At 37.0% G+C, this 72,089-nt stretch overlaps 3 protein-coding genes and 1 long non-coding RNA gene across 5 annotated transcripts; 1 reads left to right on the top strand and 3 right to left on the bottom strand.

Moving 5' to 3' along the window:
• Positions 1 to 10,160: 10,160 nt before the first annotated feature.
• LOC145105126 (zinc finger BED domain-containing protein RICESLEEPER 2-like) lies at positions 10,161 to 10,589 on the top strand. Its single transcript, XM_079042258.1, has one exon. It carries the CDS (start codon positions 10,161 to 10,163, stop codon positions 10,587 to 10,589), a length of 429 nt encoding a protein of 142 aa, XP_078898384.1.
• Positions 10,590 to 34,947: 24,358 nt separating this feature from the next.
• LOC145107478 (diacylglycerol kinase 5-like) lies at positions 34,948 to 39,445 on the bottom strand. Its single transcript, XM_079044374.1, has 14 exons — positions 39,174 to 39,445; positions 38,189 to 38,406; positions 37,968 to 38,090; positions 37,749 to 37,877; positions 37,567 to 37,652; positions 37,366 to 37,492; positions 37,212 to 37,260; positions 37,044 to 37,126; positions 36,811 to 36,878; positions 36,584 to 36,658; positions 36,088 to 36,175; positions 35,864 to 35,980; positions 35,395 to 35,736; positions 34,948 to 35,216 (listed from the first exon to the last, which is right to left on the bottom strand). The coding sequence occupies exons 2-13, from the start codon at positions 38,390 to 38,392 to the stop codon at positions 35,395 to 35,397; spliced, it is 1,491 nt and encodes a 496-aa protein (XP_078900500.1). The 5' UTR covers positions 38,393 to 38,406; positions 39,174 to 39,445; the 3' UTR covers positions 34,948 to 35,216.
• A 1,419-nt stretch (positions 39,446 to 40,864) lies between these two features.
• On the bottom strand, positions 40,865 to 42,020 carry LOC145105127 (uncharacterized). The gene is made up of 4 exons (XM_079042259.1): positions 41,880 to 42,020; positions 41,537 to 41,785; positions 41,146 to 41,419; positions 40,865 to 41,076 (listed from the first exon to the last, which is right to left on the bottom strand). The coding sequence occupies exons 1-4, from the start codon at positions 42,018 to 42,020 to the stop codon at positions 40,865 to 40,867; spliced, it is 876 nt and encodes a 291-aa protein (XP_078898385.1).
• Positions 42,021 to 49,821: 7,801 nt separating this feature from the next.
• On the bottom strand, positions 49,822 to 52,781 carry LOC145107481 (uncharacterized). Of its 2 annotated transcripts, XR_013707879.1 has the most exons (4): positions 51,578 to 52,781; positions 51,340 to 51,471; positions 50,963 to 50,992; positions 49,822 to 50,483 (listed from the first exon to the last, which is right to left on the bottom strand). It is a non-coding gene; the product is annotated as an uncharacterized LOC145107481 (long non-coding RNA). The 2 variants fall into 2 exon arrangements; XR_013707878.1 differs by lacking the exon at positions 50,963 to 50,992.
• Between the last annotated feature and the right edge of the window lie 19,308 nt (positions 52,782 to 72,089).

Raw genomic sequence — 72,089 nt, forward strand, 5'->3', positions numbered from 1 at the left:
GGACATCGCTACTAGTTATTTTGTTGGGACCTTATTATTATTATTACTTCCGCACTTATTTTATATGGTTATTAAGCTGATGGATTATGTTATGACTATTTCAGTTGTTTTAATTTAATTTAAGATGGGTTTTAAAAGTTTAAAATTGTTGCAAAAAAAAAAAAAAAAAAAAAAAAAAAAAAAAAAAAAAAATTTGGGTGTCACACCTTTCATGCATTGGTCAGAGATCTTGGGTCTCTTCCCGGGACCTTCCAATGTATGCACCTGATCTGACCCCCTCTTACCAATGTACTCCAAATCCATCTCCCACTCACGGGCTCTAGAAATCATATCGTTCAGGGTCTCGCACCCCAAAATACTCACGAACTACTTGATATCATCCCACAACATATCATGATTCCTTACTTTCTTTATCTACTTTTCTGCTGCATACTGTGGTACCAAAAAGCCCTCTCACGGGACTTGGCAGTGACCTCTGCCACAGTCTCAGTACCCTGGCGGAGACCCAGAAACTCTCGTGCCAACTGTTGCACGTCAATTGCCGGAGCAACCTCCACTAGAAAATCGGTCGAAATATCATCCCATGACACATCATTAACCGCATCATCACCCAACTCACTACCAATCTCTTCCCACCAATCACGTGTCTGGTCCTTCAACAAGCAGGAAGCATATATGACCTTCGCCTCCTTGGGGCAGAAACTCGTCCTAAACGCGTTAGCCATGTCCGCTAACCACCTCCTACTGAGAATGGGGTCCCCAACCCCATGATAGCCTGGAGCTCCACATGCTCGGTCCAGAAACGTCATCGCGCGCGTCCCTATCATAGTCATCACCTCAGAGCGAAATGCGATCATCCTCTCATCAAGGACCTCTAAAATGCCCTCCTTGACCGTACCGAAGATCACAAGAGTCTGGTCAATGATATTGCGCGTAATCTCAACTGGAATAAACTCCCTCATCTGATCATCGAGCTGCCCGGTTCCAGAGTTCGAGCCTGATCCCTTGCTGGCACCAGAACTGCCATCTGGTCTACCATCTAGCGTCACCATGCTGGGAACATACCATAACAACCATTCGAATACTCATCCAATATCGAGGGATCACACACGCGCTACAAGTTTCCTGGTCTTATCGCAACCCTCCTTGAATCGAGTACGGATCCTCTGCTTTCAGTAGTATGGGCCCATACTACCTTCCACATCTATCCGTACTTTCCTCAAGGATTGACTTGACTCCAACAAATCCCTTTCATTACTACTGCCCGCTGTACTAATTTCATCCTAGGCTTACCCTAGGGTAATCTCCGACCCACTATCCGCCATCAACTGCATAAGAAGTCCCTGCTATCTCTCCCTAACTAGCTCGCGAATACCATTACATATTACTAAGACCAGATAATTCTTCGAATGAGAGGTCCTACCCTACAACGGTTGGACTCAGACGAGAGCTGCCGAATAGGGCTAGACCTAACCTTCTAAAATTATTTAGTCCTCATAATATGTAACTTAATGTATTCGGTTACTAGTTAATGAAAGATAACTAGAACTCCTAAAAGCACAAAGCAAGTAGCATTCGAGCATTGAGTAATCAAAACCAAGCATATCCTAATCAGGCCATCATATCACTGACTAATCAGTACTAGCATACAGTTCAATAAGCACATACAATAGGCATACAAGGCATCCTTCCTAGATCCTTAGCCCTAATCTAGCATACAGTTCACATATTCACAATTCATAACATAACATGTATGGTTATATTAAAACCCCTTAATTTTAATTTTAGAAAAATCATTTTTCCTTATAAAAACCTTTCAAACCCTTGATTTGAGTCCAAACATACCCGAGAGTGTGTCCGAATTCCTCAAACCAGGGCTCTGATACCAACTTGTAACATACCAAAATTCGAGACCAAAAATTTCATTTTTAATTTAATAATTCATAAAACAGACTCACTGAAAACATCATAAGTTATCTCATATCATAAAAACCCATAAATCATTTATCCCAAAAATATGTCATAAGGTAATAATGTCATAGTACAAATCCCAAGAATCTCATGTGCGGAAAATCATGTGTGTGATGCGCTGTAGTCATGTCGGCTCCTTTCCCTTCGGAGAAGAAGTACCTGAAACCAAAACTGTAAACCGTAAGCACGAAGCTTAGTCAATTCCCCCATCATACCACATACCATACAATACACATACTGCCTAGTATATCCGGGTGTTGGCCTACCCCTTCGGTCTCTTTCAACCGGTAACCGCCAAGCATATCAGGGTGCTGGCCTACCCCTTCGATCTCTTTCAACCAGTAACTGCCTAGCATATCAGGGTGATGGCCTACCCCTTCGGTCCTTTCAACCGATATCAGGGACTATTTCACCCCTACTACTACCATATATCATGCTAATACATAAACACATAAATCACATATATTGCCTAGCATATCAGGGTGCTGGCCTACCCTTTCGGTCCTTTCGACCGGTAACGAGGTCTGTCCTACCCCTCCTACCACTATCACATAATATCATAGCATACTAGCACATAAAGCATAACAGATAGTAGCACACCAGACAATTATCACAAAGACAATCATCTCTACTATATCTCCTACTAGTGGGCTGGCATTGGTGCCTTAGACCCACTTCTACTGGAAGGTAACTCACCTCGCACTGCTGAAGTCCCGCGGATAAAACTCTAGCTGATGGATGACAGATTCCTGAACTGTCAACATCAAAACAACACCCAGTTAATAATTGGGTTCCAATACATAACCAAGTCCATGCTTGGGGTAAAAAGACTACTTTACCCCCAACCTAGCTGGATCCCAGTCAAAGCCCAACATATGGCCCGATTTTCCAAATTAGGCTCAAACCCCTCACATGGGCCTTACCCGAAAGCCCATTCAAACATCCTAGTCCATATACTTGTTCTTAGATAAACTTATAATTCTCCATCTCCCCATCATAATTCATATTTAATGTCATTACCTAATATTACCCGATCTACTTCGAATAACCATGTTCATATAAGTAATTACAACTAATCATATTTAATTAAATATGGTCTATCTAATTGTCATATTAATTAATCATATGATAAATGATATATAATCAGCCCAAATAAAGTTTTTCTAGTGCACTCAAATTCCGAGTCCAATACTAGATAGCTTCATCATTTAGTCCAATTGGTTTACCAGCCCAAAACAACTCGTTAGCCCAATAGAGATCAAACCTAAGTATCCAAACAGGGGAGTTAAGGGATTCGGTACCTTCATCGCTTCCAGCTTCGATGCCAAGCAGCGCCTTCCTTCTTGATTGGTTCCACACTCCCACTCCAGCGATAGCCTCAACTACGACGAAGCTCCCATCTCCGGCACACAATAACCGTTTGTCGGAAGCACTCAACAGCCTCCCTCTTCGTCTTCAGAGAGAACGGGGCAATCAGATTCGTCTCCTATTTCTTGATTCTTTGAAGGCACCAACAATGATTTCTTCAAGAGTAAAACGATGGTCAAACACCCTGGTAGTCGTCATTGCCATTGATGGCTTTAAGCGCCGTCATCGGTGATATAGCTCGCCAGAACCAGGCTCGATCTAGAACATCACCAGAACTCGAAATCTTCCTGAACATCGCTATAACAACTCTAGTCCCTCGATTTAGAAAGATTAGAATGGATATTTCTTTCAATCACTCCCTTCAAGTTGATAGATCGCGACTCCTTCCCCCCCCCCCTTCAATCTCGTTTCTCTTCTCTTGATTTACCAACGAGATCACAGCTATCAGAGCTAATGATCAGAAAAGTTACCAGAAAGCTCCATTCTAATTCCTCTCACACACACACACACGACGCACACAATCACAATTGGGGCTCCATTTAAGGAGAATGTAACATGATCGAAGGGTAGCCAATTCTGATGCAGGTCGCGCCAGTAAGCCCTCAGCGAAGCTCCATTCACACTCGTCGGCTATCAGGGGGAAACATGGAACCAATTTCGAAAATTGGCAGAAGTGACACTCGAGGTTTGGCATTATGATGACTTTTCCCTAAGGCTTGATTCCTTCTTCAAAAGAAGTTTCCCATAATTACTATGTGGACCCTTGACATAAATATTTATACCATTTGTTGATCTTAATAAACCTCACTTATTTACTTTATTAATTTCTTGACCAATACAAAACATTAATCTTATAAATATCTCCCCTCCTTTAAAATAAAACCTAATGATTCCCTAATTATATATATATATATATATATATATATATATATATATATATATATATATATATATATATATAGGGTTAGGTTATTTTGTTTCTAGTAACTATTGTGTGTCAGAATGCACAGATCTGGACCATTAGATGGAATAGAATCAAATGTCATGATCTGAGGGTCTATGATAGTAGAATAGGATAACATGTACCGTATAATCACACAAATTTCAGCATAAGGGCATTTTAGTCAATTAACCTATATTAAAAAAGGAAATTTTCGGATTTTTAGGGATAATTAATTGTTTTATTTTTAAAAATCTGAATATTTTAAATTAATTCAAATTTAAAAATCCGATTTATTCTGTCAGAATGACAGACTGCCAACCATAAACTAGTAAATATATTTTCGATTTTATTCTTGCAGAATATATTTTCAATGCATATATTTTTGATAATTAAGTTGATTTAAGAACTCTAGATTATTATTCATATACATCCAAGTTGGGTCTACGATTTTATTTTTAATACACATGCGAAATAAAATACAAATTCATACATATATTTATACATATTCTAATAGAATATCATCAAATATGAATAAAATTCTTAAAAAATAGCATTCTTGAATATATAATTATTGAAGAAATACACTTGATCTTCTTCAGTGATCCATATAATCCACTTGATCTTCACATATATACTTGTTGTTGAACTCAATTCCAAATATTTCTCTTGTATGATCAATATTGAATTCCTTCTCCATGCAATTCTGAAAGAATAAGACACATTACTCGTTAGTATTACCAGTTAAACAAATATACTTGTTGTTAACAAACATTCTCAAAAGACATTCTAATAAAAGGAATATATATAAATAAATTCTAACAGAATACATTACAGAATACACTTTAAATTATAGTCAGAATTTAACCCTTTTCATCAAATAATATTCTAACAGAATGTCAGAATTCTAACAGAATACATTATAGAATACACTTAAAAAAAATCCCCAGCTTAAGGATTTTCATGCAAATTCTGACAGAATGTCAGAATTTAACCTTTTTCATCAAATAATATTCTTAACATTCGATTCTTAAATAATATTGTCCATACTTTATTTGCATGTGCTCTTCAATGGTTATCTGTAAGTTACAAATCAATATATAAACAAAAATCCATGATAACAACAACATGAATGGATACCTTAAGATATGGATCATATAGTAAGCATGTCATAAAGTTTGCTTCATATCTCTAGTCATGTTGATGTTGTACATTAAAACCTTATTAGATGAAATACATGAACAACCATCTAGAAAACTACAACTACAAATAACAAGAAAAACAAAAGTTAAAACAAAGAAATTGATTAAAGACAGTTATATAGATTGTAGTAGCAAAAAAATTCAGCTTAAAAGTCAATCTAGTAAGCTAAGGTTGTAGAATAAAAAAAATGCAATTCATGAATTATAATCAGTTAATTTGATGACAAATTAGACATTGACTACGGTAAAAATCATACCCTGAGCATAAACCATACAACAGAGAAGTAGAATTCAAGCCAAAAAATCTAGAAACACAAGAGAAACTAAACAAGAAAACACTCCATTGATGCAAGACAAAGCTAGGGGTAGAAACGTCAAAAAAGTGTAAATAGATCTGCAAACGATAAATATTACTCCTATAGAAGCAATCTGTGAACTTGTCAATTTCATCCAAATAATCGTGCACTCACTGTTCAGATAACATCCATTGCATTAATATCATACATACTTATAAAGCTAGCATTTTTCCTTGAACCTCATGCATTTGAAACCCCCATAAAAATTTGCAAACACCTCATGCATTTGAAACCTCCTATTTTAATGAATACCACTCAAAAGTCTCTTCATAATGATTAACAATTCAAAGGTTTTATAACTTCTATAATATATTTAATAAACATTTAATGGATACTCTACTATAAAAAGATTAATCTTTTTGAGTAGACACACAAATACAAATCACATACAAAATTCACAAAGAAAACAAGTTTAAAGTTTTTTGTGTTGGTTTGAGGGCTTTGAACAATTTTTTGAGCCATGTTATTATGTTGAAGTTTTTAATTTGTAAGTTTGTTATATACTAATTCTTTTTTGTATTTTCTTGATTTAAGTATTCTTTTAAGAAAATCATTGTATGTTGTGGTTGGAATTTTAATGTAAATTAGATTAGATTCATGTTATCAATCATATGTTATGGAAGGTGATATATATAATATTTAATTTACTATTGTATACATGTTTGTATGTTCATGTTGCTTCAAAACAATAATTAATTAAAAATCATGGATATGTCATATTATCCATATTATTCATGTAAGCCTTTTTTAAAATGCAAATTGTCAATCTTATCACTTTATAGTTTAGTATATGTTTAACATTTTAATTATAATAATAAATGCTTTTTAAAAGTTTCTTTCACTTATTAATACTAACAAGTGGTTTTAAAATTAATAAACAGTAATTATAAATAATAAAATCAAATTACATGGATATGTTATATTATCAATGCAAGTCTCTTTTGAAATGCAAATTGTCTATCTTATCTCTTTATTATTTAGTGTATGTTTCACATTTTAATAATAATATTAAGTGTTTCTTAAAAGTCTTCTTTAACTTATTATTAATAATAAGTGGTTTAAAAATAATGAATAACAATTTTAAATGATAATAACATCAACTTATAAATTACATTTAGCTATAAATAAATTGTATTTTAAATGAACATCATTATTGAAATTAGAAAATGATCGCATAAGTAAAAATATAATTAATCAATAATAATAATTGTTAAAAATAATACTAAATAGATAATTATATTTAATTCTATTAATGAGGAATGTGGGTTGATGTCAATGAATATTATTCTTCAAAATAATTGAGATTATATATATATATATATATATATATATATATATATATATATATATATATATATATATATAAATTAGTGTAAAAATATTATCTCAAAGTTAATGTCAATTACATAACCATTTTCAACATATATTTTTCAATTTTTAACAATATATTTTTAATCTTCGCTGCGCAACGCGCGGGAATTCGTCTAGTAATAATTATAATACAAGCGTGTTCTGTATAGTTTGTAAGACACCCAAAAGTATAATCAAAATAAAAGATGAGTCTTGTATGTGCTCCATCTTCTCAAAAGCTTCATCGGTACCTGTCTACTGATGACCTGAGAATACAAGTTATTTTGAAAGAGTTTATCAGCATAAAGCTGGTGAGTTCATAAGTATTTAGTGTCATTGCTTGTATGAAAATGTTTGTAACAACTTAATGTAGTAACTGATTTCAAATGTTTGTAAATAGTATACTCCCTAGAAAATCCTATATTTTCTAGTAAAAATGTAGTCTTCTACCACGACCCGATTGTTTGTATGTTTGTTCTTTCGTAATAGTAAGAGTTTTCCCCAGTGAAACTATCAGTATAAAAATATAGTTTTAGACTTCACTCATGAAAGGTGATTACAAAATAAGTGTATTGAGAGAAAATAATGTTTTTCCTCAGCAGTGACACTGCTGGTCATAAAGTGATAAAATACAGACTCCAGGTAGTACTAAATGTACAGTACACCTCGGGGAGTCTAAGGTAACGAAAATGTAGACTCCAGGTAGTATTAAATGAACAATACGCCTCGGAGAGTCTATTTTGCCTTTAATTCTTAATTGGTTAATTAAAGGCTTGAATGTGAACTTGTATGTAACCATGCTGATCGACGGCTGAATAACTGATGACCCTCCAGGTTAGGGATGGCAAAAAAACACGAACCCGACGGGGAAACCCGATCCCCGAAGTTTTCGGGCCGGGTCGGGTCGTTCTTATCGGGTTTCGGGTCGGGTATCGGGTCCTTAACGGGTATTTTTTTCGGGTTCGGGTCAGGGAGTGGGGAGTGCCTACCCCGACCGACCCGCCCCGAATATAACTCATATATATATATATATATATATATATATATATATATATATATATATAATTACACTTCTGCCCCTGGAAGACTAACCCTAAAATCACACATTCAGTCATTCACGTAGTCACGCTTCTCTTGATCTCTTCTAGTTCCAGCCGACTTCATTATTCCAAATCAACAAAATCAAATGTTCACTTTTTCAGCTATGGTCCGATGATCGGTCGATCGTTTTCAAATCCATCCTTCATTTTCATCGAGTGCGCCATCGCGATCAACAGGAAGCTATTCAGCTATTGCGACCATCGTCATTCGTCCAGCAAGCAACGTCCCGACTCTTGAAGTTCCATTTCATCGAAGACTCGAAGCTCGTTCTCGTCGGTTTCATAGTTTCACTCATCTAGTCGGTTTCACAGTTTCACTTGTCTCGTTGGAGAATCGGCAATCGTTGGAGAATCCAGGTAAAAATAATGCTTAATTGAACTTGATAATTTCGAACTGTGATGGATTTGAATATGATTTATGATTATCTCGAATCCAGTTGCTGTTTATGATGAATTGATTTTGGATTTCGAATATGATTTTTGTATTGATTTTGGATAATGTTGAATACAACAGATTTGTACCGATAATCTGATTTCTGATATTTAAATGCATATATTACTTGATTTCTTTTCAAATGAACATAATATTTGTTGAGTCTGATACTCTGATATGACATTGGTTTGAGTTGAATATATGGTTTCTGATTTCTAATCTGTTTCTGATCTGCTTAGACTGATCTGTTGAGTGAATTTGATCTGTTCTGATTTCTAATTTATATAGACAGATTTGTTGAGTGAATTTGATTTGAGTTGATTTCTGATTTCTAATCTATTTAGACAGTAAGACATATTTGTTGAGTATAATATGACATTGGTTTTTATTTTTCAGGAAATATGAATTCAAACAGTCAAAATCATGCTCCAACTGCAAGTAGTCAAGATGTGGGAGGTTCGGGTTCTAATCAACAAAATACTGATTCTGTGGATCAACAAGATGGGACAAATATTAATGATACAATTTTTGATGAAGATGGAGATGAAGTGGTTGGTTCGAAAAGGGCAACACGTTCACCGGCATGGCATCATTTTATAAAATTTAAATTGAATGGTGAAGTTAAAGCAAGATGTAAATATTGCTCTAAAGTGTTGGGTGCAGATAGCAAGAATGGCACAAAACATTTACTTGCACATTATAAGCGTTGTGTAAACAAACCCTTTACAGATATTCGCCAATCTATCTTGGTGCAAGAAAAAAAGAAACTAGATGGTACTACAACGCATGTTTCAAATTATACATTTAATGCTGATACTTCAAGGAAGGATTTGGCTGAAATGATTATTGTGCATGAGTATCCGCTTTCAATTGTAGAGCATCATGGATTTAGGAAGTTTGTGGGAGGTCTTCAACCTTTGTTTAAGGTTCCTTGTCGAAACACCATCAAGGGTGACATCAAAAGTATTTATGATTACAAAAGGGATAAAACTATGAGTTTGTTAGCAAAGAACAAAAGCAGAATTGCAGTTACTACCGATATGTGAACATCTAATCATAAAAAAAGGGTTTATGGCAATCACAATACATTTTGTAGATCAAAACTGGAACTTGCAAAACAGAATTATGAGGTTTATTATAATTATTTAACTACAATTTATACATACTTATTATTTATGTGTTAATATTAACATATATATATATATATATATATATATATATATATATATATATATATATATATATATATATATATTCTTAAACAGGTTTATTTACGTGCCTTGTCCGCATACATCTGATGTTCTTGCCGACATACTTTATGTTACTTTGTGTGATTGGAATCTTGATAGAAAAGTGTCAACTCTTACTGTAGATAATTGTACCACAAATGATGCAATTATTAGGATATTATTAGAGAAACTTCCTCTAAAATCACTAATGATGAATGGTGATTTGTTTCATATGCGTTGCTGTGCACATATTCTCAATCTTATTGTCCAAGATGGCTTATATCTAATTAAATTTGAGATTGAGAGAATCAGAGAGAGTGTTGCATTTTGGTCTGCATCACCAAAGAGGGAGCAAAATTTTGTGACAGCAGCAGAACAGTTGGGAATACCATACTCGAAGAAGTTGATACTTGACTGCAAGACGCGGTGGAACTCTACATTCTTGATGTTGAGTGTTGCTATAAGCTACAAAGAGGTTTTCGATCGGGTAAAGACAAGAGACCCGAAGTATACATGTTTTCCTACAGAACAGGATTGGGAGTTGGCTAGTGAGATTTGTGAAAGATTACAGCTTTTTTATGAGGTGACTGTTATGTTCTCTGGTTCAAAGTATCCTACATCTAATGTTTTTTTCCTTTGATATGTGAGATTGGGTATTCTTTGCGTGAGTGGATGAAATCTCCTATTGAGGAGATTAGGGATATGTCTGACCAAATGGTTTCTAAGTTCAATAAGTATTGGTTTGTAATTCATGGGATAATGGGAATGGCAGCGGTTTTAGATCCACGATACAAGTTAAAGTTTGTGGAGTTACTTTTGCCTATGCTTTATGGAGAAGAAAAGGCAAAGATTGAATTTCAAAATTTGGAGGCGTTTGTCCAAACTTTGTTTCAAGAGTACGAGTCAAGTAATGCATCTAAAAAAAGGAAGAGTGAAGGTATTATATTCTTCTTATTGTTTGTATAATAAATAGAACATTATCTTAAATTATTCACATTTTTATACTAAACATTAGGTGTTTATGGTGGTTCAGTTCCCGGTTCATCTTCATTTGGTTCTAGTATCTCTTCCGGTCATCGTGTTGGATTCAAAAAGCTCTTATCGGATATTGCTTCTATTACTAGAGATGATGATGAATCAGGAGGTATGAGTGAGTTGGATAACTACTTGAAGGAGAAATTGTTGCCTAAAGACACGGAACTTGATTTGTTGGCGTGGTGGAAAACAAATGGGATTAAGTACCCGACACTACAAAGGATAGCTAAAGATATATTAGCTATTCCTGTTTCCACTGTTGCCTCGGAATCAACTTTCAGCACTAGTGGAAGATTAGTAAGTCCTCATCGTAGTCGACTTCATCCAAAGACATTGGAGGCTTTAATGTGTGCTCAAAGTTGGTTGTTGAATGAAATTCGAGGTAGTATACTATTTTATATTAATTATATGAAATTGTGAATCTTTTTTGCATATTAATAATATTAATTTTATACAGCAACTTGTTCTGAAGAGACCGAGGCATATTGTCGTTCAGTTGAATTTGATTATGATGTGGAAGAGGTAAAACGACACTTCTAAAAATATTAATTTTATACAGTTTCCATGATTTGGTTTGATTTTGAGTTTGTTTAATATTTTGTAGGAAAACACTAAAGAAAGCGGGACAACAAGTTTGGATGATCTTGTTTGATTTTGAGTTTGTTTTAATGCTAAGTGGTAATGTATTATTGTGATGAATTAGTTTTTCATGTTGTGTACTTGGGTGTTTTGGTTGGTTGGTTGGTTGTTACAACATTAGACTACTAGTAATTTCTATTTGGTTAAATGATTCAAGAACTTATTTGGTATTTTAAGCCTATGCAACTTCTTAATTTATCATTCTGTATTTATAGTTTTTTCTTCTTTTTTTTTTCTGCCATATTTCGGGTTTTAGGGTCGGGTTTTCAGGTAATTATCGGGTTTCGGGTTTAGGGTCGGTTTCGGGGAAATTTTCAGCCCCGACGGGGCGCCCCGATAAGAAACCTGTCGGGTATCGGGTCGGGTTCGGGTACACATTTATAAATCGGGTTCGGGTTTGGGAAGCCATGCCCCGCCCCGAACCCGCCCCGTTGCCATTCCTACTCCAGGTCGTATGTAGTGAGGTAACATTCTGTCATCCCTTGGCCTTATCGGCTGGGACTGTAGCTAGCAGTCGGGATATAGGAGTGTCTGTCCCGTATAGATCTATACACATAATGCCCGCTCTCCCTCCAGGAGACTCTGGTTACAAAGTGATACCACGATGAAGTGTCGTATCGAGAAGTAGTATGTCACATTCAGTTTATAGTATTCAAAAGGTTGTATAGTATGTCATAGTGTAGTGATGTTTTATCTTTACTAGTATATAGTATGTTTCTGTATAGTGTATATTATGTTTCTGTATAGTGTATAATATGTTTTGTTTCTCACTGTAGTACTCATGTAGCAACTCGTAAATGTACTGACTCTTGTATGTATCTTTGTAATAGTAGTAGCGGGTAGTAATCCCTTAACTATACCTATTATAGTTAAATAGTAATGTGGTTTGTATGCCTTTGTTACACAAAGGCATTGAACTGAAGTGAAAGCTTTTATATCCAACATATATATATATATATATATATATATATATATATATATATATATATATATATATATATATATATGATATATAACTAAGAGTTCAACAACATTCGGACAAATAACAGGATACCCTAAGTCCACAACCAAACAAGGAACAGGAAATAAGGTGAGCTACCAGTCCTAAGTCCTTCAAGTCTTACTTATATAAATATATTAGTGTAGATATGAGTTTGAAAACAATGCAAGTTTAAAAGAGTTTGGAAACAATTTTAGTGTCTAAAAGTTTAATAAAAGGTTTTAAAACGCTTGAAAACCATAATCTTGATAGTAACTTGAAAGTAGTAGTAAATCTTTCTGTTTGTTCTAGTCATTAATCACATATGATTAAAGCAATAACTAGAATATTTCAACTTGTATCCCCCTCATAAAAGCATTTAAAATCATTTCAAAGGTTGATTAAGGGGTATGGACTCACCTGTAGTGAGTGGTTTGGATGGAAGTGCCGGACAGGATGCTAAGTGTCAAGTGAAGACTTGAACACACACACGGATCCTATTTAACATGTAATGACACATATATGTATATAATTAGTCATTTAACAACTAATTAATCAAGTAAGGACACCCTAAAACATGGATAACACTTTGATTCAAGTGCTAGGAGTATTAAGGGGTTGCATCTAAAGAGAGTATGGCCTCACATTGGAGTTTACTGCCCATATGGTAACACCACATGAGTTTACGGTTTATGGTCATTTCCCCCATGAGTTTACGACCGTAAACTCATGGTAATTAGTACCATTGTGTGTTTTAGGGTCTTACTGTTGGATAAGGTGTCTAAGTCCATAACTTATTTGGTATATACTTGACCCGACCCGGCATGGTCCATTTGGGTTGCACTTCACCCGAACTAGTTATGGATAATTTTATGAGAGTTGTATACTTACGATTTATTAATATATTATAAGTTATAATATATTAATATAAAGTCATGTTACTTAATTAGTTTTAATCTTGAATTAATTATGAATTAATTTAGTGATTAAAAGGAAGACTAATTAAATCATGGGCTATTATATTTATATGGTGTGGGCTAACACTCATTTGGAATGGGCTAAGCTTATATGGAAGTCCATGGATGATCCATGGAGCTTTTACCCATGGATCCTTGGAAGAGGAAAAGACATGGGTTATTAGGGTTTCACCCTAACCATGTACACTATATAAACAAGCTTATGTTGCATGAAAAAGACACTAATGTGTGTGTAAGTGTGGTGGCCAAAATCAAGAGTTAGTATACTCTCTCATATATTTTCCAAGTTTGTGGTGATTTGTGATTTCCATTTGAGGCATTCACATTATTGGTGCTTGGCTCTCAAACTCCAAGGAATCAACAATCAACAAAAGGTATGTAATTCATCTAGTTCTTTTATGGTTAAAAGTACCCCATGCCATGCTAGATAGGTTATAAACCTTGGAAAATAATATTTTGCATGTATCTTAGACAAACATAGATCTAAGGTTTAATAGGGTTGCATGTACACTTAGGAAGTGTTAGAATGCTCAAAACCCTACAGTGGTATCAGAGCCAGGTTTGTTTGTTTGATACTTGATGCAAAATAGTGATAAGAAATCGATTTTTTGCTGTCTGACTGATGAACTCGCGGAGTCCATGGGGGGACTCGCCGAGTTCATGTGTAAACTCATCCTACTCGGCGAGTAGGTTCGTGCACTCGGCGAGTAGGAGCCTCAGAATGCAAATTTTCGACTTTTGCTGCTGGAAATGGACTAGAAACATTACCCTAAACTGTTTTGGTGTTTTAAAACTTGTTTTAGTTGGTGTAATGGTTGTTCTAATCCATTTACAATAGCTTATATCAAAATTTCATGCTTTGTATGTGTTCATATAATTCTTGAAACTTTGATGATCATGTTCATGTTCTTATGAATTTAGAAGATGATAGGAATTATTTGCTGAATTGTTTAGGATTAATTCTTGATCATTTATGTGTTTTAATGGAGTCCATAATTTGTCCTCAAGTTATGGATATCCAAAGGTCACTTCTTTTAAACACACACTTAAAACACATAAGTTACATGGAAATGAAGAGTCTTCATTTTTATGAACCTTTAATTCATAAGTTATGAAATGAAAAGTTTTGAATAGTTTCAAAACTTGTCCTCAAGTTTTGGAATTTGTAAAGTTACACACACTTTAATATACTTTAATTCCAAACCCTTAGAGTTTTAAAAGTTAAAATTCAACCCTTATACTATTTATAACATTAATGGTTAATTATTATATATATGTATAAGATTAAAGTCGTCTTACCGCTAGCATGCCTCATTCACGAAGCCAGTCTATAAGGTGGGTATAAGGTTGTTGCCTATAAAATGGCAACTTAATGGGTGTCCACTCTCACCCACCGCTTGCTTGACTGGTGGAGGGTCGTTAGCCGAACGGGTAAGACAAGGACTTATATATTCTCATTAAAAGTATGATGAATATTATAAAGTAACTAAACCTTTTATAAATTCCCAATCTTAGTTACTTTAGGAAAATGTGAATATGGTGCTAACCCATGAAATTCACACTTTGTACCTTACCAAGTCGTTGGTGGAGCGTGTGTGGTTAACTGGCACACTAACTTGGACTAGTAAGGATCACGAAGGGTGACTTAATGTTTATCATAGATCGGTGGAGCGTGTTTGGTTAACCGACACATTGATTAGGTGATAATATTAAGGGTACCAAGTGAATTTGCATGGTTATTCACACATTGTTTTGTGATCCTCGGCATCCCAGTCACAAAACTTGAAGGGCACAATCGAGATTGAAACATGCCATTGAAAAGTTCAATGAATCTCAAAAGAATCTAGGAATTTCAAAAACCAATTAAACCTAATAATTCAGTTCGTTTTCATGGTGGAAATTGGTGAATCGTCATTCACCTACCTTCAAATATATTATAGCTTAGATTACGGCATCCCTCTTCTAAGTTATAATATATTGTGTTGGATCCTAGCCTTAATATTACATTTGGGTGTATTATTAAGGATTCGATATATCTAATCTAAACTTGTTTTCTTCTTTTCAGATGTCTTCCAACAACAAAGCTTCGGGCTCTAACCCTACTGGCTCCTTTTCCCTCATGAACCTTTGTGGGAGGGTCATCTTTGATGGTTCCAACTTCATGGATTGGATCCGGAACATCAGGATGGTTACTCGTTACGAGGACAAGGAATATGTCCTCGATAAGGAGCTAAAGGAGCTTGATGAGTCCACTGCTACTCCTGAGGAGGTCGCTGAGTATCAGGCACATGAAAGAGATGCCACCAAGGTGGCATGCATCATGTTGGCCACCATGACAGCTGAACTCCAAAAGTCCTATGAAGACTATTACCCTTTTGAGATGCATCAGGATCTGATGGAAAGGTACCATCAGAGTGCTCGTCAAGAGCGGTATGAAGTAATCTCCTCCATGATCACTACCCGTATGAAGGATAGCGAACCAATCACGAGCCACATGCAGAAAATGCAAAGTTATGTGGACCGTCTAATGAAACTGAATGTGAACTTCCCTGAGGAGTTGGCAATTGATATCATTTTGCACTCCTTGCCCTCGTGTTATGATCAATTTCGTATGACATACCACATGAACAAGGAGGAAGTCACACTCAGTAAGCTTCAAGGACTTCTGAAGACTGCCAAAAGTGGTCTTAAGAGTAAGTCGGTTGCTACTCCTACTCCTACTACTACCCCTGTTTTGGCTATCGGGCAAGGCAAAGGGAAGAAGAGGAAGCACCCTTCGAATGGTACCAAGGGAAAGTCCCTTGAAGGCTCCTCATCTGGAACCAAAGGTGGTTCTATCACTCCTTCTGCCATCCCTAAGGATGCTGAATGCTTCTACTGTCAAAATAAGGGGCACTGGAAGCGAAACTGCCCAAAGTACTTGCAGGATGTCAAGGATGGGAAAGTGAAACCATCCCATGCAGGTATTTACACTATATTGTCTAATAACTCACCATATTCTAATTCTTGGGTTCTTGATACAGGTTGTGGTATTCACATCTGTTGTGACTTGCAGGGCCTAAGAAGAAGTGAGGATGTGGAGCACGGAAAGATAAACTTAATCATGGGGAACAAGAAGGTTGCACCTGTTACCAAGATTGGAGTTTATACTTTGTTGCTAGATAGTGGGTTAAAGTTAGATTTGAATAAATGTGTGTACTCGTCTGAAATGGCGAGGAATATTATTTCCTTTCATGCTTTGTACAAACAAGGTTTTACCTTTTCTTTTGATAATGAAGTTGGTAGTATTAATGCTTTCTTTAATAATATTCTTTATTTTAAAGCATTACCTTGTGATGGTGTGTATGAAGCTGTATCGGTTGTAGATAATTTAGGAAATAATGTATTATGTATTGATTCTTCTACTAGCCAGGATAAAGCATCTTTGTGGCATTGTCGTCTTGGACATGTAAGCAAGAAACGCATAGGCCAGCTCCAAAAGGATGGAGTCTTGGAGTTGTTCGACCTCAAGTCGGATGATAGTTGTGAGTCTTGTCTACTTGGAAAAATGACAAAATCACCCTTCACTGGTACTTGTGCAAGGGGTGAGGGTTTGTTGGACCTTATACATACTGATGTGTGTGGACCATTCAAAACCGCCACAAGGGATGCTAATCGCTATTATGTGACTTTTATTGATGATTTTAGTAGATATGGTTATGTCTACTTAATCAAACATAAGTCAGAAACTTTTGAAAGGTTTAAAGAGTTTAAACAGGAAGTAGAAAATCAATTGGGCAGGAACATTAAGATGCTTCGATCCGATCGAGGTGGTGAGTATCTTAGTACTGAGTTCCTCGACTATCTTAAGGAGTGTGGGATTGTCTCACAATTGACACCTCCCAGGACACCATAGCTGAATGGTGTAGCTGAGAGGCGCAATCGAACTTTGTTGGACATGGTTCGCTCTATGATGAGTCGAGCTTCGCTACCAATCTCTTTTTGGGGGTATGCCTTAGAGACTGCCGCCCACATCCTTAATCTAGTCCCTACAAAGAAGGTTGCCAAAACACCTCATGAAATGTGGACTGGGAAGGTTCCCAATCTAGACCATATCAAGATTTGGGGTTGCGAGGCTTTCGTGAGGCGCGAAACTCATGACAAGCTCGAACCTCGAAGTGAAAGGTGTATTTTCATCGGCTATCCACAAAAATCCTTTGGTTACCTCTTCTACAGACCTAACGAGAATGTGGTCTTTGTGGCTAGGAGAGGAGTCTTTCGAGAGAGAGAATTTATAAGCCAAGGAGACAGTGGGAGGCAAATTGACCTTGAAGAAATTCAAGACTCAATTGGTGAAGGAACCTCAAACACTAGCAATCAACTTGAGGAGGAAATTCCTGTTGATCCAGCTGACGAGTCTGTACTTCCGAGGCGTTCCACAAGGGTTAGGAACACACCTGAGTTTTATTATGGATTTCATATTACTACGGAAGGTGATACATTTATCAGTGACAGTACACTGGTAAATCTGGATGAACCTAACAGCATCAATGAAGCCATGGCAGGCCCAGAGTCTGCTAAATGGAAGGAGGCTATGGACAGCGAGATACAGTCCATGTATGACAATCAAGTTTGGAACTTGGTTGACAATGTACCAGGCCGTAAGACAGTCGGGTGCAAATGGATCTTCAAGAAGAAGACCGACATGGATGGGAAGGTGCACACTTATAAGGCTCGACTGGTTGCGAAGGGGTTTACTCAGACTCAGGGTATTGATTATGATGAAACCTTTTCACTAGTAGCAAAGATTAAGTCTATTAGGGTTATGCTAGCCATTGCTGCATTTCATGATTATGAAATATGGCAAATGGATGTCAAAACCGCTTTCCTTAACGGAAAGTTGGCTGAGGATGTTTACATGAATCAGCCAGAAGGTTTTGTCAGTGCAGAGTACCCCAATAGAGTGTGCAAGCTTGAGAAATCCAATTTTGGATTGAAACAAGCATCTCGAAGTTGGAATCTTTGTTTCGATGAGAAGGTCAAAGAGTTTGGTTTCTCAAGAAGTGAAGATGAGTCCTGCGTGTATGTCAGAGCTAGTGGGAGTATAGTTAGTTTTTTGGTACTGTATGTGGATGACATACTACTCATAGGAAATGACATCCCAACCTTGCAGGATGTTAAGTCCTGGCTTGGGAAGTGCTTTGCTATGAAGGACCTTGGAGAAGCTACCTATATCCTAGGGATAAGGATATTAAGAGAAAGGAGTAAAAGACTAATTGGACTTAGTCAGAGTATCTACTTGGATAAGGTGTTGAAAAGGTTCAACATGCAGAATTCCAAGAAAGGAGAATTACCGATCCAAAGCAATGCCAAACTGAGCAAGGCTCAGAGCCCGAGTACCGAAGATGAGATAGCTGAGATGAGTCGATTACCTTATGCTTCCGCTGTTGGTTCGATCATGTATGCTATGACTTGTACCCGTCCTGATGTGGCCTTCGCTTTGAGCATGGTCAGCAGATATCAGGGGAACCCTGGCAAGGCTCATTGGACTGCGGTAAAGAATATTCTCAAGTACCTGCGGAGGACTAAGGATTGGATCCTTACCCTTGGTGGGAGTGATGACTTGAGAGTAGTAGGGTATAGTGATGCTAGCTTTCAGACTGATAGGGATAACTTTCGCTCTCAGTCGGGCTGGGTCTTTACCTTAAATGGAGGGGCAATCACTTGGAAGAGTTCCAAACAGGAGACTGTAGCTGATTCGACTTGTGAATCAGAGTACATAGCAGCAAGTGAAGCGGCAAAGGAGGCGATATGGCTGAGGAACTTCATCGGAGACCTTGGAGTTGTACCAGCTATTAAGGAGCCTATGGAGATTTTCTATGACAGCAATAGTGAGGTTGCCTTAGCCAAGGAACCAAGAGATCATGGCAGATCCCGACACATTGACAGAAAATATCACTTCATAAGACACAAGATAGAAGAGGGACTCCTCATGGCAAAGAGGGTATCGTCAGATGAGAACCCTGCAGATCCCCTTACGAAGGGACTGACGAGGGTTAAGCATTTGCAGCATGCGAGGCGCATCGGGCTGAGGGACGATATTAGTTTTACAGATTAGATAATTTTTCTGAAACTTGTAAAATGTAATCGACGTTTGATGATGAATAAAATGTGTGATTTATTTATGAGTAAAGTGTTACTATCATTGTCAATTATTTACTATTGTTTCAGTTTTGCATGTTTTGACTTCCAGAATAATTAATTTATTCAAACTTCCACAATCAGTCATACGTCGGAAGTAGGTATGAATCAAGATTGTCATGAATTGGGTTTGTAGATGGCTAAAGGTGTTTAGACATAGCAATGGTTGCTACAACGTTCATGAGTGCTCATAAGTTATGAGTATTGGAATAAACCCACGCTCACTTGTATCACTTCATGGAATTTATCTCGAGTGATCGTGAGACGGTAATATCATATAAGTCTTCAAACCTAGAGATATGAATTGTTACCTATGAGTTGGTTGTGCATTGATTGCACGTAAACGCATCAGTAACTTGATGTTATAAAACGTGCCTTTGTGTGCAATTCAATAAGTAGTAGAACAAGCATATGAGTCGAAGTTTATCTGTTCCTTCTAGAAATAGAAGCGATATCTGGGCCCCTCGATGATTTTGTGTTGACCCATGTACCGGGCCCGGTCAGAACTAAATTGATGTGTTCAGTTAAGTTATTTGTCAAACAAATCGGAAATCGAGAAACAACTGCTAGACAATAAGTAAGACATTGTTCCATGTATTTGTCCGGCTGATATCATGAGAGCAGAGGATTATATGATCACTTATCTAAAATGGCGCTTCATAGTTCACAAGAGTTTTCGAGAGCTACGATTGCCGGTTGGTTCCTGAAGTAATATAGGCAAATACAGTTATTAGACTTATCCAAGTGGGAGTCTGTTGGATAAGGTGTCTAAGTCCATAACTTATTTGGTATATACTTGACTCGACCCGGCATGGTCCATTTGGGTTGCACTTCACCCGAACTAGTTATGGATAATTTTATGAGAGTTGTATACTTACGATTTATTAATATATTATAAGTTATAATATATTAATATAAAGTCATGTTACTTAATTAGTTTTAATCTTGAATTAATTATGAATTAATTTAGTGATTAAAAGGAAGACTAATTAAATCATGGGCTATTATATTTATATGGTGTGGGCTAACACTCATTTGGAATGGGCTAAGCTTATATGGAAGTCCATGGATGATCCATGGAGCTTTTACCCATGGATCCTTGGAAGAGGAAAAGACATGGGTTATTAGGGTTTCACCCTAACCATGTACACTATATAAACAAGCTTATGTTGCATGAAAAAGGCACTAATGTGTGTGTAAGTGTGGTGGCCAAAATCAAGAGTTAGTATACTCTCTCATACATTTTCCAAGTTTGTGGTGATTTGTGATTTCCATTTGAGGCATTCACATTATTGGTGCTTGGCTCTCAAACTCCAAGGAATCAACAATCAACAAAAGGTATGTAATTCATCTAGTTCTTTTATGGTTAAAAGTACCCCATGCCATGCTAGATAGGTTATAAACCTTGGAAAATAATATTTTGCATGTATCTTAGACAAACATAGATCCAAGGTTTAATAGGGTTGCATGTACACTTAGGAAGTGTTAGAATGCTCAAAACCCTACACTTACAAGTCAAGGTTAAGCCCCCTATGATCAAGTCCAAGCCTTGGGAAGTAATAGTGGCACAATTTGCACCAACTTTTAGAGTTTACGGCCCATGGTCATAACCCCATGAGTTTACGGCCGTAAACTCATGTGTGCTTGCTTCTTTTGCTTGTTTAAGGTGCTATACTCCTCAAAGAAGTGATCTAGACTTGGTTCCAATGCTTTAGAAGGGATTAGGGCTCATAATGGCCCCCTTATTAGGGTTTACGGTCCTAGTGGGTTTACGGCCGTAAACCCATGGTAACTCCTACCATTTCGTGGTTCAAGGTCCTTAGCTCATGCATGCAAGGTTCTAGTCTAATATCCAAGCCCTAGAAGGTAATGGTGGCACATATGCACCAGCTTATGGTGTTTACGGTCCAAGGAGATTGCCTTGGCCGTAAACCCATGTGTTCTTGGGTAATCTTGATGTTTTTCAATGGTTTAACAAGCATTCTAAGTAAATAACTAGTTAGGAGGAGTGTACTTACTTATAGGAAGCTTGTAAGAGTGTTTAAGGTCCAAGAACACTAGTGTGTGTTCTTGGTGTTTTGAAGAACACTTGAAGATCTATGAAAAAGACAAGATTTCATGGATGAAATCATGTATAACTACTAGATGAAGTGTTATAACAACAAATCAAGAGAAGAAACACTTACATTTTTGGAAGATTGGAAGAAATATGTTATGATACTTGAGAGAGAAATGTGGGTGTTCTTGAGCTTGGAAGTGAGAAGTGAGGAAATGAGGAGTAAACTCATGCCTTAAGCATGAGTTCACGGCCAAGAGGAGTTTACGACCCAAACTCCCAAAGTTTGGCCGTAAACACCTTGTTATGGTGTGAAATGTTTATTTGTTACGCATCACTCCTAGAAGATACTTCCTTTTATTTGTTCATTTGACGAATTTATATTAAAAACACCCAAACAGACTTTGAACCGGCTAAAAATTAGTAGAAATGAACTTGACTATTATTTGTATTGCTTGACTGCAGGGTTTGTACAAAATAGAAATTTCGGGTCGTCACATCATCCCCCCGTTAGAGGGAATTTTGTCCCGGAATTAGAGTTCAAGCAACTAAGTTATTACAAATAACTAAGTAAAAAGATGAGGATATTTAAGTTTCATTTGATCCTCGCGCTCCCATGTGAATTCTGGTCCTCGCTTGGCGTTCCAGCGAACCTTCACGTTTGGGATGCGGCTTTGTTTCGTTCGCTTGACCTCTCGGTCCATAATCTCTACAGGTTCTTCCACGAAGTTGAGGCTCTCGTTGATCTCGATCTCGTCGAGTGGGATTACAAGAGTCTCGTCGGATAGACACTTTTTCAAGTTCGAGACGTGGAAGGTAGGATGTACGTTACTAAGCTCGCGGGGTAAGTTGAGTTTGTAAGCTACGGGGCCGATTCTAGCGAGAATCTCGAAAGGCCCTATGTATCTTGGGTTTAGCTTTCCACGCTTTCCGAAGCGTATCAAGCCCTTCCAGGGTGAGACTTTCAAAAGGACTCGGTCTCCCACCTGGAATTCCAAAGGTTTCCTCCGTTTGTCTGCGTAGCTTTTCTGTCGGTCTTTAGAGGCTTTCAATCGTTCACGAATCTGAACGATCTTCTCTGTCGTTTCCCGAATGATCTCCGGACCCGTGAGAGTGCTGTCAGGAACTCGTCCTTTGGCTAACTGAGTGTCACCCACTTCAGCCCAACACAGAGGGGATCTGCACTTTCGGCCATAGAGGGCTTCAAATGGAGCAGCCTTTATGCTCGTGTGATAACTGTTGTTGTAGGAAAATTCGACAAGGGGTAAATGAGTATCCCATGTCCTTCCAAAGTCGATCACACAGGCTCGCAGCATATCTTCCAAGGTTTGGATAGTTCTCTCACTTTGTCCTTTGGTCTGTGGATGGTAGGTTGTACTCATGTCCAGCCTCGTTCCTAAGGAGCTTTGTAATGACTGCCAGAACCTCGAAGTGAATCTACTATCTCTGTCGGAGATAATGGATATAGGAACCCCATGCAGTCGTACGATCTCCCTAATGTATGTTCTTGCGAGTTTCTCCATTTTGTCCGTTTCCTTGATGGGCAGGAAGTATGCGGATTTGGTCAATATGTCGACGATGACCCAAATGGTATCAAGTCCACCCGTTGTCTTGGGTAACTTGGTTATGAAGTCCATAGTGATCCGCTCCCACTTCCACTCAGGTATCTCCGGTTGCTGAAGTAAACCTGATGGTTTCTGGTATTCGACCTTGACCTTGGCGCAAGTAAGGCATTTACTTACGAAGGTAGCGATCTCCGCTTTCATGTTAGGCCACAAGTATAACTTTTTAAGATCCAAATACATCTTATCTGAACCTGGGTGGACGGAATATCGAGTGTTGTGCGCTTCCTTCATGACCAAGTCTCTGAAGCCACCGTGTCTCGGTGTCCAGATCCGGTTCATGAGATATAAGGCTCCGTCACCCTTGACTTCCAAGTTCTTATCCATTCCACGCAGGGATTCTCCCGCCACATTTTTAGGTTTCAAGGCTTTGAACTGAGCCTCCTTAATCTGTGCGGAAAGATGCGAATGGATAGTCATGGTCAATGACTTGACTCTTCGGCCAGAATATTCTTTCCGACTTAGGGCGTCTGCTACCACGTTGGCTTTACCCGGGTGATAACGAATTTCGCATTCGTAGTCATTGAGTAGCTCTACCCACCGTCGTTGTCTCATATTGAGCTCCTTCTGGTTGAATATGTGTTGTAGGCTCTTGTGGTCTGTGAAGATAGTGCTCTTTGTACCATACAGGTAGTGCCTCCAGATCTTCAGAGCAAATATAACTGCTCCTAATTCGAGGTCATGAGTGGTGTAGTTGACCTCGTGTGTCTTCAGCTGTCTTGAGGCGTAGGCGATGATCTTACCTCGTTGCATCAGAACACAGCCGAGCCCTTGATTTGACGCATCGCAGTAGACCATAAAGTCTTCTGTCCCTTCGGGGAGGGACAGTATTGGTGCGGTGCATAAGGCTCGTTTTAGCGTTTGGAACGCCTTCTCTTGTTTCTCTTCCCAGTCAAAGGCCACGCCTTTCTGGGTCAATGTCGTAAGGGGTTTCACAATTCGAGAGAAGTTTTGTATGAATCTGCGATAGTATCCAGCGAGGCCTAGAAATTGACGAATTTATGTAGGCGTCTTCGGTGCTGACCAGTTCTCGATGGCTTTAATTTTGGATGGATCCATGTGGATTCCTTCTTCGCTAACCTCGTGTCCTAAGAATTCGACTCTTCGGATCCAAAATTCGCATTTAGAGAACTTCGCATAGAGCTTATCTGATCGTAAGGTTCCTAGGACTTGTCGTAAATGATCGCTATGTTCCTCCTTACTTTGAGAGTAGATAAGTATGTCATCGATGAAAACGATGACGAACTGATCCAAGTAAGGACGGCATACCCTATTCATTAAGTCCATGAATACTGCGGGCGCATTGGTCAATCCGAATGGCATCACTACGAACTCGTAGTGTCCGTAACGAGTTCGGAAGGCTGTCTTCGGAACGTCCTCCTCAAGCACTCGTAACTGGTGATACCCGGATCTTAGATTAATCTTAGAAAAGTAGCTCGCCCCTTGCAGCTGGTCAAATAAATCGTCTATGCGAGGAAGAGGGTAACGATTCTTGACTGTAAGCTTGTTGAGTTCCCTATAATCGATGCACATACGGAACGACCCGTCTTTCTTCTTCACGAATAAGACTGGTGCTCCCCAGGGTGAGAAGCTTAGTCTTATAAAGCCCTTGCTGAGCAGTTCGTTAAGTTGACCGGATAGTTCTTGCATCTCAGCAGGTGCTAGACGATAGGGTGATTTGGCTACGGGAGTCGCTCCTGGAATTAAGTTGATTCGGAACTCGACTTGACGTTGCGGGGGTAATCCCAGGAGTTCTTCCGGAAAGACGTCAGGAAAATCGCGTACTACAGGGAGGTCTTTTAGGTCTTTTGTTTTCTGGTTCGTATCGACAACGTGCGCCAGGAATGCACGATATTCCTTACGCAAGTACTTTTGGGCTTGAATACTTCAGATGATACGAAGGCTCGTACTGGGTTTGTCTCCGTAGATCAACAAGGTTTCGTTATTCGGTAGGTTCAGGCGGACTGCCTTTTCGAAGCACAGAATATCGATACGATAAAGACTCAACCAGTCCATGCCCACAATGGCATCGAAACTCTTGATCGATACGGGTATGAGGTCGATTGGGAATGAATAGTTATATAGCGTGAGGGTACAACCTATGTAAATCTCGTTAGAACTCTCTGTCTTTCCGTTTGCCATTTCTACGATGAAGGTTTCTTTTAGTGTTTGCGGTGCTTGATTAAGTAAGTGTTTAAATTTGTGGTTTACAAAGCTCCTCTCTGCCCCACTATCAAATAGGATACAAGCATAAGAGTTATCGAGAAGGAACGTACCCGTGACTACTGTGGGGTCTGCCACAGCTTCATTGTGGCCAATAGCAAGTAGTCTTCCTGCTCCTCGTGCATTCCCAGCATTCAGACAGTTTCCTTTGAAGTGCCCTGTCTCGCCGCACCCGTAGCAGGCTTGACTCACTCCTGCACCGGGAACCTGGGTGATGGGTTTGGGTGGTGTTCTGCAAAACCGGGCGGTATGGCCCTTCCGGTCGCAATTTGTGCAGTGCATTTCCCGGCAGGGGCCGTTATGATGGAAGGAGCACTTGGTGCACTTGGGTAGGTTCCCTGCATAAGGTTTGGCTGGTACAGAGGCAGTAGGAGTAGTGGCAGCATGGACAGCCACCGTCTGTTGGTTCTTGGAAGAGGGTTGAGTTGACTTGCCCTTCTTTCGGTCCCAATGCTTCCTCTTGTTGTCAGCTGTTTTGGTTGATGTGGGGGCAGTCGTTGTAGTTGTTGATGGAGTAGAAAGAACCTCGTGATCGATGAGCCTTTGGGCCAATTCCTTGGCACTATCAAAGGTCGCAGGATGTGATGCTAGAACACTCCCTCGATATGGGGGTACCAGACCCCATATGTATCTTTCAATCTTCTTGCTTTCGGTGGGGACCATGTTGGGATATAGAGTCACCAGGTCGCAAAACCTGGCTGTATAAGCCACTATGTCGGAACCCTTCATTTTGAGGCTCCACAGCTCCTCCTCGAATTTCTGAATTTCGCCCCTCGGGCAGTACTCCCTTGTCATAAGGTCCTTCAGTGTATCCCAGCCCATGGCGTTAGCTGCTACCAACGAGAGTGATTTGACATGGCCATTCCACCATGTCAGGGCCCTTTCGGTGAAGGTGCAAGCCGCGAACTTTATCTTGCTTCCTTCAGGGCATGAGCACATCTCGAAGATTGCTTCTGTTCTCTCGATCCATTGGGACAGCGCAATGATCCCTCCAGTTCCGTTGAAGTACGTAGGTTTGCATCTGATGAAATCCTTATAGGTACACTCCCGTGCACGTGGATGGATTTCACCATGGCTAGAGTTGGTGCTAGTCCTCGTTCCACTAACACCACCAGAATTTACTTGAGCCATGGCGGCGGTCACAGTTGCGGTCACAGCTGCCTGAAACATCACCGCATCGAACTGCGGAGGGGGTGGTGGTGGTGGAGTTTGATTTGCAGGTCTGCCCCTGGTCGGACGAGGACGAGGCGACATCTTTTACTGAAAGTTGATAGAGATGATGATAATAGTAAGAATCAATTGTAAGTATGATGAGAGTGTTTCATGGACTAAATCACCATAGTCCAATTATCAGATAGAGGCATAACAATAGAGTAGGGAATCACAGAGGTAAAGACTTTCCCATAGATTAGATAACTGCCAATATTACTGGTATTAATGATGTAAAATGAGTTCGGGGAAAAATGACCTAACAATAGGTCTTACATCAAACCATAAGGGAAAATGTTGGCAACTTAGAAGTCTAGTTGGAGTACTTTTAAAAGTTAGGAATGTTTTACAGACAAGTGTTTCATAGAGCACAGAAAAGAAAGGCTATTCCTAAATCAAAAGAGAAAGATGGGTTGACATCTTCTACTGGCGGCGGGTATCCATCGGGCGAACCCTCAGATCTGCCAGTTGACGTACAACTTCCTGAAGATGTCGCTCCTGTGCCCTCTGACGCACTCGGAGTTCCATGACTTCAGCTCGGGACGCAGCTAATTGTTGCTGCAGAGCCTCATTGGTTCTCCTGGTCCTTTCCATAGCCTCTTCGAGTTGGCGAATGCGGAATGTGTTAAGGCCAGAGTTGGCGTCAATTTCCACTACTCGGTCAATGGCTGCATGACCTTGCTCGACGTTCCGAGCAATCCTACGGACCATGATGGGTAGGACACGGTCAGCTGAGCCTCCCTCGTTTATGTTGTAAAAGCTTCGGTCTCCGTTGAAAGGTAAAGGCTGACCCTGCTCATCACTCCATCGATTCAAGGTTGTTGCCCACAAGGGAGTGGGACCTTGAAATGCCGGACGGGGGTTAAGGTTTGGAATTGAAACTTCTTGGGGTAGGTTGTTGTTGACCTCTGGTTCGGAGTCGGAGCCATCCGAAAAGCCTTCTGCGAGGTGATCATCCAAAGGGATTGGGTGATCATCTTCTGGCTCATCATCAAGCCATCCACCAATGCCTTGGTTGGGATAGTACAGATCACCGGGGAGATGGAAGCCAGCCATGTTATCTACGCGGGAATGGGGAAAGAATAGTTAATAGACGTACTAATGAGGATCCTTCTTAGTTTGCACATAAGTAATTATAGTAACACAAAATACTCCTATAGTATTTTAGGTTTATGTTTTGTTCTAATGTTCTCGTTGTAGTAGTGTTGGTAAGTTTTTAGACTTGTTGCAACACCACAATCATTCTTAGGCACATGCTAGTCACTCTTCGGAAAATATAGTTGATCAGGCTATATTCCCCTAGATTTGACTATATGTCTCTAAGCCTAATTGTGATGTTCAACAATCGTAATACTTTTGTTCTGTTCTAGTATGATACTGACACTGGTATGAATAGATGTATATATACTTAATTAAATATTTATTATTTAAAAGTATAAATTCTTGGTCAGAGTGTTTTAATCCCGTTGCGTTTATAGTTTGTATATCTTTTATGGGTTGATATACTTGATTCACTATAAACAATGCTCAGATACCAATCTGTCATACCCCAAAACCGGAACGGCGGAAACGTTCTGGGGTGGAGGACGTCATGTACATTATCATAACAATACATAATAGTAAAGACAAGCAACAACATCCATTGCATTAATATAATAATTATAATACAAGCGTGTTCTGTATAGTTTGTAAGACACCCAAAAGCATAATCAAAATAAAAGATGAGTCTTGTATGTGCTCCATCTTCTCAAAAGCTTCATCGGTACCTGTCTACTGATGACCTGAGAATACAAGTTATTTTGAAAGAGTTTATCAGCATAAAGCTGGTGAGTTCATAAGTATTTAGTGTCATTGCTTGTATGAAAATGTTTGTAACAACTTAATGTAGTAACTGATTTCAAATGTTTGTAAATAGTATACTCCCTAGAAAATCCTATATTTTCCAGTAAAAATGTAGTCTTCTACCAAGACCCGATTGTTTGTATGTTTGTTCTTTCGTAATAGTAAGAGTTTTCCCCAGTGAAACTATCAGTATAAAAATATAGTTTTAGACTTCACTCATGAAAGGTGATTATAAAATAAGTGTATTGAGGGAAAATAATGTTTTTCCTCAGCAGTGACACTGCTGGTCATAAAGTGATAAAATACAGACTCCAGGTAGTACTAAATGTACAGTACACCTCAGGGAGTCTAAGGTAATGAAAATGTAGACTCCAGGTAGTATTAAATGAACAATACGCCTAGGAGAGTCTATTTTGCCTTTAATTCTTAATTGGTTAATTAAAGGTTTGAATGTGAACTCGTATGTAACCATGCTGATCGACGGCTGAATAACTGATGACCCTCCAGGTCGTATGTAGTGAGGTAACATTTTGTCATCCCTTGGCCTTATCGGCTGGGACTGTAGCTAGCAGTCGGGATGTGGGAGTGTCTGTCCCGTATAGATCTATACACATAATGTCCGCTCTCCCTCCAGGAGACTCTGGTTACAAAGTGATACCACGATGAAGTGTCGTATCGAGAAGTAGTATGTCACATTCGGTTTATAGTATTCAAAAGGTTGTATAGTATGTCATAGTGTAGTGATGTTTTATCTTTACTAGTATATAGTATGTTTCTGTATAGTGTATAGTATGTTTCTGTATAGTGTATAGTATGTTTTGTTTCTCACTGTAGTACTCATGTAGCGACTCGTAAATGTACCGACTCTTGTATGTATCTTTGTAATAGTAGTAGCGGGTAGTAATCCCTTAACTATACCTATTATAGTTAAATAGTAATGTGGTTTGTATGCCTTTGTTACACAAAGGCATTGAACTGAAGTGAAAGCTTTTATATCCAACACATATATATATATATATATGATATATAACTAAGAGTTCAACAACATTCGGACAAATAACAGGATACCCTAAGTCCACAACCAAACAAGGAACAGGAAATAAGGTGAGCTACCAGTCCTAAGTCCTTCAAGTCTTATTTATATAAATATATTAGTGTATATATGAGTTTGAAAACAATGCAAGTTTAAAAGAGTTTGGAAACAGTTTTAGTGTCTAAAAGTTTAATAAAAGGTTTTAAAACGCTTGAAAACCATAATCTTGATAGTAACTTGAAAGTAGTAGTAAATATTTCTGTTTGTTCTAGTCATTAATCACATATGATTAAAGCAATAACTAGAATATTTCAACTTGTATCCCTCCCATAAAAGCATTTAAAATTATTTCAAAGGTTGATTAAGGGGTATGAACTCACCTGTAGTGAGTGGTTTGGATGGAAGTGACGGACAGGATGCTAAGTGTCAAGTGAAGACTTGAACACACACACGGGTCCTATTTAACATGTAATGACACATATATGTATCTAATTAGTCATTTAACAACTAATTAATCAAGTAAGGACACCCTAAAACATGGATAACACTTTGATTCAAGTGCTAGGAGTATTAAGGGGTTGCATCTAAAGAGAGTATGGCCTCACATTGGAGTTTACTGCCCATATGGTAACACCACATGAGTTTACGGTTTATGGTCATTTCCCCCATGAGTTTACGGTCGTAAACTCATGGTAATTAGTACCATTGTGTGTTTTAGGGTCTTACAAGTCAAGGTTAAGCACCCTATGATCAAGTCCAAGCCTTAGGAAGTAATAGTGGCACAATTTGCACCAACTTTTAGAGTTTACGGTCCATGGTCATAACCCCATGAGTTTACGGCCGTAAACTCATGTGTGCTTGCTTCTTTTGCTTGTTTAAGGTGCTATACTCCTCAAAGAAGTGATCTAGACTTGGTTCCAATGCTTTAGAAGGGACTAGGGCTCATAATGGCCCCCTTATTAGGGTTTACGGTCCTAGTGGGTTTACGGCCGTAAACCCATGGTAACCCCTACCATTTCGTGGTTCAAGGTCCTTAGCTCATGCATGCAAGGTTCTAGTCCAATATCCAAGCCCTAGAAGGTAATGGTGGCACATATGCACCACCTTATGGTGTTTACGGTCCAAGGAGATTGCCTTGGCCGTAAACCCATGTGTTCTTGGGTATTCTTGATGTTTTTCAATGGTTTAACAAGCATTCTAAGTAAATAACTAGTTAGGAGGAGTGTACTTACTTATAGGAAGCTTGTAAGAGTGTTTAAGGTCCAAGAACACTAGTGTGTGTTCTTGGTGTTTTGAAGAACACTTGAAGATCTATAAAAAAGACAAGATTTCATGGATGAAATCATGTATAACTACTAGATGAAGTGTTATAACAACAGATCAAGAGAAGAAACACTTACATTTTTGGAAGATTGGAAGAAATATGTTATGACACTTGAGAGAGAAATGTGGGTGTTCTTGAGCTTGGAAGTGAGAAGTGAGGAAATGAGGAGTAAACTCATGCCTTAAGCATGAGTTCACGCCCAAGAGGAGTTTACGGCCCAAACTCCCAAAGTTTGGCCGTAAACACCTTGTTATGGTGTGAAATGTTTATTTGTTAAACATCACTCCTAGAAGATACTTCCTTTTATTTGTTCGTTTGACGAATTTATATTAAAAACACCCAAACGGACTTTGAACCGGCTAAAAATTAGTAGAAATGAACTTGACTATTATTTGTATTGCTTGACTGCAGGGTTTGTACAAAATAAAAATTTCGGGTCGTCACAGCAGCGATGATGGTGATGGTCTTGATGTCGATGATGAACGTGTTCGGCCACACACATAACTAAGTCAAATATATTCACTTTATTTCCTTAATTGAATGATTTCAATTAAATGATTTCCGTAATTAAAAGTATAAAAGGTCCAAAATACCATTTAATGATTTATTTAATTATTTATTATTTCTTGAATTCTCATTGGTGCATTTAGCCACACAATAGTTGCTAGAAACATTTGAACCTAGCTCCCTCTCTCTCTCTCTCTCTCTCTATATATATATATATATATATATATATATATATATATATATATATATATATATATATATATATATATATATATATATATACTTTATTTGCTTATTTTATTTTAAACGGGATGTTACAGTCATGAACGAAAATTGATGGCCTTTCCATTCTATTTATTGTTTAGGTAACTTGTAAGCAAAGCAGAATCTAAATTGATTAAATAATAGATTTAATTCTAATTCAAATCCTTTCCTTTTATGAAACCATGAGGCTTATGGAAACCCTAGAAAGACTCCCAATTTCGTTCACCCCTTGGATGATTATAGAATTGTTTCTTTTGTTCAACTATTGAACAATTACAATTCACCCATTGTACATTTAATTAATTTTGATTAATAATTAATTAATTCTAATTGATTTCTTATTAATTTATTAACCATATAAATTAACAAATCAATTATTTACCTATTGATCACATGTTAATTTATTAATCACATAATAAATTAACATATTAGTTATCTATTCCCAATTAATATATTAATCATATAATATATTAACAAAACATTCTCTCTCTCTCTCTCTCTCTCTCTCTCTCTCTCTCTCTCTCTCTCTCTCTCTCTCTCTCTCTCGTAATATAATTTCTAGCTATTCCTGGTTATATGAGGGCAACCCAAAAATATTTTGCTTCTATTTTCAAGTTTATATCAATTTGTTTATGAGCTTAGATACCTTAATCCAACACAATCAACTTGTTTTTTTTTACTATTACACCGTCTTTGTTATCAAATCAACTATAATTAAACAATACAACAATCGAGGGCTTGTTGTCATAATAGTCAATTTCTTAGATCTCTTGCAATATGTTGTAGTAGTCCAACTTTTATTCGGCATTATAAGTCTCCCTCACCACACATACTCTAAAGTTATTCGTCATACGAACCTTACCATACTGTTTGGATTATTTTTTTTTTTTTGGATAACATCACCACCATCCTAATTTATTTTTTTAAAAATTCCACCAATCTCAACATTGTCGGACTGGGTGATGGTGGTGGTGTTGTTCAAAATATATTATCTTCTAAATATTTAAAATAAATTAGGAGATGTGGGATGAGTGAGATTTTTTTTGGGTTTTTTTATTTAAAATAATAATAAAAAACAATTAAAAGAAAATTAAAAACAATTAAAAAAAAGTAATCCAATAAAATAATATTTATTAATATATGGGTTATAAACCAAACATTCATGTTTAAAGTTAACCATATCAAATGGGTTAGCTGTTAGCACAGAACCACGGAGCTCTTGTTAACCGAGTCAATATGAAAGGGGGAGATTGAGGTTCTAATGGGGTGAGATAAACCAGGAAAAAAAAACCCTACCGTATGTCTTCGATGAGGGTTGGAAAGGAGATGAGTCACAAAAACCTCCAAAGTAGTATCTTCTGGACATGGGCAATATTTCAGTTTCTTCCAAAGCTTATACACGCTCTTTATGAATGTTGATTTACACAACTTAAAAAAAACTCGCACATTTGTTACCAACTTACCATACAAACATGAAATCAGACGTCCGGCACTAATAAACTAAAAGGGTGGGTTTCTTCAGCGGAGAGAATGGCGGGCTTATATTTGATTTTTACTTTTATTTTATAAAAGAGTTGGACCCACTTTAATTCACCTTATGCCATGTTTTTGTAAATAAAATTAAAAGTTTAAAGCCACAAGACTATGGTAATTATTTTTAGAAACACTGTCCTTGGGTACAAAGCTGTGAAAGAGGTTGATAGTTCAAAAAAAAATCATTAATTCTACGACTATTTACAAAGAGGTTGATATTTTAGAAGATTTTTGACATAAATTAGAGTTGCAAATCATTGCAGTTAGCAAATGTAGTTCACAAGATAATTATATCACAAATTCCTGAGACCATTTTTTGCAAATCAGATGGTAAATGAAGTTAAATATATTATATAATGATATATGAGAATTCATGTTGTTTCCCATGTACGTTTTTGTTCGTCGTCAATATATAAACTTTTAGAGGGTGTTTGGGATTGCTTTTCAAATGACTTTTTGGCTTTTGACTTTTCCAAAAAGTCAAAAAATTCAAAAAGATGTTTGGCAAATAAAAAAGGCTTTTTGCCAAAAACAAAATGATAGCTTTTCAAAAGTCAGAAAATCTTATTTTTTTATGACTTTTAGTCGTTTAAAAGGTAAATTAGATTCAAAAGTCAAAAAACTAAAACAAACATTTTTTAAAACCAACTTTTGGCTTTTGCTTCTTTAAAAGTTAAAATCAAAAGAACTTTTATAAAAAGAACTTTGAGGATTAAAAAGTAATCCAAACACCACTTATTTGATGTAGAATACATCAACATGTTTTTTTGCATAACTATACATAATGATGCAAAATGTAGGAAAGCACTTATAAAGTTTTATAATTTTTTTTTTATTTTACTTTTTTATATTATAGTGATCCAAACCATGATACCTTTTTATCTCTAAAAACACTTTCCCCAGTTCGGTTTTGATGTCAAGACAAAACATAAAAAACACAATGTTTTCTAGATTAATGATTTAGGCATTTAGCCATTATACTATTATTATAATAACCATAAAAACAAAGGGACATTTAAGATTGTTTATTTTACTCAATAAACATTTTTTTTATAAAAATGCTTATTAATTTGTATGGTACCAAAAATATATTTAAAAGAAATGTTTGGATTAGCTTATATGATAGCAAAAAGACTATAAATTGATAAGTCATTTTAAAAAAAAAATAGATAAGCTTATAGTAAGTTTTTTAGGTGAAATAGTCTGCAAATAATTTTCAAAACTCAGGTGTATGACTTTTTAAAAACTATTTTTTGAGGAGAGCAAAAAACTGTTTTTAAAAATATCCTCGAAAAATTGTTTTTAAAAATACTTTTCTATTTCCCAAACACTTTTTTAAACTTACTGCTTTTAGAAAGCTGAGAAATCAATAAGCATTTTTCAAACTCAATACCAAACACCCCCTAAATAGTTCAATGTCTAAACCATAAAATAAAGAAAATTTCATTAAACTTTTCTATATTTTAATTGTCTAATTCGATATAATTATAAAAGTACGTTGCCTTTTTTCTATATCTTATCCACACTTTCGACCTAACTTTGAAAGTTTTTGGGATATGCAAACACACACACACATAACACAAACACTAGAAATTTATAGGGTCATCACTCATCATATCCAAACATGGCTTCATAATCAATTCTAGTTTAAAGAAAGAGCAATCTTGTTTCATCGATGCTCCTCTTCCTTCACAAACCATAGTAGCAGCATTCGATGAACAATCATGTACAAATTCCCAATAATTTTCAAATTTTGAAATTTGTTATAATAATCGCTTACCCAGTCAATTACAAAGTTCCATCTTCGTTTCCATAGTTAACATTTCTGCTATTGTTATCAGTATCTGTTCATGATAATCAGAAGTCGAGTGTAAATTAATGATACGTTTGTTACAACGCACATGACTTAAGAAGCTTTCTAGGGCTGTTTTTCTAATGATGGAAATGAGAGGGGCGTTTAGATCTCATTGCTACATCTTGAATTTAACCCTTTATCGATTTAAAAAAAAAAAAAAAACATACCTAACTGAGGCGAGATATATCCACATCTTCCGGGATCTTAAACGTTTCAGCCGCACCAAACTTTCTAAATTCTTCACCCGTAGAAGCTTCATCTTCATTTTCACTATCATACTTATCATCATCATCATCTTCTTGTTCATGAGAATGTGGAATTGAAGGATCTTTGACACTTTTCGATATGCAATTTTGTGTTGCGAGCATTTTGACGCGTCCAAGATGCGAGATTTCAACAACCGTGGTGTCGTCTTCTACAGGGAGAGGTTGTTTCCAAGGCTCTCCATCCATTCGCATATACGTGCACTCTGCTGCACCCTTGTGGAATTCAAATCTCACCCGATGTGTCTATACAGAAAATTGCACGAAATAAATTACCCAAAAAAGGGAAGTTTTTGGACTTCTTTTGTATGTGTGTGTGTGTGTTAATGGAGAAAAGTGGCATAACATTATAGAAGTTGGATTGAGTTTTAACCTGAGCCAAACGGGTGCCATGTCCCTTTGGTGCAAGGAGAACAAGCCCATGCCATGCATCTCTGAAACCAACAATCTCAATAAGCCCATCATCAACATATGGTGGGGTCAAGTCTCTCTGAAACAAAATTTCATGCTTATCAAGAATGTTCAAGTTATCCCAATTTATCCTGAAATGGGAATACTGGAAAAGAGTACAAAAGAAGACGAAATTATAATACTAACATCACGAGATTTGTGCTGGTTTGGTGTTCCCCAAGGATTTAGTCCACCAGAGAAACTAGGCAAATTGAGGCATAAAATTGACCGGATACTGCAAGTCAAACAAGGATGATGATGTTACATTCAATCACATATACTCAAAATTACAGAAGATGAAGATGAAGAGGGCATTCACGTCTTTTTCACAGACCAAAGATCCCGGTCCCACTTTTGTTTCACCTTTTTGGGTAAGAAAGCATAATCAAATATGGACTGAATGCAATAACTAGCAATGTACTTTTATTTTTTAGTGTGTTATAGCATCTTGGCTTTCATTTCTTTCTATTAAAACATCTTACTTTCATATTTTTTCTTATTAAGGCACTGCAGTTTGAAATATCTAGTAGAGTTTTTAAAGTACAATGCTCTAGTAAACAAATTAATAAAAGTATGTTGCTATTTCTTGCATTTAACTCATTTATAAAATACAACTCAAGGAAAAACAGTTATCTATAATTACCTATGATGTATTTTGAGGTCTTTCCAGCCACCATGCCTTTGCATAACCTTAACATTTATAAGCTGGGCAATATTCCTGCATTTAAAAAAAAAAATTAAAAAAAAAAAAAAAAAAATGTTAGTAAAACGGTTTTATCAATTTAGCAATTGGACTATTGTTCTTATATAATTATTATAATAATATTTCAGTGGCTAAATCACTAAATGATAAAGTGTTAAGAAACTCACTTTGAAGAAGGGTGGAAGAGAGATGCTGCAAACCACCCTTGAGTACACCCGATCTTTGCATATGTACTCTACAAGGTAAATAAAAGCACAAGGTCACTCAACTATCATCAAAATAATCATAATAAATATAATAGGTAAAAGTCCCTAAATTGATAAAATGGTAAAAACACATTGTGTTTTCTCTATTTTGCCCTTTTCCCTTATCTGAAAACATGTTGCCTTTATTATCATACCTGATTAGTCAACTGATTTTTGAATTTTTCTGGATGCAATTTCCTCTCACAATGAAACGCATACGATACTTGAGCATCCATCCCTATATATAAAAAATTTCTCAGAATTTTTATTTAAAACAATCCCTTGGAAATTTCTAGAATCTTTATTAAAATGTTGAGACTTACCCATGCTGAAATAATTCCAGAATCCTCCACGAAATGTGTCGTAACCTGACTGAGAACATTTACCAAGTACACATTAACAAAATATGTAATGAAGATTATTCGACTTATTATTTTGTGTTATAATAAAAATTAAATTGATAATGGGATACTTTACCACATTAAGTTCATCTGTATCAGACACACGATTAAATGCATGTAAAGAATGTGGCAACTCCAAAGGGGCAATGGGATCACAAGACCCTTCTTTTGGGGCAGATTTCATCCTCATAAGAATATGCCAGCTGTCCATTATGTGGTGAAAATGAAAATGTGAAATCAACTATAAATAAAAACAAAAATAGGGATTACGGATTACCTGTCAATCTCCATTTCTTTTCCTTCCATAACTTGCTTCAAGAATTTCAAAACAGATTCACGATCTGTTCCTGGATTCTTTTTTCCCTGAAAATCATGTTTTTTTTTTTTAATGTCAAATGCAAAAAAAATTAAGTGATTATAACATTCTTCTATTTTATCATGTGTTTAATAATATTTTACCCAACCAAATGCAAATGGGAGATTGTTTCCAGTTCCTAGAGGCACTGTTGCTATTGGTGGTGGATGAGATAATTTCAGATCACTAACAACTCCAAGCAGCCACCCAGCAGTTCCATCTCCACCTGCAACCTGAAGAAATATAAATACCGCCACGTCAGCAAATATTATACTTATTTAAATATATTTGAAAAGCTGAAATATAATCGTAAATTAACTCACAATTATTCGTAATTGCTTCTCTATTGTAGTTGCTAATGCATCTTTATTAAATTTGAGGTTTTCTATATTGAGGTACAATCTGCGTAACACTTTATCTGGAGCTTCTTCACCTAAATCAAAAACCTTTTGTAGGTAAAAAAAAATAATATAAAGTTAGATATAATGAAAATATTATTCTGATCATAAATTAATAAAAATACATAACATAATGATGAGAATACCTGATTCTCATTTAGAACAGAACGGTATGTGACAAGAAGCTCACTGCCCAACTGCCCGCCACTTTTGGAGTTGACAAATACTATTGTCGGGCAGGTGGGTGCCACAGAAGGAACCTCAAATTTTCCGCCCGAAACAAGAATGTATTCCGGTATAAAAAATTCGTTTAAAAAGTTTTCTGGATAGGAGGATTTATGATTCTTCATTATGCAAAAACCAACTGCAGTCACAACATATGAAGATTATAGGGATTTAAATTTAACAAGATCAATGAGGCTCAAATCGTATGAGGGTATAATCGGTATGAATTATAAACAAGAAAGAGCAATGTAGTTTTATTGATTTGTTTATTATAGCATCCTACTTATTTTCTGTTTTTCTTTTTCTTATTAGAATATTTACTTTGAAAAATCTATCTATAGCAATGTAATCTAGCAGCCTAACAACAACCCAGTTGATTATTGTAAGATAATCAAAAACGAAATTATTTTATTAATTTTGGAATTGATAGAGTATTGAACTCTTATAGTATATACATGATTTTACCAGTTACGATATGTAGTATATAGTATCTGTTTACTGTTTGATGATGGAATCATGTCGCTGTTGAAGGTGAAGGAACATGAGCATCTTTGATCCAAAATTCCAATTTTAATTTTTCTTTTTCTTCCTCCGAACAAAGGGGTTATTAATTACAGGATCCGTTATTCCAAAAGAATCGAATCAATTTTTCATAAAACTCAATGTGTGATCATCATTTCTAATCACTTTAAAAAAAATCGGCGCTATCCGGCAGAATTGAACAATTCCAACCCAAAAAAAATAAATAAATAAAAATAAAAAGACAGAACTTGAATCCAACAACTTTTTATATGACAATCACCCAAAATTCTCCGAAAAGAGCTCCCAACTTTTCAAAAAAAAATAATAATTGGATCGAAATTCAAAAAAGGAAAAAGAAAAAAAAAATGGGGGTGAATGACGAACCTGGTGTTCCGGCTTCGGAGCGATTTCGGAGAGGAATTCAGATCCGAAATTTGTTGAAAGAAGAGAGTGAAAGCGAGTAGAAGACGTCTCAAGTGGATCGTTTGAAGAACGTGAGAGTTAAAGTTGACTTGTATATTTTGAATTCTATACGAAATCTTTGTCACGAGGAGATGGCTGTCATGGCTGCAACTCCATGTGTGTGTGTGAGAGAGAGGATGGGAGAGATTCTGAATAAACCAAAAGATGCAGAGTTGTTGAAGAGTCGAGTGGTTGATGGTGACGTAATTTAAGAGCTTTCTCAGAAATATCAAAATGGGTACCACTAAAATTTGTAAAATTATATTCAAATTTGGCAAGGTATATTATAATGAGAAATTACCAAAAAGGGAGGTGGTTTAAAAAAAATAACCAAGAAAAAACAGATTTTGGAAAATGACCAAAGGATCCGTAGAACACCCTCTGCGGATTTATTGAAGGCTCTGCAGATCCTCTACAGCTCTATGGAATCTTTGTTTTTTTATTTTTTTATTTTTTTTTTGTTTTTTTGTTTTTTTGTTTTTTTGCGTTCATTTTCGTTTATTAATATTAAATTATTTTTTTAAATACACTAATACTTTATGTGATTATTATGTAAAAATTTTGACAAAAAAAAGTTAAAAATAATGAAATGTTTTATGTAATACGTTTGCTACTGATGTATATTTTCCATGTATTTTTTCTGTTTTGTATTTTATTTTCTATGGAATAAAGTAGAAGTTAACTCAACTGATTTCGTAAATAACCTAATACAAACCAAATAGATATAAATAACGTAATACAAATCGGTGCATATAAATAACCTAATTAAAATTATACAAATATTCCATGTTTTTCATAGGTTACAAAACATACTTTAGAAAACATAAACATACAAACCTTCATAATAAACATACTATGAAATAAACTTCATTCATTCAAATCGAACCACAGAAACTTTGATTTGTTTTCGTATTCCGTCCATGAGTTTTCTGTTGCTTGTGTCCCTAGGTTTACTGTCGCTTGCTTCCATTGGTTATCTGGTTGTTGCTGCCATTGGTACTCGGTGCAACCCTGCCATTGGTTCTGTGGCTCTTCCTGCGGTCGGTATTCGGTCCCTTGCGTCCATTGGTTATGTGGCTCCTGTTGCCATTGATGTTCGGTCTGTTGTGTCCATTGGTTGTCTAGCTGCTGCTGCCATTGATGTTCAGTCTGTTGTGTCCATTGGTTGTCTGGCTGCTGCTGCCATTGTTGTTCGGTATGTTGCGTCCGTTGGTTCTCTGGCTCATACTGCCATTGGTTTTCGGTCGCTTGCGTCTGTTCCTCTTCTTTCGCTTTTGTCCCACTCCCTGATGCCCCAGTACGTTTTTTACTTTTACTTTGGTTATTTGGAACGATTTCCTTACACGTCTTTGCATTATGAGTTGTGCTATGACATCTACTACACCTTCTTATTTTTGGTTCCTCACCTTGAGAGGGAATACGATTGGTGTTTTTTGGTCTATCGGCTTGACGTATTTCCATCACAGGAGGGTTAACAACCATAAGGTCATCCGGAACCTCCTAATCACTAAGTTCTGAGAGAGGGTATACGACATGCTCATACGTTCTTCAATATGTTTCAATTTTATAAGCATCTATAGTTATATGCCCACAGTGATCAATTTTCAAGTGCGTTAAAACCATTCATGACCACATGGCAAAACAGTTAGTTGCCAGTATCTGCAAGAACAAGTCTTTTCCCTCAAATTCACTATGCCCCCACTTTTGAAGTCATGCACTTGATATGTTGTATTGTCAACACTGGATACCGACCATCCTTGAATCCCCTCTTTATTTTTTTTAACCATATCTTCAGCCCACTTCGTAAGTATTGTTGTACTTTTTTCTGTTAAAACAAACATATATTATTATATATGACATTTATCATATAATTTAAAAATAAACATAATCATACCTGCAACCATCCGCCGTTTGTAAAACCATTTCTGCATAAGTGCGCGAAAGAACTCAAGAAGTGGTAATCTAGGAAACTTCCTTGCTTTATTTGATACAACATTCATGGACTCCATACTATTTGAGGTAATATAATCATACCTCGTGGTAGGGCAATACGCTCTGGTCCATTTCTCACGTGGAATTTGACTTAGATATGTCGTTACATCATCTCTTATATTACGAAGTCTCCCCCAATAGAATTCAAACTCAGTGGTTTTGTAAGCTTTTATCAGCTTCCAAAACAAAATTGATGTTTTTTTGTTTTTTCCAAAGGTGTGGACTATGTTTCCTATTAGATGAAAAGCACACAATCCATGTTGAGCATTTGGAAAAACATTTTGAATACTTACAGCAATTGTGGGTGCCCTATCTGTGACCATTGTCAGACCTTCCACATCACCAATGCATTCATGTAGTTTTTCAAGAAACCATGTACAAGAATCCGTAGTCTCTTTTGGGCGAATTCCATACCCAATAGGCAAGATTTGATTGTTGTCATCCATGGTCACTGCATGCAAGATGGTGCCTTTGTACTTTCCCTTCAAATGAGCACCATCCATAATAATAACTTTTCTACAACACTCTCTGAAAGCACGTATCTGCAACAACAATATAAAAACCATTAATATATCAACAATATAATTTGTTTATAAACATTTAAGAAAATATCAAATATATTTAAAAATATATTACCGCACATCCAATAGCGAAAAAGCAATACTCAAAACGATCCTCCGAATCATTTTTTATGTACGCCACAGTACCAGGATTATGTTTCTTCAGATTGTGAAAATAAACTGGAAGTTTGGAGAAACTTTCTTCGGGGGTCCCCATCATCAATCCCAGAGCAAATTATCTAGCATGTCACGCTTGTGAATAACTCATAGTTATTTGTAGCAAAGCATTCATATCTCGAATTATATCTTTAGGCTTCCAAACTCTCAAACTTCATTGACCCATAATGTCATGTATTATGGTTCCCACAACTTCGCTATTTGTTTGTCTATGATTTGGGTGTATAAGCAATGAAGAACATATATGCTTGTCATTAAACGTCTTAATTTCAAACATTTCTGTTCCTTTAATGAGAGACGCGTATAAACGCCAATGACAGTTTTCTTGCATACAAACAACCTGATACCGAGATTTTGAAGATTTTTCAACCTTTATCTGAAACTTTTCTCTAACAGCTTTCAATTTAACAGCAAACGCTAGCTCCTTTTGGTGTTATAGGTTTGATTGACAATTAATTTATCATTCGGACCTAAACTGTGAAATGGTCCAGGTTCAAGAATAGGTTCTGGACAACCAGGAATAGAAGGAATACAATACCATGGATTAAAAGCAGTTTTCTGTTTCGTGTACTCATCATCCGACCACCCTTCATTTGATTTTTCCTCACATCTTTGATCATCAACTTCAGGAACTTCTCCAAACTCGAACAAATTATGACGTTGTAATTCAGTCATGCCCACTTTTGCTTCTTTATCATTATCTGATACAAAAGTATCATTATCAGATACAAACTTATCAGTAACCGAAACTTTTTTTTTCATAACCCACTGGCACTTCATTTCCTCTTCCCCTTGAACGGTTTCCATCACATTGGCTTTCTCTACGACCTCTATTAGTTTTTGTTAGATTAAATTGGTTGTTAACCACTGCTTGTTCTTCAACTTCTTCACCTACCACCGTTAAATACAAATGCATCGTCTTCTTTGATTTAGACATTACATGTCTCAATTGAAATACATCAGTTTCATCTCCAAGCTCCATGACATACCCTAACTCTGGGTACTTAAAAGACAAACATATATGACTATTTAGCACATCTTCCTTACTTCTAACCATTTGTAATAACATTTCATGGTCAATGTTAGGAGGAAGATTTAGACCATAGTTTTTCACATTATTTCTAACGTAAACCTCATCTCCATTAACTAACTGTCAAGACCCTCCCGTACACAAAATAATAAAACTCATTTTACAAATCACTCTCCACAAACACAATGAAACAACAACTTCTACTGGTAATTGAAACTCACAAACTCACAAAAACCCACTAAAATACGTCTATAACTTCTATAACTGATCCGCAGAGGTGTACACTGATCCGCAGATGTGTACATTGATCCGCAGAGGTGTACACTGATCCACAGAGGTGTACACTGATCCGAAGAGGTGTACACTGATCCACTGATAACAGTTCTGTGGATTCCCAAACAGTTCTGTGGACTGATATTAAACATAAGTTCATTATTTTTAACCTTTTTTTGTCAAAATTTTTACATAAAACATAAGGTATTAGTGTATTAAAAAAATTAATATTAACAAACGAAAACAAAAAATAGAAAAAATGAAAAAACGAAAAAAAAAATTAAAAAACTCAAGATCCGTAGAGGTGTTTCGGTTCCTCAGAGGCAAACTTATTACATAAAACATTTCATTATTTTTAACCTTTTTTTGTAGAATTTTTTACATAATAATCACATAAGGTATTAGTGTATTTAAAAAAAAAAATATTAATAAACGAAAATGAACGTAAAAAAATGAAAAAACCAAAAAAATAAAAATTGAAAAAACCAAAAAACAAAGATTCCGCAGAGCTGTAGAGGATCCGCAGAGCCTTTAATGGATCCGCAGAGGGTGCTCTGCGGATCCTTTGGCCATTTTCTGAATTTTTTTTTCTTGGTTATTTACTTCAAACCACCTCCTCTTTTTGGTTATTTCTGGAATTTTCTATATTATAATTGGTATGTTTGATTAATAATTTTTTAAGTTTTCTACATAAACTGTGGGAATATTTTTCATAAAGTTATAAAAGGAATTTGAACTGAAAATTTTCGATTATTTAATATTTTATCTTAATTAAGAAAAAGTTTTATTTATATTATTTTAATAGGAAATGACATATTATATTATTTTTCCAAAATAGTATGACTTTTCTGTTAAAAAAAATTAAGACTTTATAAAAAAAAATTCTAAAATAATGAGATTTTTCTGCATAAAACCCTAATTCTTTTTAAGACTATCATCATTTAAAACCAAACCAACCAACCAACTATTTATTAAAAAAAATTCTTTCTTTTTCACCTAAACAACCCAACTAAAATCAAATTTTCACTCCCATTAGCAACCCAAACCAACTTAATCTTTCGTTTACTTGTGACAAAATTGTAAAAATGGTCCTTGTGGTATTTCAAAACTTGTATGTTTGGGGCAAAAAAGTTTGGACTCACACCAATGGTCCAATACTTTGATTTTATTGCGTGTTTGGTCATATGGCTTACCAACCGTTACTTTGGTATCGTTAATTGCCCCATGCCCCCCCCCCCCTCACGTGAGGGTATTTTAGTCCATTCATGTACTCTCCTCTATTATTTTAATATTATTTAACTCCGTAAAGAGACTATAACGTCTCTATTTTCGTCTATGACCAGAAACCTGCAACGAGCCCTAACTCGAACTCCCATATGTGGTTTCATTGTCTCCAGCAACAATGATGATGTGCTTCTACAGAAAGTGGGCCATAGTTCGAACAGCCTGGACGAATCTAAAGCTAGGGCGCCGATTATGGGGATGTCCTAAGTCTGTACTTGGCCTGGTTGACTTTTCTTGTTTTGTTGACTTGTTGTCCATGGATCGTTGACCAGAAGTTTAACCAGATTGACCATTGGTTATTTTGAGCCTTTTTGGATATTGGGCCATCTCGGGTTAGACTCATGATGGGTTTGGGCCCAATTTGGATATTTGGGCCTTATTGGGATTCTTACAAAGGCAATAATTTTTAAGATGAATTTGAAGGGCGACATCAAGTATGTTGAAGATATGATAAAATGGTGGATCACACTTCGTTTCATTATTCTTGGTATTATTCCACAATTGCTTGAAGAGAATAAGTGAAGGCAACTTTTGCGACTCAACATAAATAAGGAGATTGTTAGGTATCACATTTCAGAATATTGTGTTCGAGTCTGTATGTGAAAGGTTTTATAGTTTTGTATCTTATAGTCTTCAACTTGTATATACGGAATAATATTTTGATTTCATAGTTTTAACACTAGGCTTTACAGTTTATGTTAGTTTGTGTAACAGGCTATCTTAGCTTAAGTATTGCGACTTGTTTGGTCATTTCCTAACCAACTCTCTTAGGGTGACCTTTATAAGAGATGTTAGTTAGACAGAGAAAGTATCTTTTGAGAGGTTCTTACATTCAAAATTGTAATCGAGCTTCTTACTCTCTACTCAAATTCAAATCTTATTTACTTTCTTGTGTTTATTCCATTTCTTGTATTCAAACATGATTTATGTATTCTCGAATCTGTACAATCCTACAAAAAATACTAATGATTCTAAAGATTCTTAATTTCATCATCATGTCATTAATTATCTCTATTTCATTGTTCAGTTCGTATTAAACAAGATTTGTTTTTTATTAATCCTAATGGTAATAAGAATTAACTTATGCATAGAATGATAATCCAATACATTCACACACATTAAGTTCATAATTTTATTAAACTAACCTAGGTTACGATCAAACACTAGTCATAATTACCAATGATCATGCATAACTATGATTCAAATTAACAAAGTCAAAATGATCATCTAAATCTATTAATTCGGCAATAGGAAATAAATTGAAAACATAAGGGTTTTACCCCATAATAAGTAAACTAAAGCAAAAAAAACATAACCAAAATATTGCGAGACACGATTATCAAGCAAACCCGAAGTGAAATCTAGATACTTCTAGCGCTTGATTCTCCAAATCCTTGATAGTAGCTTCAAAATCAACCTAAAGTGGTTTTTGGACGAATATTTTCATAACATATTCTTCAGAATAAGTTAGGATTATTGGATATCGATTTAGGGTTGAAAATCCCGAATATATATAGGAAATAGCGAAATTGTGACACGGGAATGCCCAAACCGCGTTGCGGAATGTCAGGGCTCCGTATTTGACACAAACTCGTAATCTGAAAAAATTCAGATTTTTTTGTTTTTCTAAAAGGACGTGATACGCCTTTTAAAAGACATGGCGTCTCTTTTGTTGGTATTTACGTATTTGTTGTATTTCATCGTTTTCAACTCTATTATCTTCTTTTTGCATCTCAACTATGATTTTACCTATAATTATCCATTTCAAAACATATTAAATATCATTCATCTTTAAAAATAAAATTTTAGATTAATTTTTTAAGATAATGATCTAAAATATATAATTAAATAAGGTTATATATAGGGTGAGATTTTATATTTTATTTTCTTATAATGATTTAAATACTAAAATAAATAAAAATAATGTAAAAATAATAATAAAGACAAAATAATCCCTTCAAATTTGCCAGAAACAAATCTACGAGAAATTTTTATTTTGAACCTAAAGTTGAAATTTTTTCGATCCTATCTATCCATATATTTTACAAAACATATAGTCGTACTATAATATTATAATTAGTAGAAGACCCCCCCCCCCCCCCCCTCCCGTATTATGCTGCGGGTTTGGATAAAGTGTGAAGTGATTCCAATCCTGCTTTGTTTGATATCTTTCTTATCTATCATGCAACCTCTTTAATTCTACTCTAAGATCACCAAATTGGTTGAAACTTTAAAACATCATTCGACAAAAGCTTCACTTTTAGCTTAAACCACAAAATAAATCAAAAGGTTATCCACAATCACGTGTGTTAAAATCACATATTAACACACGCAACTCTAATAATATGTGATTCTCAATAAATATCCATGTGGTTTGGAGTCAATATAATCTTTAATGAATGCCAAATATCAATCACTTTTTAAGTTTTCACTTTTCAAATACGACAATTCAAGATTAATCCTTAAAGATTCCAATAAGACATCTTATAACAATTCAAGATATCAATTAGTTTTGACTTGTGAGAACTAAAACATAGCTAAGACAAAAGATAAACAATTCATTAAAAAAAAAAAAAAAAAAAGAATGCAACTAATAATCATAGGTAAAATCTGAAATAGGGGACAAGAAAATGAAAAAATACAAAAATAAATAGATTCAGAAACTAACAATTTGATGGGAACTAAAACAAACCAATTTGACAATCAAATGTCAAGCAATGGGTGCTACTAATAGCTTTTGCTTTCAGGGAACTATTGCTTCAAATCTAGTCTTAACTTTGACATATTTGTTGCTGATGTTGTTGCCCCCTGTTTTGACATAGTTGACAAATCTGAACTTGTTCTTGTTACATGGTTATACATGAGCTATTGTCCCATCAACTCTCTTGCAATGATACCACTGTTTCATGTATCTCAAATTACAAAATTGCTCTAATCCTATTATGCTACATATAAGATTATAACTCACTAAAGTAGGCAATATATGTTGGTCTATTTATTGTACCATACACACATATCCACACTAACACACAACCTTACACATATAATTATAGCATTGTACTTTCAAAGTACAATACTTAAATAAGGAAAAAAAGTTCATAGTAATAAAAATAAGAAGTCATATTATATAAAAATGTTATCCTTTTTTAATCGTTTAATAAAACAAACTTTATGGTTATTCGATTATAAAAATGGGGAAATATAGAAAAAGCAAAATAGTTGTTCTCCATTACCAGTTTAGCTACTTAACTATTTTTTAATACGCCATTATACATTTTTTAACGTTTGAAAAAAAAAACTTATTTTTCCCAATTATTGGATTTGAAAAAAATGGAAAATACATAAAAAAAGATAAATTTGTTTTATCTTTTCATTGTAAGAAATAGAAAATATTAGTTCTTGTTGTCCTTTTTAAGCAATAGAATAGAAGATCCAACAGCCATTAAGGCAATTCATACCTGAATAAGGTTAGGTCTAGTTCTTTTGTTGTCATCGGGTGTTCCTAACCTGTTGTGACATCCTCCATTTTTCAAAACCAATTAATTTTTTTTACGCTTTTAAGTATTGAAATACGGAAGTTCCCAGTTAAATAAACATTTTTGAAATAACAAAAGTTATTTTATTAAAACCTTCGGGATGTCATTCGTTTATATCCGAACATACATTACAGTGTAAATAAAAAGGTCCTAAAATAACTAATGCAAGTCTATCCTTTATTCCACTCAACATCCTAACTAGGCAATTTCAACTTTAGCTCCACTACCTGTGATGCAATTAAATGAGTGGGTCAGGTTTGGGAAACCTGGTGAGATACGTAGGGTTTTCAAGCCCATAAGATTTTAATGATAAAATACCATTCCTGGAAGACATATATTAAGTGTAAATATATAACCTGTCCTAAGCCCATCTTCCCAATCCCAACCAATCCTTATAGATCCTAATTTGACAATCATCTGGAAGAATCACCTTACCAGATGAACTGTCTAAGCAACTGTTTGACTACACCTGCGTGGGGAGTCCTTGGCTAGTGTAAGTCATATAAGGTAACCAATGTTTAGAGATTTTGATGAATATGGATTTCCATTTCATCTACGTCCATGGGTTATAAATCTATGCTAGCGACGTAATTCACAAAACTGCCTAGAACAACAAAGTGTTGGTCATCTACTATGGTCGATGACCTAGACATACCGTTCGATTGTCTGATCGGGACCCACCATTTCTGGTCATCCCAGGACGGGGAGGATTACACTCCGATCCGGTCCTACACTCTAACCCAACTATGAGACCTAATCAATTTCAAGCCTATTCGACACTAAGCAATCTTTTATAAGTCTTATTCTTAATCTAAGGCAAGACCTATATCTAAAGGCAATTGATTACTACAATAATTCCAAATCCAAATGTTACTATCCTATCTTTACAAATAGCACATAACATTGATAATACAAACAACATTTATTATATGGATATTTTTAAGTTAAGCTTATGTTCTTGATAATAACTATGCACTCACCTGACAATGGTGATTGGTGAATCGGGAAAAGCTTCGCCTTACACCTTTCTCGAAAGACATAAATGTACATAACACTACGTCTTAGTCTAGTTTCATACTACATGGAACTATCATCTTAAGAGTTTATATTCCTCAATAATTCCAAAGTCTACTTCAAGATCAAACAAGTAAGGATCAGCCAGACAGGACAGTCAGGAGGCAGGATCATTTTGACATATAGTCTTTTTGAAATCCAACAACCAAACCGACGTGACCATTCTAGATACCTCTCCCATAGTAGATCAATCAACATAACTTGGAATCGTTGATAAATCTTAATTATAAGATCTTAGTAATGAATTATTACTATAATTATAAATTACACAGGAGCAGAGTAAGGTGCTGCTGTTTGTTTTTTCTAAGGCAAAATGTATGCAGTCTGCGGACCACATCTGTAGACTTCTGCAGTAGAAGAGGTGGACCAAACGTCTGCAGTCTGAAAAAAAAAGACTGTTTGTTTTTTTTAACATCTGCGGGCTACTAAAATAGACTGATTTTTTTAAACTTCAAAGTGATTTTTTAATATTTCTATGACTTTGTTATAAATAATTAACGAAGATCAACTTTTATGTATTATTGTATAAAAGATAAAAATAAAAATGGTATGAATTAACGTATATATTTGATAAAAACCAACAACTTTGGTTGCAAAGTTTAACTAAACATTATAATTAGTGATCAAAGAATTTGATACATAAATGGATGGAAATAAACTTCGATTTTTTCAATTAAATCCATTAAAAACGTATCATAAATATTTTCTCGAGAAATTGACGATATTGTACTGAATTGGGCTGGCCCAAGGCCTAACCTAATAACCTATATAATGAACAATACCTCCTCCGTGGAGGGGGATCCTTCCCCATGGCTCAGTCGCCACACCATACTCCGGCCGGGTAGCTCAGCCGCCACCCGGCCGTCAACCACCATACACCACAACTAGCACCAAGATGGTTCTCTCCAGCTATGGAGTACCATCTCAAAACCTATCTCAAAACCTCTAGCTGATCTAACTTGACCGTCGGAGCCCGCTCCCGGGGCACAGTCCCTGGACGGCTCTAACGACTTTGCACTGTGATGTTAGATCTCCGCCGCAGCAGAAGACCAGAAGACTCGCCGGAGGTTTATGTCGCATCATCAAGAAAAACAATCTCTATCCTGGGATGAATAGTAAAACAACCGGATCACCTTATATCTATCTCAAGGTGTGCTCCCCCTACTAGCAACCCATCTTGTATCCATAGCTTGAATAGTAAATCAAGAAAAGCAATTTGTAATTGTTTGTCTAATTTGATGAATTTGCCTCCTAAGAAAAGCAACTATTTCTATACTCATCTCAATCCAAATGCTTGTATCCTGCCCTGCATAGTAAATCAAGAAATTAGAAACAAAATATGAAAAAAAAAAAACTCAATTCATTAACATTGAGTATACAACAATCATTATTTAATTGAAATTAATGAAAAAATAACATGCACAAAGTGTTAACATTAAGTATAAGTATATGCAGTATTTAGGTAACCAACCCTATAAAAAACAATTTTCTTACAAATTAAACAACTTTTCACATTTATAATATCTAACATCATTAAAAAAAATACATATATGTGGGATTTGCATTTACCTAGAAAAAGTTTTCTGCAAAAATCTTTCTTTGTATTCTGGCATTGAAATTTGGTACTATGGTTTCTATAAATACCAATACAAAATTTTAATATAGAAGAAAAAAGGAATAACTTATGATTTAAAAGCGGTTGTTTTATGCTTAATTCAATAGAGGAAAAGGTTAACCCAGTAACGAAATCTAAAAAAAAGAAATGATTATGAACAAAATTCTCACCCTTAAGGAACTTCTATAAAAACTTCTAGCCTGCTCAAATTAGAAAGAAAAAGATGACAAATAAGTAACCAATAATTCAAATCTAAAGTGTTGATTATAATCAAATGAAATCATGTCAATTGGTGCAACATTTCATGTAAGATATGCTCAAGTCAAATTAGTTGATATTGTTGAATTCTACATTTGGTCATAACTGGATTGGTGTTGGATGAACAAAATAGAATTTATCAAAGAAAAATTTATTCAAGACCTGATAAAAAAGGGAAGAAAAGTATTAAGTCGCTAACTTTACTGCCCCAAAAGCCACACTAATGAGAATACTAATCAATATAAACTACCAACGAAAGAAACTACTACCAACGAAAGAAACTACTAACCAATTGAAAGGGGCAATATTAACCCTGGTTGATATATTAGAGCTACTGTTGAATCCGGTGGAGTATGCTTATGGAATATGAGGGCAAACTACTTTGGATACCACACATATGAAATTAGATCATATTTTTTAACTACATCAAAACAAACTTCATATGAAATCAGATCATATCTCTTTCTGTACATCAGAACAAACTTTATATGTAAGTAAATTAATTTATAGAATGATTTTGATTATACCAAATAAAGCAAAACAGATCAATGATGTTGAGGTTTTCCCTAATACATCTGCAACTGATCTCAAAATTGGCTGCTCAGGTATCTTGCTCTTCAGCCATTACCACATCAGAAAAACACATATGGGTATCTGATTTCAGACCACTGCATAACACAAAAGAGATTAAAAGAAAAGGGAGCAAAAGATCATCATACTCGTACGTGAATAAGAACGATTCAGTGAGCATAATAAAAAACAGGAAGCGTCACAAGAGAGCAAGAATTTGGTGATTATATCAACACGCGAGAGGAACAATTTAGAGAGAGAAAGGGAGAATTGATATGGCGCTGTGGAGAAACACGTCTGGTTTGGGGGAAATTTAGAAGAAAGGTCTGCGATCCCAAAATATTGGGTTTGTGTGTTTCGTTTTCGTTTTCGTAGGTGTGTTGTAAACCTTTTTTCTTCCTTCACCCTTCATCTCAATCGATGAGTAAAGCACAGATGAAAGTCTGAATAAACCCTAAAAATCGATCCACAAAATAGAAAAAGGACGGAAGTAGGGAAGAAATTGAAGGCGACAATAGCGACATACCACAGTCGATACATCCATTTGTTGATGATCACTCAAAACCGTCAATTTCCTGAAAACCATCAACGTCGAACCGTCAATTTGCTGAAAACCATCGGCGTCAATTCGAGGTTACAAAGAAGAAGTCTAACGATCTGATCAGAAGCAAAAACCGTGGGAAGGCGGTGGAACACTAACCTAGTAACCTGTTGAAAAATCGATTCCAGTTGGTCATCATCTGAAATCAAAGGCACCGAAGAGCAGAGAGAGTAGATGGAAAAACCACAAAGCCACAAAATCGGGGACTATGCTATAGAAACATAGCAAAGGAAAGCTTGAAAAGTGTAATAAAAATTACAGAAGAACACTTCTAATCGGAGGCGAGGCTTCAACCGATGTAGGAATCCAGAGCCAACCCTAATCGTGTAATTGGATGCAGAAAAATAAAGATGGAATCAGATTCAGAGAAATGGATGGGTAGAGCGATGGTGGTGGCGGAAGGCAACAATCGACCATGAAGAGAAGTTGAAAAGACGAAGAATTAAATCGGAGGAGAACTGAGGAACCATGGTTGTATAAGGTTGGATTTGAAGCGGTGTATGATAATTGGAATGGGGAGGCGGTGACCAGTGAGGAAGAATGGACGAGGAACACGTAGGTGTGATGACTAAGCAGTTGGAAAAACAGCCACCTGTAATTAATAAAAATTTTTAGAGTAAATTACACGAATGGTCCCTATGGTTTGAGGTAATTTGCGTGTTTGGTCCCTAACTTATTTTTTTAACTCGAAAAGTCCCTACTGTTTGTTTTTTTTACGCGCTTGGTCCCTATTATTTCTTTTTGTTACACGCTTTGCCCCTGTCTTACCTAAAAGACTATTATTTAAATAGGAAAAAAATGATAGGATAAGTAAGGTAAGGTGAATGGGGTGAGGTTGGGGGTGTGTTTATTTAAATAAATTAAAAAATCAAGGGCAAAATAATTTTTTTAGGTAAGATAGGGACCAAACGCGTAACAAAAACAAACAGTAGGGACCTTCCGAGTTAAAAAAACAAGTTACAAACCCTAAAACAGTTCTGGTGAAAGTGTAAAGGGCAGGAACTACACTGTTCCTAAGAGTTATATATATATATATATATATATATATATATATATATATATATATATATATATATATAATTTAGTTAATTTCCTTCTTAATTAACCCTAAAAATATTGATGGCCATGTTTTATTAAAGGAATATATAAAAATTGGAAAAAACTAGAAAAAGTTGGTGCATGGGGTTTTGGGATTTGCAAAGTGACAAAAGGTAGGAAGGTACCCAACACTAATCTCAGATGCAGCCTCCTGCAAAGCTCTCTGATTTAGGAACCAAGATACCCTCATTTTCCTTTTACTTTTTTGCTATTTTGAATCTTAAAATGTCAAAGTTACCTTTAAACAGTTTATTTTACTCCCACGATTTATATCAGATTATAAAAAAGATGACTACTTATTGTTTTTTAATGATAAAAAAGTTAAACAGAATATACTTTTAGTTACATTTTTTAAAAATTCAGTTATTTTGAAGACAATATCAGACGCAATGAGACATAAAGAACATTTAAAATAAATAATTAATTAATTAAAATTTTATTTAAGAGGCAATAGATTTATCAAAAGTGTATTAGTAAGACCGGAGGGTATGAGAGGGATATTTCCCTCATTTTTTATGGGCCACACCATCCTTTCTCTCACTTTTCTTTCCCTCACCTAAAACCCAATGAATAGATGGGAAACTCACCTCACTATTTTTTTATTTTTTTATAAAATATATTTCATACATATATTATACTCATTTTGTAGGCAATTAAAAACCATGAAATTTGATATATTTTTTTAATAGGTATATAATTTTATAAATATTAAAAAAGATAAAAAAAAGAAAAAAAAAATTGTCCAATAGCATGAAGAGAGAGAGTGCGGCACCCCCTCCCCCACCTCTTTCCCGCGGGTTGCTTCCCTCACCCAATGGATGGTGTTCCAGTGAGGGAAGCTTCCCTCACCCCTTTCCCGCTATGATACCGTCCGGCCTAACGGTAAGTGTAGGGGATTTCATCCTTTCCGCCTCATTCAACCCATTTGCTATATTAATTTTTCTCTTTCCTTCTATTTTTATATTTCTCATACATATACATCCTAACCCATTTAATTCTTTATTTTAAAATACATATAGACTAGTAAAATCATAAAACTAATTAAAAAAAAGTTAAAACATACAAAACTAATTTACAAACTAATTAAAACATATAAAACTATTTTGATACAAGTATTTATGCATGTAGTACAACTAACAAAAGCTTGAGAGAGAAATGTTTAAGAGAGTTATGTAAATGGCAAACACATCATTCTCAGTTTCTCACCCCACCATTCAAACTGTTGAAGGGAGAGTCGTTGTCTTGGAGGTACCAACAATATCTCCCAAAATTCATCCAACCCATCTATTGTAACATACACGTTTTGAGACCGTGTTTTATATAAATAATATTATGAAATATTATGTGATATTGAGTATTGAGTTCTAACAGATAGTTTTTACTAGAAATAAGGTAAAACTATGTTTAGAATCACTCATAAACTATTGGAAGTCTTATGAGATTCCAATTAAAAGCTAAATAGTGAAATTTAGCGAAAATATAAAATTTTAAATAAGTAAAATTTTATTATTGAAAGTTGTAGATAATCTCGTTAGAAACACGTAGGCGAAAACCTCGTCGAAATCCGAGTTATAACGAAGAAGTTATGACCAATCGAAGATCCGCGATAAAACCGGCACGGTGCCGAATGACGTAAAAAGTGAGTTTTTGATAAACTATTTTTTAGCCTTAGTGATCTAAATGAAATTCGTAGTATTCGTTAAACCGAGAAGTTTGATAAAAAGAACGTCAAAATCTGACTTCGTATGAGGAAGTTATGATTTTTACAAGTTTCAGCTTAGCAGTAGACAGCTAAAAACTCGAATTTTAGATCGAGTGATTTTTAGCCGACACAACCTAAACAAGAATCGAAGGTCTCGTCATTAGTAGTACAACGGTAAAAAGTCTGACGAAAACGGACGTCGGATGAAGAAGTTATGAATTTTTAACGGATTTACCAGTCCCGGTCTGTTAAAAATAATAATATAAAAATAAAGTCAAAATTTTCCGACGAAGTCGAAACGAAAGTTATAGAGCATAATTTTCTCTACGCGTGCATATAAAGAACGTCAAAAACGAAGTTCGTATGAGAAAGTTATGGATTTTACAAGATTGGGCATATTTTTCTAGAAATTTCGTATGAATAGTGATTGCCACGTCACCCTCGCTCGGAGTTGGCCACGTGTCCGAAGCTGCTGCGTGGCATGTCCGAGAAGCGACGCGTGTCGCACAGGTGTCCGAAGGGCCACGTGATCCTCGCATGCCACACGTGATCCGACCCTCGTGTTGGCTCCTGATTCGACCAAGGCTCCTGACCCGATCCGAAGCTGTAGACGCATCACCTGACCAATCCGAGGCCCGAAAAATTTATCTTTTCGGTTTCGAAGCCCAACCCTCGCAGGGCCCGGTTTTCAACGAAGAAAGTTATATTTAAAGCCGAAGTACTGCCCAAATTACTATTTTGATCCCCGGTTATTTCACGGTGAGTTTAATATATAGGAACAATTGTATGTTATGTGTTATATGTGCTATGTGCTTTTCCATGTTATCATCTCGAGTTGTTGTTTCCGCTATTTTTATAGCAAGGCTGTACCTCTGACTTGAAGTGTATGACATAAGAATCACTTGGGTATTGGTATGAACCGTTGACCATGAAGTGTATGACATAGGCATCACTTTGGCTTCGGTAGTATGCTAAGATAAGGCTGAAAGCCTAAATATTCTAGCAAAATGATATTCCTGAGCATTTTCTGTGCCATTTGTGCTGAAACTTTATTGATTTTATATCAAGTATGAAATTGTTATGTCTCATTGATTGATATGGAAAGCTTTTCGCATTATGCCCTTGTTGTTCCTTGTTCTTCTTTGATTCTGGCATATTGAAGTATATATATGGCATAACGTTATATTGTATCTATTATTGAACTCACTAAGCCTCACCGCTTACCCCTCTCAATGTTTAACTAATTTGCAGGAGATAAGCTTCCAATATAGTTATATACTGATGGAAGATTTTTGAATAGTTTGAAACTACTGTATTGATAGAAGATATTCGAATAGTTTGAAACTATTGTATTTTGCACTCCCATATGTATAAAACTATAGAATCCTGGGGAGTTATGTAATATATAACACTTGAAATAGTTGGTTTGTATCCAGTAGTTTGTAACCGCTTTATCAATATAAAATATTGTTTTATGAATATGCATGTAGCATGTTTCGGAGTAGCAATTGTTATATATGAAAGTGTGGGTCCTTTCAATCATGGTATCAGAGCAGTGGTTTAAGGGAACTAAATTCCACGGATTGGTATTTAGACTTAAACTATTGGAAGTTCAATATATGAACTTAATTATTGTAAGTATAGGGATACAAACCATAGGAAATATATATATAAAAGTATTAGGTAATAGTAAACCCTAATATTCTAAAATACAATATTACTCCCTATTGTAGCGCAATGGCTGAACAGGTTAGTAGCCATACCCCCGAGGTTGGTGAAGGTCCTCAACCTGAGGAAGTGAATACTCCAGTATCTCCTCGTGAGGAGCGACTCTTGGGTAGACTTACCGGTGTTATTCGACAGACTCTCGAAGAACACAAAAAGAATGGTGATAAAGGAAAAGAGAAAGCCACTGGAGAATCTTCAAAAGGAGAGGTGAAGCGTCCCTCGTTCAAAGATTTCAAAAGTAGTGGTGCTACAGAGTTTTCTGGTGTTCTTAATCCAATTGTTGTTCTTACCTAGATCCAGAACACAGAGAAAGTGTTTCGTATCTCTCATGTGGATAATGAAGACAAAGCTAACTATGCTTATGCAATGCTCATCGGAGAAGCATTGGTCTAGTGGGAAGCAACATATGAAGCTCTAAACGGGTTTGACCAGGAGAATTTAGCCTGGGAAATGTTCAAAACTCGTTTGTTAGGGAAATAGTGTCCTCTAGATATGAGGAGGAGATTGGAGAAGGAATTCCTCGAGCTTAAACAAGGAGGAATGACTGTGAATGAGTATGAAACTCAGTTCAATCAAAAAGCACGGTTTGCCGTAAAGTATATTCCAACTGAAGATGAGAAAATTCAGTTATTCTTAGAAGGACTACGGCACGAAATTCACGATTTCGTTGCCAATCGGGAAGTACTGTCGTTTGATAAAGCTGTTGAGTATGCTCGAAAGCGTGAGCATGACTTAGAAATACGTGGTGCCACTCTTACTGTTCCGAAACATCCACGTACTAAAAGGACAGCTCCTGCTTCCCCTATTCCACCAACTCAATCCGTTCGATCTGAACCTAGCAAGCAAGTACAATCTCAGAGTGCTTTTCGTGGCCGCGGCAGGTCACAATCTTTTTCTCTTCAGTCACCAGCTTGTCGAAATTGTGGAAAGAATCATCCGGTCGAATGCAAACTAGAGGAAAGAACCGTGGTCTGTTTTGGATGTGGAGAAGTAGGACACAAGAGGCCCGTGTGTCCAATGAAAGGTGTTACATGCTTTGCATGTGGTGTTTAAAGCCGAAGTAAGTTATATTTAAAGCCGAAGTACTGCCCAAATTACTATTTTGACCCTCGGTTATTTCACGGTGAGTTTAATATATAGGAACAATTGTATGTTATGTGTTATATGTGCTATGTGCTTTTCCATGTTATCATCTCGAGTTGTTGTTTCCGCTATTTTTATAGCAAGGTTGTACCTCTGACTTGAAGTGTATGACATAAGAATCACTTGGGTATTGGTATGAACCATTGACCATGAAGTGTATGACATAGGCATCACTTTGGCTTCGGTAGTATGCTAAGATAAGGCTGAAAGCCTAAATATTCTAGCAAAATGATATTCCTAAGCATTTTCTGTGCCATTTGTGCTGAAACTTTATTGATTTTATATCAAGTATGAAATTGTTATGTCTCATTGATTGATATGGAAAGCTTTTCGCATTATGCCCTTGTTGTTCCTTGTTCTTCTTTGATTCTGGCATATTGAAGTATATATATGACATAACGTTATATTGTATCTATTATTGAACTCACTAAGCGTCACCGTTTACCCCTCTCAATGTTTAACTAATTTGCAGGAGAAAAGCTTCCAATATAGTTATATACTGATGGAAGATTTTTGAATAGTTTGAAACTACTGTATTGATAGAAGATATTCGAATAGTTTGAAACTATTGTATTTTGCACTCCCATATGTATAAAACTATAGAATCCTGAGGAGTTATGTAATATATAACACTTGAAATAGTTGGTTTGTATCCAGTAGTTTGTAACCGCTTTATCAATATAAAATATTGTTTTATGAATATGCATGTAGCATGTTTCGGAGTAGCAATTGTTATATATGAAAGTGTGGGTCCTTTCATCTATGACTTCGTTCGTCCTTATAAAAATAGTGGATTCTTTGGTGAAGCTAAATGGTTTACTCTAATTTTTTTAGTTACTAATAATCATAAAACGAATACAATAAAACTAGAAACAAATATTGTCCTTTCTATGTTTGTAGAATTGAAGATAGTGTTGTCTCAAAATATCTGCAACACCCAAAAAATATAATAGTGATTGAATCTAGAGATTGTTTTGAAGGTCTTGGTACATTGAAGTTGATGTGAAATCTTCAATCTCTCATCGATCAAAAGAGACACAGGTTGAGTATAATGCCCCAATATCGAAGAATTGTATCCCAAACCGCCTTAGCATACCACAATCAACAAAAAAAATGTTGAGTCTTCTCAACCTCCAAGTCACATAAAGGACAAAGTATGGAATCAATTGATGTTGATTTCTTTCTTTTTCCAAGTTTCTTTGTGTATGAATATGATCCAAACCAATTTTCCAAACTAAAATATTAACCTTAATAACGATTTCTTAATTCCAATGTGTAACACCACGCAAAGATCCCAAAGTGCAGACATCATGGTACTTTCTCTAAGAGGAAACAAAATAGGCCCTCAAATTAGATAAGCCTTAAGCCCACAAATCATTATCATTATTGGTATTAAACACGTGGAGAATTTGCATACGGTTATTCATTTTCGTGTCATATCTTCAGGTATGTAGAGGTCGTATCAAATCTCACTCCACAAAATCAAATACAAACCGATCCAAATAACATAATCATTTTCAATTGAAAATGAAAAATAATCTAGGAAATAATTCAAAAAAAGTTTGCCTCTCCTCCACTTATCAATTAATTAAAAAAAATTATTTAAAAAAAAATAATTTGCTGATAAGTTAACATATAATGAAGTCCTCAAAATTTTAAAGATTTGAAGTTTTAAGGTATACGAGAGTGTAACAAAATAAACAAAAGATTATTAAAATGTCTAATCATTCATACATCAAAATAAAATGTCTTCTAAATATTTAAATGTTCTTCATTCTCTTAATTTTATGATTACATATCAAAATAATAGATCATGCATGGAAAGTCTGCTGAATAAATAGTAATATTAATGATGGACAACAAGAAGTGAACACATTACAAAATTCATAACCTCATCTTAGAGAAAACTTCATAAAACATCATTAAGCACAAAGGGTTTGGTTTAGTGTCGGATGAGGTTTTAAGTGTTGGATCATGTTCACCTTTGTGTAACGACTTTTTCTTGTCGTTGTGAAGTTGTCATAGTTGGAACAGTGAGACCAAATCAAAGGAATGGGACGGTGGAAGAAGGGATGATAGAGACAATAGAAGGAGGGGTGTTCGTTTTAATCCACCGTCAGAAAGAAATGGTAGTTGAATCGGGTGTCAATGGTGTTTTGATTTTTGAAGTTATGGTGGACCCTATGCTTCTTTTGTTGTTTATTTAAGAATAAAATTGAATAGGTAATAATAAAAAAGCATTAAAAAAAACTTTATTCATTTTATAGGTGTTAAAGAGCCAACATCATAAAATAAAACTACAAAAACGATATACATAAAGAAAAAAGTTAAGAGGAAAACTTTTGACATTATGTAAATCATAATGACCTTTCATATAATAATTTCGTCTTTACGTTATTATCTTTTTATTTTTATTTATTTACTCGTATTTGGTAAAATGATAAGAAAGACCTGAACGTAAATTTTTAATTTTTATTTATTTTTTTATTTGTTATTTTTTTATTTTTTTTGGTATATGCTTAAATCAAATAAGTTGGCTAACAAATATGATACTTTTAAGGATTAACAGTTTTAAAAAATCAACCAAACTATTTTGATTGTTTTAATTTGACAACAAATATAATTTATTATTTATTATATAGAAATATAATAAACTTTTAGTTTTTGATTTTTATAATTATACTAAGTATAACTGTTTATTTTTCAATTTTACACTTTTAGGTCTAAGTTTTAATTTTTATTATGAATGTGATTCATACCTGTTTTTAGTTTGTTACCAATATTGTTTGAACTTTACGTTTTTGTTACGAATTTGCTCCAAACTAAAAATTTTGTTACAAATTTGGTCAATAACTTATTTATACATATTTGTCCCAATTTTTTTGTAAATTTTCTATACCTTAATTTTAAGGTTATTTTTTAAAAAAAAAACTTTATATATATATATATATATATATATATATATATATATATATATATATATATATATACTTTTTAATAACTTTCACATATTGAACTTATATTATAAGTTTATTAAGCCTTTTTTAACTTTTATACAAATCTCTTTATATTTTTGTAAAACTTGTTTTTGTATATTTTAAAACTTATATTATTTTTTTCTATATATTTTGAATTTATAATAAAAGAATATTAAAAGTAAAATATCATAAATAAAAAATATAAAAAGTTATAAAAAAGTTGTATACAAATATAAAAGAATATAACACAAGTTTAAAAAGAATATACAATATAACACAAGTTTAAAAAGAATATACAAAATAATGTTATATATATATATATATATATATATATATATATATATATATATATATATATATATATATATGGCTGTTATGTACGTAAGCTTATATATAGAACCCTCCAAACTATGTAGTTTTGATCAATTATATCTAAACTAATCATGATATATCACTTATTATTCTTCTTTAATCATTTGACTTGCTAAATCGATCAAATTTATGTTATTTTTCGTCATTGTGTCTAACAAGTTAAAGTATTAAAAGTCAAGGACCGTTTACTCAACCTTACTAAATTTTAAATAAAAACAAATACAATAAAAGCTAAAAGAATAACATCCAATAACTCAATCAAGGTTTTCACAAATCATTGGATATCGTTTTTCAATTGAAGGAAAAAAACGTTTGAGTTATATTCGTTAAAAATATATTGGTTTTTTACTTTCCCTATAAACCTCAATGATTTTTTTTTTGCATATCTTTTTTATTCCATAGTTTAACTCAATTCAATGGTAATATATTAAAACAAAATTAAGAGAAAACGAAATTGGATTTGTTTTGTTTAAAACTATGTCGTTTAAGAGGTTCTATACCTAAGCTTAGGTACATAACATCCACATATTCACTTTTCTCTCTCTCTCATATATATATATATATATATATATATATATATATATATATATATATATATATATATATATATACAAGTCGTTTACCCGCGCCAAGCGACGGGTGCATATAGTTTTTTCAGAAATTATTTCTAAAGACGATTAGTTTTTTCCGCATATCGTTTATTACATCTAAAAGATAATATGGGGGTGGGTGTGATATGGGAAAAATAGTCTATTTCAAAAATATAACAGCTAAGGTGTTAGTTTTAACAGCCCATGGACCAACCTTGTCAAAAAAGTCAAAACTTGGACTAGTAGCACATATTAGGTCAAACCACAAGGACCAAAACTGGAATATATAGCCACCTACTTTCATTTATTAGCAAAAATAGCAACCTACTTTTGCTTCTTTTTACAATATAACCACACACACATACACATACAAACCCTATCCCTTATATTATGGCATTGTACTGAAACTAAAAAGCTATGATAGACAAAGAAATGAAAGTGTATATATATATATATATATATATATATATATATATATATATATATTAAACAATCAAATGTTTTAACTGTTGAAAAAAAACATTTTTTGGTTTACATGAATGTGAAATATGGGTGTGGGGTGGGGTAAGGGCAAAATTGTCATTTTCAAAAATATATTCAACAAAGTGTTAGTTTTAACAGACCAGGGACAGCCATGTCAAAAAAATCAAAAGTTAGAGTAATAACATATATTAGAGCAACCCATAGGGACCAAAACTGCAATATATCGCAACCTACTTTCTATTATTTGCATAAATGGCAACTTAAATTCGTTTCTTTTAACAAATAACTACATTAAACTTGAAAGTACACAACGATATAGGCATAACATCTTTAAGGGAAAAAAATATGGAATTGTACCAAGATCTGATAAATATTCTAGAAAAACCAAGTAAATGGTTCTTATTCCTTTCGAATATGTATCATCTATGCTAAGCCAAATACAGATAAACAGTAAGACTATAAAATCTACAAAAAACGATTTTTATTCCTTCACTCCTTATGTGACAAGGTGTTAATGAAAAACTCTAATAATAGAGAGTACATGTTAAGCACATATAGATACATGTGCATAGTTTTGTATCCCAAAGGATCCTACAAAACAGAAAATAAAAAATCAATCAAGTAAAAAAGGAAGTTAGAAAAGTTGACCTCTTGGGACATACCTACCCAACATCTTTCTTACCCCATCCTTCTAGCCAGCTACACCCTCTTCCCTTTTCACTCTGCATACAAAACCCCCATGCTACCACCGACAACTATGCATTAATAGAGCTTTGTAGAAAGAAAATATACATACCAAAAGTAAAACAGAGAAATCTAAAGCTAAAAAGCAAAATTAATTCGTCTGGTCCTAACAAAAAAAAAAAGAAAAACCAGGAATTATGCCAAAAACCAATTGAGAAATGACATAACATTTCCAAAATAGATTTAACCATTTAAGAGAAAGAGTGTAACACCCGGCCTCAGGTACATATTTAAATTCAAGTCAAATTTCATATTTTTACTCTTGGACTCGGCGAGTTGGAAGTTCAACTCGTCGAGTAGGATCGACTCCGGGTCGGGGGATTAAGTGACCTACTCGACGAGTCGAAGTACCGACTCGGCGAGTAAGAGCTGTTGAGTGAAACCCTAATATTTAGGCTTTACACCCTATTTAAGCAACATTATGGGTCTCTATTCAAGCCTCCATCACCTCCAGAGCATAAATCCCGAAACCCTAATCCTTCATAAGTGAATTTAAGCTTTCATGGTTATTTTGAGTGTTATTTGGTGTGTCTTGAAGCTAGTGGAAGAAGTGGAAGATAGAAGACTCAAGGGAAAAGGAGTAGATCCAGGAACTACACCCCATTTGCCATCTTTTCTGGTAATAAAGCTTCCAACTTGATCTTCTTTCTCTTAGATCTATTTGCTCCCATATTAAGAAGGTTTTGGGCTTAAAAACCTTGGTCCTTGGTGTTGGGACGTCCCAAGTGGTTCATATCTCAGATCTAGGTCCTAAGAAGAGTTTCAAAGCATAAAGATGCAACATTATGACCATTAGAACCCCCATGCATCTTGTAGATCTCACTTTTGAGTCTTTTGAGCCTAAGGACCCATGCATGAACGTAAACTTCATGACTTTACGTGTTATATCGGCATTAGGAGCCCATATCTACCTTTTGGATGAGTTTTGCACAACAGAAATCGAGTTATGGGTTTGGACATAAGTCGACTCGACGAGTCTCTCAAGGGACTCGGCGAGTCAGGGTTTGGGTTCCCCAACCTTTTCTGATTCGAAGGGACCTAGATGAGTCCTGGAAGGGGGGCTTAACAAAATAGATGTAGTTATGGACCTGGGAACCATGGGACTCGGCGAGTGTATGAACACACTCGGTGTAACAACGTAAAATTTTCAAAATAATTTTTCATTTTTAATTCATCAAAAACAATATCAACAAACTGTATCCAATGTCATCATGACAAACAAATCCCAGAATCTCAAAACATAATCTCTAAGAGTGTGTACGGATCATGCCGGCGCCTTCCCGCGATCCTCGCTAGTACCTGAAACACATAACACAACTGTAAGCATAAATGCTTAGTGAGTTCCCCAATATACCACATGCAGCACATACGCCTTTCCAGGCCATAACTCTGTAGGATCTTCCGATCCGTGTGTCTCAGGGGACTTCCATCCCGAATCCCGGTAGACCTTCCGGTCCTACCCGTATCGACCTTCCGGTCCGTAACCTCTTGACCTTCCGGTCCATATCATCTTGACCTTCCGGTCCTTATCATACATAACATACATAACATATACATATCACATAACAACATACAGCTCATACATCTCATAGCATATAAGACCTTCCGGTCACACATAGGTACCCTTCTAGGTACAGTATAGTGAGAAGACTCACCTCGATGAAGTCGGATAAACTCTCGTGCTCAACGTCCCGACCTAGCCTCCTCCTATTATTCAAATAACATCCCCAATCAATATTCTCTCATAGTCTCATCTCTAAAGATTGGATAAAAGGCCATTCTACCCCTCTCTGAACTCTCTTGAATCAGTCTTGACTAGAACCCTAAAGTCAACGAAAGTCAACGGTCAAACTTTGACCCGACTCGTCGAGTGCACATGGGCGACTCGGCGAGTCCGTGCGGGTCCTCTGAATCCTTCTAGTCTCACTTGGCTCGTCGATTCATCCTTCCACTCGACGGGTTTCTCCTGACACGAATCGCGGGGCCACCCCGACTCGACTCGTCGAGTCCACTTATGGACTCGGCGAGTTGCTTCCATGTTCTTACTCAAATGACCTTCTAAGGTCAGATCTGCTTCCCTAACTATCAGATCTACCCTTCAAGTGCTCAAATGTCACATAAAGGTGCAACCTTTACGTGCATGCAACCCACATCAAGTCACAAAAGGAGAAATAACTCTAAAAATGGCAACCTAGTCTCCAATCTCTCATTTGCTTGCATAAAGCTGAGAGATACTGACTCTATGGACCCCTCATGGTCCAGATCTGATGCTATTAACACAAAGGAGACCTCCTACTCACTAGATCTTACATATAATGGGGGTAAAAACCCTAAAATCATGAAATCCATCATATCAACATGAAATAGAAAGGATTATACCTCCAGAGATGAAATCTCAAGATGATTAGCCCAGATCCAAGCCCCCTTCAAGGTCTAGATTGGTGTTTCCTTCTTCCTTCTAACAAAACTACACCAAAAGTGATGTATTAACCTCTTATTGCTCTCAAACTCTCCTACTGCTCTCTCTAGGGTTTATCTGGGATGAAGTGGCCGAAAATGGAGGCCATAAAGGCCTTTAAATAGGGCACAAACCCCGATAATTAGGGTTTCCGATTACAGTGCGGACTCGTCGAGTCCACCCTTTCCGACTCGTCGAGTCCGTTCGTTAATCCAGTCAGCACACGCGCTCCTACTCGACGAGTCTACGCCTCAACTCGTCGAGTCCCTCCCTTTTTCTCAAAAGAATAAATGATCAAACATAATACCTGGAAATCCGGATGTTACAATTCTCCCCCACTAGAATCAGACTTCGCCCTCGAAGTCTTGCTCCACAAACAACTCTGGATGCTGCTCCCGTATCTCCATCTCCGGCTCCCAAGTCAGCTCGGACCCTCTCCGATGTTGCCACTAGACCTGCACCAGGGACACCTCCTTGTTCCTCAGAACCTTGATCTTCCGATCCCGGATCGCGATTGGCCTCTCAGCATAATTCAGGCTCGCATCCACCTGAATATCCTCCAGCGACACTACTGCCGACTCGTCGGCTATACACTTCCTCAACTAAGACACGTGGAAGGTATCATGAATCTGGCTCAACTCCGCAGGTAGCTCCAACCGATATGCTACCTTGCCCACCCTCGCGGTCACCCTGAACGGCCCGATATACCGGGGCCCCAGCTTGCCCCTCTTCCTGAATCGAATCACTCCTTTCCAAGGAGACACTTTCAGGAGCACGAAGTCTCCCACCTGGAACTCAAGCTCGGATCGTCGCTTATCCGCATAACTCTTCTGGCGACTCTGAGCCGTCGGCAACCTCTGTCTAACCTGCTGTATCTGCTCGGTCGTCTGAAGCACTATCTCAGTGCTGCCCATCACGCGCTGCCCTACCTCTCCCCAGCAAATGGGAGTCCGACATCTCCTCCCGTACAACAACTCGAAGGGAGGCATACTAATACTCAAATGGTGGCTGTTGTTATAAGAAAACTCAGCCAACGGCATATACGTGTCCCAACTTCCCCCGAAGTCCAACATACATGTTCGGAGCATGTCTTCGAGCGTCTGAATCGTCTGCTCACTCTGTCCGTCCGTCTGGGGGTGGTATGCGGTACTGAAATGCAACCTCGTACCTAACTCCTCATGGAACTTCTTCCAGAACCTGGAAGTGAAACGCACATCTCGATCTGACATAATCGAGATCGGTACTCCATGACGTGATACCACCTCTCTCACGTACAACTCAGCCAACCTCTCAGCGAATGAGCTCTCACTGATAGCAAGGAAGTGAGCGCTCTTCGTTAACCGGTTAACGATCACCCAAATTGCATCGACCCCCTCGTGGTCCTTGGCAATTTGGTGATAAAATCCATGGAAATCTGTTCCCACTTCCACTGGGGAACCTCAAGTGGCTGCAACTTTCCATGGGGACGCTGGTGCTCGACCTTAATCCTGCGACAGGTCAAGAACCTCTCAACAAACCATGCAACATCCCTATTCATACAGGGCCACCAATAGTCTTTCTTCAAGTCCAAATACATCTTAGTGGCTCCGGGATGGATCGAGAACCTCGATCTATGCGCCTCCTCCATCAGAATGGTACGTGCCCCACCTGCATACAGCACCCAAATCCGACCTTGAAAGGTCATTAGCCCTCGGCTATCGGTAACGAACTCAGACACCTGCCCGGTCACCCGCTCCCTCTTGCGGTTCTCCGGTATCACGGCCTCTGTCTGGGCCTCCCGAATGGTGTCCAACACCGGAGTCATCACTGTCAGTCGCATACAAATGTCTCGAATCGGGGCACTCTCCGCCCTACGGCTCAGGGAATCAGCTACAGCATTAGCTTTGCCCGGGTGGTACAGGATCTCACAATCGTAATCCTTTACCACATCCAACCATCTCCTCTGGCGCATATTCAGATTGGGTTGATCCATCAAATACTTCAAGCTCTTGTGGTCCGTGTATATGGTACACCGAACCCCATACAAATAGTGACGCCAGATCTTGAGGGCGAACACCACTGCCCCCAATTCCAGATCGTGGGTGGGATATCTCGTCTCATGAGGCTTCAGCTGCCTTGATGCATATGCTATCACATGTCCCCTTTGCATAAGTACTGCACCCAACCCCGATATCGATGCGTCACAATACACCACAAAATCCTCTATCCCTTCCGGGAGGGCTAACACCGGGGCTTCGCATAATCTCTGGCGAAGCGTCTCAAACGAGGTCTGCTACTCCGGACCCCATGAAAAAGCCACACCCTTCCGGGTCAACCTGGTGAGAGGGACGGCGATCTTAGAGAAATATCTGATAAATCTCCGATAGTAGCCGGCGAATCCTAGAAAACTCCTGATCTCGGTGGGTGATCTCGGCACCTCCCACCTCATAACCGCCTCAATCTTGGCCGGATCGACCAAAATCCCATCCTGGTTGACGAGATGCCCCAAGAACTGGACCTCCCGTAACCAGAACTCGCACTTGGAGAATTTGGCATAAAGCCTCTCCGTCCTCAATACCCCGAGGATCTCTCTCAGATGCTCCTCGTGCTGCTCTCTAGATCTCGAATACACTAAAATATCATCAATGAACACGATCACCGAACGATCCAACATCGGTCTGCACACCCTATTCATGAGATCCATGAACGCTGCCGGTGCATTGGTGAGCCCGAAAGGCATCACCACGAACTCGTAATGCCCATAACGAGTCATGAACGCTGTCTTCTGGATATCCTCATCGTGCACTCTCATCTGATGATATCTAGACCTCAGATCAATCTTCGAGAACCAAGACGCTCCCTGCAACTGATCGAACAAATCGTCGATCCTCGGTAATGGGTAACGGTTCTTGACCGTCATCTTGTTCAACTCCCGGTAATCAATGCACATCCGGTGTGAACCATCCTTTTTCTTGACAAAAAGGATCGGTGCTCCCCAAGGGGAACTACTTTGTCTAATAAACCCCTTCCCCAGCAGCTCCTGAAGTTGCGAGGATAGCTCCTGCATCTCTGGCGGCGCAAGACGATAAGGCGCTGCCCCCGGAACCAAATCGATGCGGAACTCTACCTGCCTCTCAGGAGGCACACCCGGAAACTCCTCGGGAAAAACATCCGGGAACTCACGCACTATCGGAACGTCATCGATCGAACTTGGCCTCCCAGCGGCCTCTCGTGTGTCCATCACATAGGCTACAAACCCGCTGCAGCCCTGCTGTAAACTCTGTCTCGCTCTGGCAGCCGAACAAAACGCTGACCCACATCGGGCACCCTCGCCGTACACCGTAAGTACTCCCCCACTAGGGTCTCGTATCGTCACCAACTGTCGCTCGCAGTCTATAACAGCCCTAAATCGGCTCAACCAATCCATGCCCACTATGACACATACGTCCCCCATTGCAATCGGGACTAGATCTATCGGGAACTCAACACCGAAGATCTCGAGTACACATCCTCGAACTACTTCCGTAGCATACACCAGTCGCTCGTCAGCTATAGAAACTCACAGAGGTCGACTCAACGCCTCTCGTCGGATACTGATGTGCTGACTAAATGCTAAGGAAACAAATGACCGACTCGCACCCGAGTCAAATAACACCAAAGCAGGTACGAAATTCACACGAAAAGTACCTACGCATATCATAATATAAGCACAACACCTCATACTCGGCATAAATAAATGAAAGAATACATACCAGCTACGACATCGGGTGCTGTGCGGACCTCCTCCGCTGTCAACTGAAAGGCTCTCCCGCGAGCCTTCGGTGCATCGGCCTTCACCGGCCGAACCTCAGTAGCTCGCACTTTCGCAAGGGCAGATCCCTGCGGTGCTCCATGTGCTGTCCCCCGCAGCTGCGGACACTCGGCCTTCCGATGGCCTGTCTGGTTGCAATGAAAGCAAACCATGAACCCCTTGGGGGAATCCTTGGCGATATGCCCCTCCTTGCCACATTTGTAGCAAGCACCCGATCGACACACCCCGTCATGTCCCTTGCCGCACTTTCCGCAAGTGCGGCTCTTCTGGCCTCCAGATCTAGAATCGGCGGGCTTTGCCCGCTTGGTTGCATGCTGAGACTGTGCCGGCCGCCGATCCGTCCCCTGAGACTCGGCCTCCTCCCTGGCCTGAGTCTCCAACTCAATCTCCCTCTTCCGGGCATTTTCCTGGAGCTCAGCAAATGTCTGGTAAGTCGAGTTCGACACGAACTCCCGAATATCCCTCCTCAAAACGCCCAAATACCGGCTCATGCGTGCCTGCTCAGTAGACACCTGCTCAGGGCAAAACATCGCCCTCTCATGAAACTTCCTAGTAACCACAGTAACCGAATCAGTACCCTGCTTGAGGGTCAAGAACTCCTGAACCAACCGTTCCCTCTCCACTGGGGGAACATACTCGTCTCTGAACATGGTAGTGAACCTCTCCCAGGTTACCGCTGAAATCTCTGTAAAAGTGAAGCTCGCCGTCACGAACTTCCACCAGTCCTTCGCTCCCAAGCGAAGCTGGTTCAACGCGAACCGTACCCTCAGATGCTCCGGACATGAACACGTGTAGAAGCATCCCTCGATATCATAAATCGATCTCATCGCAGCGATCAGATCCTGCGTCCCATCAAACTTTGGTGGATTCGTGTTGCTGAACTCCCGAAACAACAACGAGTCACCTCCCTGAGGCCTGGCAGCAGCCACAACTGCAGTAGCTGCAGCAGCCGCAACCTCAGTCACCGCTGCGTACCGCTCATCAAAAGTCTCAATCAATGTGGTCTTGATAGACCCAAACATCTCCGGAATCTCGGCTCGAATCGCCACCGCCACCTCATCGTGGATCATTTGACGAAGCTCCTCGTCACTCACGCCGCTCGGATCAGGTCTGTGACGTGTCCCAACCATGATGTCTCTGAAATACAACATAATAATATCAGAGACTCGCTCGAGCATACTCGCACTCGATAACTCAACCCTACTTGTTCCTTAGTACCCAAAGGATTCTTACTTAGAGTGCGCACTGCTCCGGTGTCTTTAGTAGTACGGGCCCTATACTACCGTCCACACCGCATCAGTATTCACCCTAAGTCCTCCTCCTTGGATCCCAGATCACAAGCACCCTACATCTCGCAGGCATAGGCTACCCTTCGGTGGACCTCTCATAAGCTCCTCACTGCTATCTACTCACTCTCAAGCATCACATAGCAGCAGAAATCTCCCTAGGCTAAGGCATCACAAATCAGGCCACTCTAGTCCTAATATGAATACCTAGCCTACTCTAGCATGCATATCATAACATATCCCATAGCACATAATATAAGGGTATTTTGGGAAATCACCGTTCGGGCGCTGGCTGATCGTACACACTGCTCCTTTCTACTTTTCTCAAAATCTTTTACTCTGTTAGAAAAATTGTTCCTTTTTATGAAAAACTTTCCGAAATCCTTAGTTTGAGTTCAGATACGCCCGAAGGTGCATCTGAATCCCTCAAACCAAGGCTCTGATACCAACTTGTAACAACGTAAAATTTTCAAAATAATTTTTCATTTTTAATTCATCAAAAACAATATCAACAAACTGTATCCAATGTCATCATGACAAACAAATCCCAGAATCTCAAAACATAATCTCTAAGAGTGTGTACGGATCATGCCGGCGCCTTCCCGCGATCCTCGCTAGTACCCGAAACACATAACACAACAACTGTAAGCATAAATGCTTAGTGAGTTCCCCAATATACCACATACGCCTTTCCAGGCCATAACTCTGTAGGATCTTCCGATCTGTGTGTCTCAGGGGACTTCCGTCCCAAATCCCGGTAGACCTTCCGGTCCTACCCGTATCGACCTTCCGGTCCGTAACCTCTTGACCTTCCGGTCCATATCATCTTGACCTTTCGGTCCTTATCATACATAACATACATAACACATACATATCACATAACAACATACATCTCATACATCTCATAGCATATAAGACCTTCCGGTCACACATAGGTACCCTTCTAGGTACAGTATAGTGAGAAGACTCACCTCGATGAAGTCGGATAAACTCTCGTGCTCAACGTCCCGACCTAGCCTCCTCCTATTATTCAAATAACATCCCCAATCAATATTCTCTCATAGTCTCATCTCTAAAGATTGGGTAGAAGGTCATTCTACCCCTCTCTGAACTCTCTTGAATCAGTCTTGACCAGAACCCTAAAGTCAACGAAAGTCAACGGTCAAACTTTGACCCGACTCGTCGAGTGCACATGGACGACTCGGCGAGTCCATGCGGGTCCTCTGAATCCTTCTAGTCTCACTTGGCTCGTCGATTCATCCTTCCACTCGACGGGTTTCTCCTGACACGAATCGCGGGGCCACCCCGACTCGACTTGTCGAGTCCACTTATGGACTCGGCGAGTTGCTTCCATGTTCTTACTCAAATGACCTTCTAAGGTCAGTTCTGCTTCCCTAACTATCATATCTACCCTTCAAGTGCTCAAATGTCACGTAAAAGGTGCAACCTTTACGTGCATGCAACCCACATCAAGTCACAAAAGGAGAAATAACTCT

This window comes from Lactuca virosa, chromosome 4 (assembly GCF_052849685.1).
Source record: "Lactuca virosa cultivar CGN04683 chromosome 4, Lactuca_virosa_CGN04683_v6, whole genome shotgun sequence".
NCBI lineage: Eukaryota > Viridiplantae > Streptophyta > Magnoliopsida > Asterales > Asteraceae > Lactuca > Lactuca virosa.

What these genes read in the sequence shown, in the direction of transcription:
- LOC145105126 (XM_079042258.1), top strand. Translation starts at nt 10,161, where the DNA reads ATGAATGGTGATTTGTTTCATATGCGTTGCTGTGCACATATTCTCAAT.
- LOC145107478 (XM_079044374.1), bottom strand. Translation starts at nt 38,392, where the DNA reads ATGAAGAATCATAAATCCTCCTATCCAGAAAACTTTTTAAACGAATTT. An exon ending in CTGTTCTAAATGAGAATCAG is followed by an intron (nt 38,091 to 38,188) that starts GTATTCTCATCA and finishes TACCTACAAAAG; the next exon opens with GTTTTTGATTTAGGTGAAGA. An exon ending in CTCTTCCACCCTTCTTCAAA is followed by an intron (nt 36,659 to 36,810) that starts GTGAGTTTCTTA and finishes TTTTAAATGCAG; the next exon opens with GAATATTGCCCAGCTTATAA.
- LOC145105127 (XM_079042259.1), bottom strand. Translation starts at nt 42,020, where the DNA reads ATGGGGACCCCCGAAGAAAGTTTCTCCAAACTTCCAGTTTATTTTCAC. An exon ending in TTTTCGCTATTGGATGTGCG is followed by an intron (nt 41,786 to 41,879) that starts GTAATATATTTT and finishes TTGTTGTTGCAG; the next exon opens with ATACGTGCTTTCAGAGAGTG. An exon ending in ATAGGGCACCCACAATTGCT is followed by an intron (nt 41,420 to 41,536) that starts GTAAGTATTCAA and finishes TTGTTTTGGAAG; the next exon opens with CTGATAAAAGCTTACAAAAC.